This window comes from Artemia sp. Qi Xiang Cuo, chromosome 13, assembly GCF_049724085.1.
Source record: "Artemia sp. Qi Xiang Cuo chromosome 13, ASM4972408v1, whole genome shotgun sequence".
Taxonomy (NCBI): Eukaryota; Metazoa; Arthropoda; class Branchiopoda; order Anostraca; family Artemiidae; genus Artemia; species Artemia sp. Qi Xiang Cuo.
In genome coordinates this window covers 53,632,302-53,704,390 of record NC_142806.1, presented here as the reverse complement: position 1 = coordinate 53,704,390, position 72,089 = coordinate 53,632,302, and the positions used below count along the sequence as shown (strand labels likewise).

The 72,089-nt window shown below is 35.0% G+C and overlaps 1 protein-coding gene across 2 annotated transcripts; it reads left to right on the top strand.

The window, feature by feature from the left end:
- The first annotated feature begins 47,623 nt into the window (after positions 1 to 47,623).
- On the top strand, positions 47,624 to 67,889 carry LOC148945422 (uncharacterized). 2 transcript variants are annotated; one of them, XM_089099618.1, is made up of 2 exons: positions 47,624 to 47,653; positions 59,823 to 67,889. In XM_089099618.1, the coding sequence occupies exons 1-2, from the start codon at positions 47,644 to 47,646 to the stop codon at positions 60,488 to 60,490; spliced, it is 678 nt and encodes a 225-aa protein (XP_088955744.1). In that variant the 5' UTR covers positions 47,624 to 47,643; the 3' UTR covers positions 60,491 to 67,889. The 2 variants fall into 2 exon arrangements, with proteins under 2 accessions (XP_088955744.1, XP_088955745.1); XM_089099619.1 differs by having other exon boundaries at positions 47,641 to 47,691; positions 59,823 to 61,846.
- The last annotated feature ends 4,200 nt before the right edge of the window (positions 67,890 to 72,089 follow it).

Genomic DNA, 72,089 nt, shown 5'->3' with positions numbered 1-72,089 from the left:
AGTCATTCAAAACAACAAAGACAAATACTTGGACTTGCAAACACCAACCCAGACATGCAAACAAATAGAATCAGACACACAAACAGAGAAAGACAGACACTTTATACATTCAAACCAACAAAGACAAATTCTTGGACATGCAAACATCAGCCCGGGCATGCAAACAAATAGAATCAGACACACAAATAGAGAAAGACACACACTTTAAACATTCAAACCAACAATGCCAAATACTTGGACTTGCAAACACCAACCCAGACATTTAAACAAATAGAATCAGACACATAAACAGAGAAAGACAGAAACTTTAGACATTCAAACCTACAAGGACAAATTCTTGGACTTGCAAACACCAACCCAGAAATGCAAACAAATAGAATCAGACACACTAACAGAAAAAGACAGACACTTTAGACATTCAAACCAAGAACGACAAATTCTTGGACTTTCAAACACCAGCACAGACATGCAAACAAATAGAATCAGACAAACTAACAGAGATAGACAGACAATTTAAACACTCAAACCGAAAAAGACAAATACTTGGACTTGCAAACACCAACCCAGACATGCCAACAAATAAAATCAGACACACAAACAGAGAAAGACAGACACTTTAGACATTCAAACCAACAAAGACAAATTCTTGGACTTGCAAACACCAATAAAGACATGCAAACAAATAGAATCAGACACACAAACAGAGAAAGACAGACACTTTAGAAATTCAAACCAATAAAGACAAATATTTGGACTTGCAAACACCAACCAGACACGCAAACAAATAGAATCAGACACACAAACAGAGAAAGACAGGTACTTTAGACATTAAAATCAACAAAGACAAATTCTTGAACTTGCAAACACCAATACAGACATGCAAACAAATAGAATCAGACACACAAACAGAGAAAGACAGACACTTTAGACATCCAAACCAACAAAGACAAATTCTTGGACTTGCAAACACCAACCCAGACGTGCAAACAAATAGAATCAGACACACAAACAGAGAAAGACAGACGCTTTAGACATTCAAACCACCAAGGATAAATTCTTGTACTTGAAAACACCAACCCAGACATGCAAACAAAAAGAATCAGACACATAAACAGAGAAAGACAGACACTTTAGTCATTCAAATCAACAAAGACAAATACTTGGACTTGCAAACACCAACCCAGACATGCAAACAAATAGAATCAGACACACATTTAGAGAAAGACAGACACTTTAGACATTCAAACCAATAAAGACAAATAGTTGGACTTGCAAACACCAACCCAGACATGCAAACAAATAGAATCAGACACACAAACAGAGAAAGACAGGAACTTTAGACATTCAAATCAACAAAGACAAATTCTTGAACTTGCAAACACCAATACAGACATGCAAACAAATAGAATCAGACACACAAACAGAGAAAGACAGACACTTTAGAAATTCAAACCAACAAAGACAAATTATTGGACTTGCAAACACAAACCCAGACATTCAAACAAATAGATTCAGACATACAAAACGAGAAAGACAGGCACTTTAGACATTCAAACCAACAAAGACAAATTCTTGGACTTGCAAACACCAATCAAGACATGTAAACAAATAGAATCAGACACACAAACAGAGAAAGACAGACACTTTAGACATTCAAACCAATAAAGACAAATATTTGGACTTGCAAACACAACACAGACATTCAAACAAATATAATCATACAAACAAACAGAGAAAGACAGTTAATTTAAAAATTCAAATCAACAAATACAAATTATTGAACTTGCAAACACCAATTCAGACATGCAAACAAATAGAATCAGACACAAAAAGAGAGAAAGACAGACACTTTAGACATTCAAACCAACAAAGACAAATTCTTGGACTTGCAAACACCAACCCAGACTTGCAAACGAATAGAATCAGACACACAAACAGAGAAAGATAGGCGCTTTATACATTCAAACCACCAAATATAAATTCTTGTACTTGAAAACACCAACCCAGACATGCAAACAAATAGAATCAGACACATAAACAGACAAAGACAGACACTTTAGTCATTCAAATCAACAAAGACAAATTCTTGGACTTGCAAACACCAACCCAGACTTGCAAACAAATAGAATCAGACACACAAACAGAGAAAGACAGACACTTTATACATTCAAACCAACAAAGACAAATTCTTGGACATGCAAACATCAGCCCGGGCATGCACACAAATAGAATCAGACAAACAAATAGAGAAAGACACACACTTTAAACATTCAAACCAACAATGCCAAATACTTGGACTTGCAAACACCAACCCAGACATGTAAACAAATAGAATCAGCCACATAAACAGAGAAAGACAGAAACTTTAGACATTCAAACCAACAAGGACAAATTCTTGGGCTTGCAAACACCAACCCAGAAATGCAAACAAATAGAATCAGACACACTAACAGAGAAGAGACAGACACTTTAGACATTCAAACCAAGAACGACAAATTCTTGGACTTTCAAACAACAGCACAGACATGCAAACAAATAGAATCATACACACAAACATAGAAAGACAGACACTTTAAACATTCAAACCAAAAAAGACAAATACTTGGACTTGCAAACACCAACCCAGACATGCAAAGAAATAGAATCAGACACATAAACAGAGAAAGACAGACACTTTAGACATTCAAACCAACAAAGACAAATTCTTGGACTTGCAAACACCAATAAAGACATGCAAACAAATAGAATCAGACACACAAACAGAGAAAGACAGACACTTTAGAAATTCAAACCAATAAAGACAAATATTTGGACTTGCAAACACCAACCAGACACGCAAAAAAATAGAATCATACACACAAACAGAGAAAGACATGTACTTTAGACATTCAAATCAACAAAGACAAATTCTTGAACTTGCAAACACCAATTCAGACATGCAAACAAATAGAATCAGACACACAAACAGAGAAAGACAGACACTTTAGACATACAAACCAAAAAAGACAAATTCTTGGACTTGCAAACACCAAACCACACGTGCAAACAAATGGAATCAGACACACAAACAGAGAAAGACAGACATTTTATACATTCAAACCAACAAAGACAAATTCTTGGACTTGCAAACACCAATCCGGACATGAAAACAAATATAATCAGACACATAAACAGACAAAGACAGACACTTTAGTCATTCAAATCAACAAAGACAAATACTTGGACTTGCAAACAGCAACCCAGACATGCAAACAAATAAAATCAGACAAACTAACAGAGAAAGACAGACTCTTTAGACATTCAAACCAACAAAGACAAATTCTTGGACTTGCAAACACCAGCCCGGGAATGCAAACAAATAGAATCAGACACACAAATAGAGAAAGACACACACTTTAAACATTCAAACCAACAATGCCAAATACTTGGACTTGCAAACACCAACCCAGACATGTAAACAAATACAATCAGCCACATAAGCAGAAAAGACAGAAACGTTAGACATTCAAACCTACAAGGACAAATTCTTGGACTTGCATATACCAACCCAGAAATGCAAACAAATAGAATCAGACACACTAACAGAGAAAGACTGACACTTTAGAAATTCAAACCAACAAAGACATATACTTGGACTTTCAAACACCATCCCGGACATGCAAACAAATAGAATCATACACACAAACAGAAACAGACGGACAGTCCATACATTCCAAACAAAAAAGACAAATTCTTGAACTTGCAAACACCAAACCACACATGCATACAAATAGATTCAGAGATACTAACAGAGAAAGACAGGCACTTTAGACATACAAACCAACAATGACAAATTCTTGAACTTGCAAACACCAACCCAGACATGTAAACAAATAGAATCAGCCACATAAACAGAGAAAGACAGAAACTTTAGACATTCAAACCTACAAGGACAAATTCTTGGACTTGCAAACACCAACCGAGAAATGCAAACAAATAGAATCAGACACACAAACAGAGAAAGACAGACACTTTAGACATTCAAACAAACAAAGAAAAATTCTTGGACTTGCAAACATCAACCCAGATACGCAAACAAATAGAATCAGACACACAAACAGAGAAATACAGACACTTTAGACATTCAAACCAATAAAGACAAATTCTTGGACTTGCAAACACCAACCCAGACATGCAAACAAACAAAATCAGATGATGTAAACAGAGAAAGACAGACACTTTAGACATTCAATCCAACAAAGACAAATACTCGGACTTGCAAACACAAATATAATCACCAACCCAGGCATGCAAACAAAAAGAATCAGACACACATACCGAGAAAGACAGACACTTTAGACATTCAAATCAACAAAGACAAATTCTTGAACTTGCAAACACCAATTCAGACATGCAAACAAATAGAAACAGACACACAAACAGAGAAAGACAGACACTTTAGACATTAAACCAACAAAGACAAATTCTTGGACTTGCAAACACCAACTCAGACATGCAAAAAAATAGAATCAGACACACAAACAGAGAATGACAGACACTTTAGGCATTCAAACCAACAAAGACAAATTCTTGGACTTGCAAACACCAACCCAGACATGCTGAAAAATAGAATCAGACACACAAACAGAGAAAGACAGGTACTTTAGACATTCAAATCAACAAAGACAAATTCTTGAACTTGCAAACACCAATTCAGACATGCAAACAAATAGAATCAGACACAAAAACAGATAAAGACAGACAGTTTAGATATTCAAACCAACAAAGACAAATACTTGGACTTGCAAACACCAACCCAGACATGCAAACAATAAGAATCAGAAACACAAATAGAGAAATACAGGCACTTTAGACATTCAAACCAACAAAGACAAATTCTTGGACTTGCAAACACCAATCCAGACATGCAAACAAATAGAATCACACACATAAACAGAGAAAGACAGACACTTTAGTCATTCAAATCAACAAAGACAAATACTTGGACTTGCAAACACCAAACCAGACATGAAAACAAATATAATAAGACACACTAACAAAGAAAGACAGACACTTTAGACATTCAAACCAACAAAGACATATACTTGGACTTTCAAACACCAACCCAGACATGCAAACAAATAAAACAAGACACACAAACAGAGAAAGACAGACACTTTAGACATTCACACCAACAAAGACAAATTCTTGGACTTGCAAACACCAACCCAGACATGCAAACAAATAGAATCAGACACATAAACAGAGAAAGACAGACACTCTAGTCATTCAAATCAACAGAGACAAATACTTGAACTTTCAAACACCACCACAGACATGCACACAAATAAAATAAGACACACAAACAGAGAAAGACAGACACTTTAGACATTCAAACAAACAAAGACAAATTCTTGGACTTGCAAACACAACCCCAGACATGCAAACAATCGAATATGACAAGTAAACAGTGAAAGATAGACACTTTAGACATTCAAACCAACAAAGACAAATACTTGGACTTGCAAACACTAACCCAGACATTCAAACAAATAGAATCAGACACACAAATAGAGAAAGACAGACTCTTTAGACATTCAAAACAAAAAAGAAAAATTCTTGGACTTGCAAACACCAACCCAGACATGCAAACAAATAGAATCAGACACACAAACAGAGAAAGACAGACACTTTAGACATTCAAAACAACAAAGACAAATTCTTGAACTTGCAAACACCAACACAGACATGCAAACAAATAGAATCAGACACACAAAAAGAGAAAGACAGACACTTTAGACATTCAAACCAACAAAGACAAATACTTGGACTTACAAACACCAATCCAGACATGCAAACAAATAGAATCAGACACACAAACAGAGAAAGACAGACACTTTAGACATTCAAACCAACAAAAAACAAATTCTTGGACTTTCAGACACATACCCAGATATGCTAACAAGTTGAATCCTGCGCATAAAACGTGTCATCAAGGCACTATCTATATTCAAACCAACAAAGAATTGTTCTTGGAAATGCCAGCATTAGCCCCACAAGTCAAACAAATAAATTCATACATGAAAAAAATGCACGAAATATGAAATAGAACGTCACTACCAACCAGTGAGAAATTTGGCCTTGCAAAAATCAGTCCGGACATCCAAACACAAAGACTCATAACCTCCGACAGAGATGGACTGAAACTTTAAAAATACAAACCAACAAAGAAAAATAGTTGTACTTGCAAACAACAAACCAGACATGCAAACTAATAGAATCAGACACAAAAACAGAGAAAGACAGACACTTTAGACATTCAAACCAACAAAGACAAATTCTTGGACTTGCAAACACCAACCCAGATCTGCAAACAAATAGAATCAGACACACATTTAGAGAAAGACAGACACTTTAGACATTCAAACCAATAAAGAAAAATATTTGGACTTGCAAACACCAACCCAGAAATGCAAACAAATAGAATCAGACACACAAACAGAGACAGACAGACACTTTAGACATTCAAACCAACAAAGACAAATTCTTGGACTTGCAAACATCAACCCAGATACGCAAACAAATAGAATCAGACACACAAACAGAGAAAGACAGACACTTTAGACATTCAAACCAACAAAGACAAATTCTTGGACTTGCAAACACCAACCCAGACATGCAAACAAACAGGATCAGATGATGTAAACAGAGAAAGACAGACACTTTAGACATTCAATCCAACAAAAACAAATACTCGGACTTGCAAACACAAATATAATCACCAACCCAGACATGCAAACAAAAGGAATCAGATACACATACCGAGAAAGACAGACACTTTAGACATTCAAACCAACAAAGACAAATACTTGGACTTGCAAACACCAGCCCAGAGATGCAAACAAATAGAATCAGGCACACAAACACTAACCCAGACATGCAAACAAATAGAATCAGACACACAAACAGAGAAAGAGAGACTCTTTAGACATTCAAACCAACAAAGACAAATTCTTGTACTTGCAAACACCAAACCAGAAATGCAAACAAATAGAATCAGACACACAAACAGAGAAAGATAGACTCTTTAGACATTCAAACCAACAAAGACAAATTCTTTGACTTGCAAACACCAACTCAGATATGCAAACAAATAGAATCAGACACACAAATGGAGAAAGACAGACGCTTTAGACATTATACCAACAAAGACAAATACTTGGACTTGCAAACACCAACTCAGACATGCAAACAAATAGAATCAGACACACAAACATAGAAAGACAGACACTTTAGACATTCAAACCAACAAAGACAAATTCTTGGATTTGCAAACACCAACCCAGACATGCAGAAAAATAGAATCAGACACACAAACAGAGAAAGACAGATACTTTAGACATTCAAATCAACAAAGACAAATTCTTGAACTTGCAAACACCAATTCAGACATGCAAACAAATAGAATCAGACACACAAACAGAGAAAGACAGACAGTTTAGACATTCAAACCAACAAAGACAAATTCTTGGACTTGCAAACACCAACCCAGACATGCAAACAAATAGAATCAGACACATAAACAGAGAAAGACAGACACTTTAGACATTCAAATCAACAAAGACAAATACTTGGACTTGCAAACACCAACCCAGACATTCAAACAAATAGAATCAGACACACAAAAAGAGAAAGACAGACACTTTAGACATTCAAACCAACAAAGACAGATACTTGGACTTTCAAACACCAACCCAGACATGCAAACAAATAAAACAAGACACACAAACAGAGAAAGACAGACACTTTAGACATTCACACCAACAAAGACAAATTCTTGGACTTGCAAACACCAACCCAGACATGCAAACAAATAGAATCAGACACATAAACAGAGAAAGTCAGACACTTTAGTCATTCAAATCAACAAGGACAAATACTTGAACTTGCAAACACCAACCCATACATGAAAACAAATAAAACCAGACACAAAAATAGAGACAGACAGACTCTGTATACATTAACACCGCCAACTATAAATTATTGTACATGTAATTAAAAACACAGATATTAAAGAAAGTTGAAAAGGACACACAAACTGACAAATAAAGACAATTTAAATATATAAAACAAAAAGAAAGAAATATTGGACTTGCAACGCAAACTCAGACATGCAAACAAAACGAGTCGGACACACAAAAAGAGAAAGGCAGACACTTTAGACATCCAAACCAACAAAAACAAATTCTTGGACTTGCAAACACCAACCCAGAAGTTCAAGCAAATAGAATCAGACACACAAACAGAGAAAGACAGATCCTGTAGACATTCAAACCAAAAAAGATAAATTCTTAAACATGCAAACACCAATTTAGACGTAAAGAAAAATAGAAACTGGCCTACAAACTTATCAGTAGAGACACATTATGCATTCAAACCAACAAAGACAAATACTATTACATGCAAACATCAACCTGAATATGTCAACAAATAGACTCATACACTAACACCTTTAAAGAAAGATATTGAAGACATTCAAACCAACAAACACAAATAAATGGACTTGCAAAAACAAGCTCAGACATGCAAACAAATAGAATCAGACATGTAAACAGAGAAAGACAGCCACTTTAGACATTCAAACCAACAAAGAGAAATTCTTTGACTTGCAAACATCAACCCGGACATGCAAACAAATAGAATCAGACACACAAACAGAGAAAGACAGACGCTTTAGACATTATACCAACAAAGACAAATACTTGGACTTGCAAACACCAACTCAGACATGCAAAAAAATAGAATCAGACACAAAAACAGAGAAAGACAGACACTTTAGACATTCAAACCAACAAAGACAAATTCTTGGATTTGCAAACACCAACCCAGACATGCAGAAAAATAGAATCAGACACACAAACAGAGAAAGACAGACACTTTAGACATTCAAATCAACAAAGACAAATTCTTGAACTTGCAAACACCAATTCAGACATGCAAATAAATAGAATCAGACACACAAACATAGATAGACAGACACTTTAGACATTCAAACCAACAAAGACAAATTCTTGGACTTGCAAACACCAACCCTGACATGCAAACAAATAGAATCAGACACACAAACAGAGAAAGACAGGCACTTTAGACATTCAAACCAACAAAGACAAATTCTTGGACTTGCAAACACCAATCCAGACATGCAAACAAATAGAATCAGACACATAAACAGAGAAAGACAGACACTTTAGTAATTCAAATCAACAAAGACAAATACTTGGACTTGCAAACACCAACCCAGACATTCAAACAAATATAATCAGACACACTAACAGAGAAAGACAGACACTTTAGACATTCAAACCAACAAAGACAGATACTTGAACTTGCAAACACCAACCCAGACATGCAAACAAATAAAACAAGACACACAAACAGAGAAAGACAGACACTTTAGACATTCAAACCAACAAAGACAAATTCTTTGACTTGCAAACAACAACCCAGACATGAAAACAAATAGAATCAGACACACAAACAGAGGAAGACAGACACTTTAGACATTCAAATCAACAAAAACAAATTCTTGAACTTGCAAACACCAACCCAGACATGCATACAAATAAAACAAGACACACAAACAGAGAAGGACAGACACTTTAGACTTTCAAACCAACAAAAGCAAATTCTTGGACTTGCAAACACCAGCCCAGACATGCAAACAAATAGAATAAGAAACACAAACAGAGAAAAATAGGCAGTATAGACATTCAAACCAACAAAGACAAATACTTGGACTTGCAAACACTAACCCAGACATGCAAACAAATAGAATCAGACACACAAATAGAGAAAGACAGACTCTTTAGACATTCAAAACAACAAAGATAAATTCTTGGACTTGCAAACACCAATCCAGACATCCAAACAAATAAAATCGGACAAACAAACAGAGCAGGACAGACTCTTTAGGCATTCAAACCAACAAAGACAAATACATGAACTTGCAAACTCCAACTAAGACATGCAAACAAATAGAATCAGACACACAAACAGAGAAAGACAGACACTTTAGACATTCAATTCAGCAAACACAAATACTTGGACTTACAAACACCAACCCAGATATGCAAACAAATAGAATCAAACAAACAAACAAAGAAAGACAGACACTTTAGAAATTCAAACCAACAAAGACAAATTCTTGGACTTGCAAACACCAACCCAGACATGCAAACAAATAGAATCAGAAACTCAAACAGAGAGAGACAGATACTTTAGACATTCAAACCAACAAAGACGAATACTTGGACTTGCAAACACCAACCCAGACATGCAAACAAAAAGAATCAGAAATGTAAACAGAGAAAAGACAGAAACTTTAGACATTCAAACCAACAAAGAGAAATTCTTTGACTTGCAAACATCACCCCTGACATGCAAACAAATATAATCAGACAAACAAACAGACAAAGACAGACACTTTAGACATTCAAACCAACAAAGACAAATTCTTGTACTTGCAAACACCAACCCAGACATGCAAACAAATAGAATCAGACACACAAACAGAGAAAGACAGACATTGTAGACATTCAAACCAACAAAGACAAATTCTTGGACTTGCAAACACCAACCCAGATCTGCAAACAAATAGAATCAGACACACATTTTGAGAAAAACAGACACTTTAGACATTCAAACCAATAAAGACAAATATTTGGACTTGCAAACACCAACCCAGAAATGCAAACAAATAGAATCAGACACACAAACAGAGAAAGACAGACACTTTAGACATTCAAACAAACAAAGAAAAATTCTTGGACTTGCAAACATCAACCCAGACATGCAAACAAATAGAATCAGACACACAAACAGAGAAAGACAGACACTTTAGACATTCAAACCAACAAAGACAAATTCTTGGACTTGCAAACACCAACCCAGACATGCAAACAAACATAATCAGATGATGTAACCAGAGAAAGACAGACACTTTAGACATTCAATCCAACAAAGACAAATACTCGGACTTGCAATCAAAAATAGAATCACCAACCCAGGCATGCAAACAAAAAGAATCAGACACACATACCGAGAAACACAGACACTTTAGACATTCAAACCAACAAAGACAAATAATTGGACTTGCAAACACCAGCCCAGACATGCAAACAAATAGAATCAGACACACAAACACTAACACAGACATGAAAAAAACTAGAATCAGACACACAAACAGAGAAAGAGAGACTCTTTAGACATTAAAACACCAAAGACAAATTCTTTTACTTGCAAAAACCAAACCAGACATACAAACAAATATAATCAGACACACAAACAGAGAAAGAGAGACTCTTTAGACATTCAAACCAACAAAGACAAATACTTGGACTTGCAAACACCAACTCAGATATGCAAACAAAAAGAATCAGACACACAAAAAGAGAAAGACATACAATTTAGATATTCAAACAAAAAAGACATCGAATCTAAATTAAAAAACCCATCCCAGACATGCAAACAATTAAAATCAGACACACTAACAGAGAGAGACAAACTGTTTAGGCATTCAAACCAACAAAAAAAAATAATTGTACATTCACACACCACACCCGATAAGCATACATATAGAATCAGACGATGTAACCAGAGAAAGACAGACACTTTAGACATTCAATCCAACAAAGACAAATACTCGGACTTGCAAACAAAAATAGAATCACCAACCCAGGCATGCAAACAAAAAGAATCAGACACACATACAGAGAAACACAGACACTTTAGACATTCAAACCAACAAAGACAAATACTTGGACTTGCAAACACCAACCCAGACATGCAAACAAATAGAATCAGACACACAAACGCTAACCCAGACATGCAAACAACTAGAATCAGACACACAAACAGAGAAAGATAGACTCTTTAGACATTCAAACCAACAAAGACAAATTCTTGGAGTTGCAAACACCAACCCAGACATGCAAAAAAATAGAATCAGACACACAAACAGAGAAAGATAGACTCTTTAGACATTCAAACCAACAAAGACAAATTCTTTGACTTGCAAACACCAACTCAGATATGCAAACAAATAGAATCAGACACACAAACAGAGAAAGACAGACACTTTAGACATTAAAACAACAAAGACACATACTTTGACTTGCAAACACCAACTCAGACATGCAAACAAATAAAATCAGACACACAAACAGAGAAAGACAGACACTTTAGACATTCAAACCAACAAAGACAAATTCTTGGATTTGCAAACACCAACCCAGACATGCAGAAAAATAGAATCAGACACACAAACAGAGAAAGACAGATACTTTAGACATTCAAATCAACAAAGACAAATTCTTGAACTTGCAAACACCAATTCAGACATGCAAACAAATAGAATCAGACACACAAACAGAGATAGACAGACATTTTAGACATTCAAACCAACAAAGACAAATTCTTGGACTTGCAAACACAAACCCGGACATGCAAACAAATAGAATCAGACACATAAACAGAGAAAGACAGACACTTTAGTCATTCAAATCAACAAAGACAAATACTTGGACTTGCAAACACCAACCCAGACATGTAAACAAATAGAATCAGACACACAAACAGAGAAAGACAGACACTTTAGACATTCAAAACAACAAAGACAGATACTTGAACTTTCAAACACCAACCCAGACATGCAAACAAATAAAACAAGACACACAAACAGAGAAAGACAGACACTTTAGACATTCACACCAACAAAGACAAATTCTTGGACTTGCAAACACCAACCCAGACATGCGAACAAATAGAATCAGACAAATAAACAGAGAAAGACAGACACTTTAGTCATTCAAATCAACAAAGACAAATACTTGAACTTGCAAACACCAACCCATACATGCAAACAAATAAAAGCAGACACACAAACAGAGAAAGACATAGACTTTAGACATTCAGACCAACAAAGACAAATTCTTTGACTTTCAAACAACAGCCCAGACATGCAATCAAATATAATAAGACACACAAACAGAGAAAGACAGACACTTTAGACATTCAAACCTACAAAGACAAATACTTGTACTTGAAAACACAAACACAGACATGCAAACAAATAAAATCAGACACACAAAGAGAGAAAGACAGACTATTTAGAAATTAAAAACAACAAATATAAATACTTGTACTTGTAAATACCAACACAGACATGCACACAAATAGAAACAGACACACAAACTGAGAAAGACAGACACTATAGATATTCAAACAAACAAGGAAAAATATTAGTACTTGCAAACACCAACACAGACATGCAAACAAATCAAGTCATACACACAAACAGAGAAAGACAGACACTTTAGACATTCAAAAAAACAAAAAAAAATACATGGACTTTCAAACAACAACCCAGATAAGCAAACAAATAGAATCAGACACACAAAGAGATAAAGAAAGACACTTTATACATTAAAACCAAAAAAGACAAATACTTGGACTTGCAAACACCAATCCAGACATGCAAACAAATAGAATCAAACAAAAAGACAGAGAAAGACAGACACTTTAGACATTCAAACCAACAAAAACAAATTCTTGGACTTTCAAACACCAAACCAGACATGCAAACAAATAGAATCAGACACACAAACAGTGAAAGAAAGACACTTAAGACATTCAAACCAACAAACACATATACTTGGACTTGCAAACACCAGCCCAGACATGCAAACAAATATAATCATACAAGAAAACAGAGAAAGACAGCCACTTTAGACATTCAAACCAACAAAGACAAATTCTTGGACTTGCAAACATCAACCCTGACATGCAAACATATAGAATCAGACACACCAACAGAGAAAGACAGACACTTTAGACATTCAAACCAACAAAGAAAAATTTTTGGACTTGCAAACACCAACCCAGACATGCAAAATAATAGAATCATACACACAAACAGAGAAAGACAGACAATTTAGACATTCAAACCAACAAATACAAATTCTTTGACATTCAAACAACAACCCAGACCTGCAAACAAATAGAATCAGACACACATTTAGAGAAAGACAGACACTTTAGACATTCAAACCAATAAAAACAAATATTCGGACTTGCAAACACCAACCCAAACATGCAAACAAATAGAATCAGACAAACAAACAGAGAAAGACAGGTACTTTAGACATTCAAATCAACAAAGACAAATTCTTGGATTTGCAAACACCAGCCCAGACATTCAAACAAATAGATTCAGACATAAAAACCGAGAAAGACAGGCTGTTTAGACATTCAAACCAACAAAGACAAATTCTTGGACTTGCAAACGCCAATCAAGACATGCAAACAAATAGAATCAGACACACAAACCGAGAAAGACAGACACTTTAGACATTCAATCCAATAAATACAAATATTTGGACTTGCAAACACCACTCCGACCTGCAAACAAATAGAATCATACCAACAAACAGAGAAAGACAGGTACTTTAGACATTCAAATCAAAAAAGACGAATTCTTGAACTTGCAAACACCAATTCAGACATGCAAACAAATAGAATCAGACACACACACAGAGAAAGACAGCCACTTTAGACATACAAACCAACAAAGACAAATTCTTGGACTTGCAAACACCAATCCAGACTTGCAAACGAATAGAATCAGACACACAAACAGAGAAAGACAGTAACTTTAGACATTCAAACCAACAAAGACAAATTCTTGTACTTGCAAACACCAATCCACACATTCAAGCAAATAGAATCAGACACACAAAAAGAGAAAGAAAGACTCTTTAGACATTCAAACCAACAAAGACAAATTCTTGGACATGCAAACACCAACCCAGACATGTAAACAAATAGAATCAGACACACAAACTGAGCAAGACAGACACTTTAGACATACAAACCAACAAAGACAAATACTTGAACTTGCAAACACCAACTCAGACATTCAAACAAATAGAATCAGACACACAAACAGAGAAAGACAGACACTTTAGACATTCAAACCAACAAACACAAATTCTTGGACTTGCAAACACCAACCCAGACATGCAAACAAATAGAATCAGACACACTAACAGAGAAAGACGGACACTTTAGACATTCATACCAACGAATACAAATAGTTGGACTTGCAAACACCAATCCAGACATGCAAACAATTGGAATCAGACACAAAAACAGAGACAGAGAGACTCTTTAGGCATTCAAACAAACCAAGACAAATTCTTTGAATTTTAATCACAAACCCAGATATGTAAACAACTAGAATCAGACACACAAACATATACAGAAAGACACTTTATACATACAATCAAACAAACAAATACAAATTCTTGGACTTGCAAACACCAACCCAGACATGCAAACAAATAGAATCAGACATGTAAACAGAGAAAGACAGACACTTTAGACATTCAAACCAACAAAGAGAAATTCTTTGACTTGCAAACATCAACCCGGACATGCAAACAAATAGAATCAGACACACCAACAGAGAAAGACAGACACTTTAGACATTCAAACCAACAAAGACAAATTTTTGGACTTGCAAACACCAACCCAGACATGCAAACAAATAGAATCAGACACACAAACAGAGAAAGACAAACACTTTAGACATTCAAACCAACAAAGACAAATTCTTGGACTTGCAAACACCAACCCAGACATGCAAACAAATAGAATCAGACACACATTTAGAGAAAGACAGACACTTTAGACATTCAAACCAATAAAGACAAATATTCGGACTTGCAAACACCAACCCAGACATGCAAACAAATAGAATCAGACACACAAACAGAGAAAGACAGGTACTTTAGACATTCAAATCAACAAAGACAAATTCTTGAACTTGCAAACACCAATTCAGACATGCAAACAAATAGAATCAGACACACAAACAGAGAAAGACAGACAGTTTAGACATTCAAACCAAAAAAGACAAATTCTTGAACTTGCAAACACCAATCAAGACATGCAAACAAATAGAATCAGACACACAAACAGAGAAAGACAGACACTTTAGACATTCAAACCAATAAACACAAATATTTGGACTTGCAAACACCAACAAGACATGCAAACAAATAGAATCAGACAAACAAACAGAGAAAGACAGGTACTTTATACATTCAAATCAAAAAAGACAAATTCTTGTACTTGCAAACACCAATCCAGACATGAAAACTAATAGAATTAGACACACAAAAAGATAAAAACAGGCACTTTAGACATCCAAACCAACAAAGCCAAAGACTTGGACTTTCAAACACCAACCCAGACGTGCAAACGAATATAATCAGACACACAAACAGAGAAAAACAGGCTCTTTAGACATTCAAACCAACAAAGACAAATTCTTGTACTTGCAAACACCAATCCAGACATGCAAACAAATAGAATCAGACACACAAATAGAGAAAGACAGACTCTTTAGACATTCAAACCAACAAAGACAAATTCTTGAACTTGCAAACACCAACTCAGACATGCAAACAAATAGAATCAGACACACAAACTGAGAAAGACAGACACTTTAGGCATTCAAACCAACAAAGACAAATACTTGAACTTGCAAACACCAACTCAGACATGCAAACATATAGAATCAGACACAAAACCACAGAAAGACAGACAGTTTAGAAATTCAAACCAACAAATAAAAATACTTGTACTTGTAATCACCAACCCAGACAAGTAAGCAACTAGAATCACACACACAAACAGAGAAAGACAGACAATGTATACAATCAAAACAAAAAAGACAAATACATGGACTTGCACACACCAAACCAGACATTCAATCAAATAGAATCAGACACACAAACAGAGAAAGACAGACACTATAGACATTCAAACAAACAAAGACAAATTCTTGGACTTGCAAACACCAACCCAGATATGCGAACAAATAGAATCAGACACACAAACAGAGAAATACAGACACTTTAGACATACATTCAAACCAACAAAGACAAATACTTGGACTTGCAAACACCAACCCAGACATGCAAACAAATAGAATCAGACAAGTAAACAGAGAAAGACAGACACTTTAGACATTCAAACCAACAAAGAGAAATTCTTTGACTTGCAAACATCAACCCGGACATGCAAACATATAGAATCAGACATACAAACAGAGAAAGAGAGAAATTTGATACATTCAAACCACCAAATACAAATACTTGGACTTGCAAACACCAAACTAGTCATGTAAACTAATAGAATCAAACATACAACCAGTGAATGACAAGAATCATGGACATTCAAATCAACAAATACAAATTCTTGGACTTGCAAACACCAACCCAGATCTGCAAACAAATAGAATCAGACACACATTCAGAGAAAGACAGACACTTTAGACATTCAAACCAATAAAGACAAATTGTCGGACTTGCAAACACCAACCCAGACATGCAAACAAATAGAATCAGACACACAAACAGAGAAAGACAGGTACTTTAGACATTCAAATCAACAAAGACAAATTCTTGAACTTGCAAACACCAATTCAGACATGCAAACAAATAGAATCAGACACACAAACAGAGAAAGACAGACACTTTAGACATTCAAACCAAAAAAGACAAATTCTTGGACTTGCAAACACCAACCCAGACATTCAAACAAATAGATTTAGACATACAAACCGAGAAAGACAGCCACTTTAGACATTCAAAACAACAAAGACAAATTCTTGGACTTGCAAACACCAATCAAGACATGCAAACAAATAGAATCAGACACACAAACAGAGAAAGACAGACACTTTAGACATTCAAACCAAGAAAGACAAATATTTGGACTTGCAAACACCACCCAGACATGCAAACAAATAGAATCAGACACACAAACAGAGAAAGACAGTGACTTTAGACATTCAAATCAACAAAGACAAATTCTTGAACTTGCAAACACCAATTCAGACATGCAAACAAATAGAATCAGACACACAAACAGATAAAGACAGACACTTTAGACATCCAAACCAACAAAGACAAATTCTTGGACTTGCAAACACCAACCCAGACGTGCAAACAAATATAATCAGACACACAAAAATAGAAAAACAGGCACTTTAGACATTCAAACCAACAAAGACAAATTCTTGTACTTGCAAACACCAAACCAGACATGCAAACAAATAGAATTAGACACACAAATAGAGAAAGACAGACTCTTTAGACATTCAAACCAACAAAGACAAATTCTTGGACTTGCAAACACCAACCCAGACATGTAAACAAATAGAATTAGACCCACAAATAGAGAAAGACAGTCTCTTTGGACATACAAACCAACAATGACAAATTTTTGAACTTCGAAACTCCAACCCAGACATGCAAACAAATCGAATCAGACACGCAAACAGAGAAAGATAGACACTTTAGACATTAAAACCAACAAAGAAAAATTCTTGGACTTTCAAACACCAACACATATATGCATACAAATAGAATAAGACACACAAACAGAGAAAGACAGACACTTTATACATTCAAACCAACAAAGACAAATACTTGGACTTGCAAACACCAACCCAGACATGCAAAAAAATAGAATCAGACACACAAACATAGACATACAGACACTTTATACATACATTCAAACCAACAAAGACAAATTCTTGGACTTGCAAACACCAACCCAGACATTCAAACAAATAGAATCAGACATGTAAACAGAGAAAGACAGACACTTTAGACATTCAAACCAACAAAGAGAAATTCTTTGACTTGCAAACATCAACCCTGACATGCAAACAAATAAAATCAGACACACCAACAGAGAAAGACAGACACTTTAGACATTCAAACCAACAAAGACAAATCTTTGGACTTGCAAACACCAACCCAGACATGCAAACAAATAGAATCAGACACACAAACAGAGAAAGACACACACTTTAGACATTCAAACCAACAAAGACAAATTCTTGGACTTGCAAACACCAACCCAAACATGCAAACAAATAGAATCAGACACACATTTAGAGAAAGACAGACACTTTAGACATTCAAACCAATAAAGACAAATATTTGGACTTGCAAACACCAACCCAGACATGCAAAGAAATAGAATCAGACACACAAACAGAGAAAGACAGGTACTTTAAACATTCAAATCAACAAAGACAAATTCTTGAACTTGCAAACACCAATTCAGACATGCAAACAAATAGAATCAGACGCACAAACAGAGAAAGACAGACACTTTAGAAATTCAAACCAACAAAAACAAATTATTGGACTTGCAAACACCAACCCAGACATTCAAACAAAAAGATTCAGACATACAAACAGAGAAAGACAGGCACTTTAGACATTCAAACCAACAAAGACAAATTCTTGGATTTGCAAACATCAACCAAGACATGCAAACAAATAGAATCAGACAAACAAACAGAGAAAGACAGGTACTTTAGACATTCAAATCAACAAAGACAAATTCTTGAACTTGCAAACACCAAATCAGACATGCAAACAAATAGAATCAGACACACAAACCGAGAAAGACAGACACTTTAGACATCCAAACCAACAAAGACAAATTCTTGGACTTGCAAACACCAATCAAGACATGCAAACAAATAGAATCAGACACACAAACAGAGAAAGACAGACACTTTATACATACAAACCAACAAAGACAAATATTTGGACTTGCAAACACCAACAAGACATGCAAACAAATAGAATCAGACACACAAACAGAGAAAGACAGGTACTTTAGACATTCAAATCAACAAAGACAAATTCTTGAACTTGCAAACACCAATTCAGACATGCAAACAAATAGAATCAGACACAAAAACAGAGAAAGACAGACACTTTAGACATCCAAACCAACAAAGACAAATTCTTGGACTTGCAAACACCAACCCAGACGTGCAAACAAATAGAATCAGACACACAAACAGAGAAAGACAGGCACTTTAGACATTCAAACCAACAAAGACAAATTCTTGGACTTGCGAACACCAATCCAGACATGCAAACAAATAGAATCAGACACATAAACAGAGAAAGACAGACACTTTAGTCATTCAAATCAACAAAGACAAATACTTGGACTTGCAAACACCAACCCAGACATGCAAACAAATAGAATCAGACACACAAACAGAGAAAGACAGACACTTTATACATTCAAACCAACAAAGACAAATTCTTGGACATGCAGACATCAGCCCGGGAATGCAAACAAATAGAATCAGACACACAAATAGAGAAAGACACACACTTTAAACATTCAAACCAACAATGCCAAATACTTGGACTTGCAAACACCAACCCAGACATGTGAACAATTAGAATCAGCCACATAAACAGAAAAAGACAGAAACTTTAGACATTCAAACCAACAAAGACAGATACTTGGACATGCAAACACCAACCCAGACATGCAAACAAATAGAATCAGACATACAAACAGAGAAAGACAGACACTTTAGACATTCAAACCAACAATGACAAATACTTGGACTTGCAAATACAAACTCAGACATGCAAGTAAAGCGATTCAAACACAAACAGAGAAAGACAGATCCTTTATACATTCAAACCAACAAAGACAAATTCTTGGAATTGCAAACAACAACCCAGACATGAAAACAAATAGAATCAGACACATAAACAGAGAAAGACAGACACTTTAGACAGTCAAACCACCAAGGACAAATTCTTGGACTTGCAAACACCAACCGAGAAATGCATACAAATAGAATCATACACACAAACAGAGAAAGACAGACACTTTAGACATTCAAACCAACAAAGACAAATTCTTGGACTTGCAAACATAAACCCAGATATGAAAACAAATAGAATCAGACACACAAACAGAGAAAGACAGACACTTTAGACATTCAAACCAACAAAGACAAATTCTTGGACTTGCAAACATCAACCCAGATACGCAAACAAATAGAATCAGACACACAAACAGAGAAAGACAGACACTTTAAACATTCAAACCAACAAAGACAAATTCTTGGACTTGCAAACACCAACCCAGACATGCAAACAAACAGGATCAGATGATGTAACCAGAGAAAGACAGACACTTTAGACATTCAATCCAACAAAGACAAATACTCGGACTTGCAAACACAAATAAAATCACCAACCCAGGCATGCAAACAAAAAGAATCAGATACACATACCGAGAAAGACAGACACTTTAGACATTCAAACCAACAAAGACAAATACTTGGACTTGCAAACACCAGCCCAGACATGCAAACAAATAGAATCAGACACACAAACACTAACCCAGACATGCAAACAAATAGAATCAGACACACAAACAGAGAAAGATAGACTCTTTAGACATTCAAACCAACAAAGACAAATTCTTGGACTTGCAAACACCAACCCAGAAATGCAAACAAATAGAATCAGACACACAAACAGAGAAAGAGAGACTCTTTAGACATTCAAACCAACAAAGACAAATTCTTTGACTTGCAAACACCAACTCAGACATGCAAACATATAGAATCAGACACACAAAAAGAGAAATACAGACAGTTTATACATTAAACCAACAAAGACAAATACTTGGACTTGCAAACACCAACTCAGACATGCAAACAAATAGAATCAGACACACAAACAGAGAAAGACAGACACTTTAGACATTAAACTAACAAAGACAAATTCTTGGATTTGCAAACACCAACCCAGACATGCAGAAAAATAGAATCAGACGCACAAACAGAGAAAGACAGGTACTTTAGACATTCAAATCAACAAAGACAAATTCTTGAACTTGCAAACACCAATTCAGACATGCAAACAAATAGAATCAGACACACAAACAGAGAAAGACAGACAGTTTAGACATTCAAACCAACAAAGACAAATTCTTGGACTTGCAAACACCAACCCAGACGTGCAAACAAAAAGATTCAGACACACAAACAGAGAAAGAGAGGCACTTTAGACATTCAAACCAACAAAGACAAATTCTTGGACTTGCAAACACCAATCCAGACATGCAAACAAATAGAATCAGACACATAAACAGAGAAAGACAGACACTTTAGTCATTCAAATCAACAAAGACAAATACTTGGACTTGCAAACACCAACCCAGACATGCAAACAAATAGAATCAGACAAACTAACAAAGAAAGACAGACACTTTAGACATTCAAACCAAAAAAGACAGATTCTTGGACTTTCAAACACCAACGGAGAAATTAAAAAAAATAGAATAATACACACAAACATAGAAATATAGACACTTTAGAATTTCAAACGACCAAACACATATACTTTGACTTGCCAACATCAACCCCCACACGCCAACAAATAGAATCAGACACACAAACAGAGAAAGACAGACACTTTAGACATTCAAGCCAACAAAGACAAATACTCAGACATGCAAACACCAACCCAGACATGCATTCAAATAGAATCAGACACACAAACAGAGAAAGACAGACGCTTTAGACATTCAAACAAACAAAGACACATTCTTGGACTTGCAAACATCAACCCAGACATGAAAACAAATAGAATCAGACACACAAACAGAGAAAGACAGACAATTTAGGCATTCAAAGAAACAAAAAAATATTCTTTGACTTGCAAATATCAACTAAGACATGCAAACAAATAGAATCAGACACACAAACAGAGAAAGACAGACACTTTAGACATTCAAGCCAACAAAGACAAATACTCAGACATGCAAACACCAACCCAGACATGCATTCAAATAGAATCAGACACACAAACAGAGAAAGACAGACACTTTAGACATTCAAACCAACAAAGACAAATTCTTGGACTTGCAAACACCAACCCAGACATGCAAACAAACAGAATCAGATGATGTAAACAGAGAAAGACAGACACTTTAGACATTCAATCAAACAAAGACAAATACTTGGACTTGCAAACACAAATAGAATCACAAACCCAGTCAGGAAAACAAAAAGAATCAGACACAAATACCAAGCAAGAAAGACACTTTAGACAGTCAAACCAACAAACACAAACTCTTTGACTTTCAAACACCAACACGGAGATGCAAACAAATAAAATCAGGAACACAAACACACACACAGACATGCACTCAAAAATAAACAGAGAAAAAAAATGATGAAGAAAGACACTATAGAAATTCAAACAAACAAAGACAAAATTATTTGAATTGCAAACAGCAACTCAGACATGCAAACAAAAAGAAAAAGACACACAAAAAGAGAAAGACAGACACTATAGACATTAAACCAAAAAAGACAAATACTTGGACTTGCAAACACCAACCCAGACATGCAAACAAATAGAATCAGACACACAAACAGAGAAAGACAGACACTTTTGACATTCAAACCAACAGAGACAAATTCTTGGATTTGCAAACACCAACCCAGACATGCAAACATATAGAATCAGACACACAAACAGAGAAAGACAGACACTTTTGACATTCAAACCAACAACGACAAATTCTTGGACTTGCAAACACCAACCCAGACATGCAGAAAAATAGAATCAGACACACAAACAGAGAAAGACAAATACTTTAGACATTCAAACCAACAAAAACAAATTCTTGGACTTGCAAACACCAACCAAGACATGCAGACAAATAGAATCAGACACACAAACCGATAAAGACAGACACTTTAGACATTCAAATCAACAAAGACAAATACTTGAACTTGCAAACACCAACCCAGACATGCAAACAAATAAAAAAAGACACACAAACAGAGAAAGACAGCCACTTTAGGCATTCAAACCAACAAAGACAAATTCTTGGACTTGCAAACACCAACCCAGACATGCAAACAAATAAAATCAGACACACAAACAGAGAAAGACAGACACTTTAGATATTCAAACGAACAAATACAAATACTTGGACTTCCAAACACTAACCCAGACATGCAAACAAATATAATCAGACACATAAACAGAGAAAGACAGACACTTTAGTCATTCAAATCAAGAAAGACAAATACTTGAACTTGCAAACACCAACCCAGACATGCAAACAAATAAAATCAGACACACAAACAGAGAAAGACAGACAATTTAGACATTCAAACCAACAAAGACAAATTCTTGAACTTTCAAACACCAACCCAGACATTCAAATAAATAGAATCAGACACAAAAACAGAGAAAGACAGAAACTTTAGACATTCAAACCAACACAGACAAATTCTTGGACTTGCAAACACCAACCCAGACATGCAAACAAATAGAATCAGACACACTAACAGAGAAAGCCAGACACTTTAGACATTCAAACCAACAAAGACAGATACTTGGACTTTCAAATACCAACCCAGACAAGCAAACAAATAGAATCATACACACAAACAGAGAAAGACATACTCTTTAGACATTCAAACCAACAGAGACAAATTTTTGGACTTGTAAACACCAACCCAGACATGCACACAAATAGAATCAAACAAACAAACAGAGAACCACAGACACTTTAGACATTCAAACCAACAAAGACATATACGTAGACATGCAAACACCAACCCAGACATGCATAAAAATAGAATCAAACACACAAACAGAGAAAGACAGACACTTTAGACATTCAAACAAACAAAGACAAATTCTTGGACTTGCAAACATCAACCTACATATGCAAACAAATAGAATCAGACACATAAACAGAGAAAGACAGACACTTTAGACATTCAAACCAACAAAGACAAATTATTGGACTTGCAAACACCAACCCAGACATGCAAACAAACAGAATCAGATGATGTAAACAGAGAAAGACAGACACTTTAGACATTCAATCCAACAAAAACATATACTCGGACTTGCAAACACAAATAGAATCACCAACCCAGGCATGCAAACAAAAAGAATCAGACACAAATACCGAGAAAGACAGACACTTTAGACATTCAAACCAACAAAGACAAATACTTGGACTTGCAAACAAATAGAATCAGACACACAAACACTAACCCAGACATGCAAACAAATAGAATCAGACACACAAACAGAGAAAGACAGAGTCTATAGACATTCAAACCAACAAAGACAAATTCTTTGACTTGCAAACACCAACTCAGACATGCAAACAAATAGAATCAGACACACAAACAGAGAAAGACAGACACTTTAGACATTCAAACCAACAAAGACAAATTCTTGGTCTTGCAAACACCAACTCAGACATGCAAACAAATAAAATCAGACACACAAACACTAACACAGACATGCAAACAAATAGAATCAGACAAACAAACTGAGGAAGACAGACTCTTTAGACTTTCAAACCAACAAAGACAAATTCTTTGACTTGCAAACACCAACTCAGACATGCAAACAAATAGAATCAGACACACAGACAGAGAAAGACAGACACTTTAGACTTTCAAACCAACAAAAACAAATTCTTGGATTTGCAAACACCAACCCAGACATGCATAAAAATAGAATCAGACACACAAACAGAGAAAGACAGGTACTTTAGACATTCAAATCAACAAAGACAAATTCTTGGACTTGCAAACACCAACCCAGACGTGCAAACAAATAGAATCAGACACACAAACAGAGAAAGACAGACACTTTAGACATTCAAACCAACAAAGACAAATTCTTGGATTTGCATACACCAACCCAGACACGCATAAAAATAGAATCAGACACACAAACAGAGAAAGACAGTCACTTTAGAAATTCAAACCACCAAAAAAAAATTCTTGGACTTGCAAACACCAACCGAGATATGCAAATAAACAGAATCAGACACAAAAACAGAGAAATACAGACATTTTAGACATTCAAATCAACAAAGACAAATACTTGGACTTGCAAACATCAACCCAGACATGCAAACAAATAAAATCAAACAAACAAACAGAGAAAGACAGACACTTTGGACATTCAAACCAACAAAGACATATACTTGGACTTTCAAACACCAACCCAGACATGCAAACAAATAGAATCATACACACAAACAGAGAAAGACAGACACTTTAGACATTCAAACCAACAAAGACAAATTCTTGGACTTGCAAACACCAACCCAGACATGAAAACAAACAGAATCAGACACACAAACAGAGAATCACAGACACTTTAGACATTCAAACCAACAAAGACAAATACTCAGACATGCAAACACCAACCCAGACATGCATACAAATAGAATCAGACACACAAACAGAGAAAGACAGACACTTTAGACATTCAAACAAGCAAAGACAAATTCTTGGACTTAGAAACATCAACCCAGACATGAATACAAATAGAATCAGGCACATAACCATAGAAGGACAGACAATTTAGACATTCAAACAAACAAAGAAATATTATTTGACTTGCAAACACAAACCCAGACATTCAAACAAACATAATCATATGATGTAAACAGAGAAAGACAGAAACTTTAGACATTCAATCCAACAAAGACAAATACTTGGACTTGAAAACACAAATAGACTCACACACACAGTCAGGAAAACAAATAGAATAAGACAAACATTCCGAGAAAGACAGACACTTTAGACATTCAAACCAACAAAGACAAATTCTTGGAATTGTAAACACCAACCCAGACATGCAAACAAATAGAATCAGACACACAAACCCTAGCCCAGACATGCAAACAAATAGAATCAGACACACTAACAGAGGAAGACAGACTCTTTAGACATTCAAACCAACAAAGACAAATTCTTTGACTTAAAAACATCAACTCAGGCATTCAAACAAATAGAATCAGACACACAAACAGAGAAAGACAGACACTTTAGACATTCAAACCAACAAAGACAAATTCTTGGCTTTGCAAACACCAACCCAGACATGCAAACAAATAGAATCAGACACACAAACAGAGAAATACAGACACTTTAGATATTCAAACCAACAAACACAAATTCTTTGACTTGTATACACAAATCCAGAAATGCAAAATATTATAATCAAAAAAACATACCGAGAAAGACAGACAATTTTGACATTCAAACAAACTAATACATATTGTTGTAAATGCAAACATTAACTCAGAAACTCAAACAAATATAATCAGACACACACACATAAGAAGTCAGAGGCTCAAGACATTCAAATAAACAAGGACAAATACTTGAACTTGCAAACTCCAAATCAGAAATAAAAACAAATATAACAATACACACAAACAGAGAAACACAGAAACTTTAGACATTCAAACCACCAAAGATTAGACACCACACTTTAGACTTGCAAACACCAACCCAGACATGCAAACAAATAGAATCAGACACATAAACAGAGAAAGACAGACACTTTAGTCATTCAAATCAACAAAGACAAAAACTTGGACTTGTAAACGCCAACCCAGATATGCAAACAAATAGAATCAGACACAAAAACAGAGAAAGACAGACACTTTAGACATTCAAGCCAACAAATAAAAATACATGGACTTGCAAGCACCAACCCAGACATGCAAACAAATAGAATCAAACATACAAATAGAGAAAGACAGTCACATTAGACATTCCAACCATCAAAGGCAAATACTTGAACTTGCAAACGCCAACTCAGACATGCAAACAAATAGAATCAGACACACAAACAGAGAAAGACAGACACTTTCGACATTCAAACCAATAAAGACTAATACTTGGACTTGCAAACACCAACCCAGACATTCAAACAAATAGAATCAGACACACAAACAGAGAAAGACAGGCAATTTAGACATTCAAGCCAACAAAGACAAATTCTTGGGCTTGCAAACACCAACCCAGACATGCAAACAAATAGAATCAGACACACAAACAGAGGAAGACAGACACTGTAGTCATTCAAATCAACAAAGACAAATACTTGGACTTGCAAACACCAACCCAGACATGAAAACAAATAGAGTCAGCCACATAAACTGAGAAAGACAGACACTTGAGACATTCAAACCAACAAAGACAAATTCTTGGACTTGCAAACACCAACCCAGACATGCAAACAAATAGAATCAGACACATAAACAGAGATAGACAGACACTTTAGACCTTCAAACCAACAAAGACAGATACTTGGACTGGCAAACACCAACCAAGACATGCAAACAAATAGAATCAGACACACAAATAGAGAAAGACAGGTACTTTAGACATTCAAACTAACAAAGACAAATTCTTGGACATGCAAACATCAACCCAGACATGCAAACAAACAGAATCAGACACACAAACAGAGAAAGACAGACACTTTAGACATACAAACCAACAAAGACAAATACTCAGACATGCAAACACCAACCCAGACATGCATACAAATAGAGTCAGACACACAAACAGAGAAAGACAGACACTTTAGACAATCAAACAATCAAAGACAAATACTTTGACTTGCAAACATCAACCAAGACATGTAAACAAATAAATACCTACACTCACAGAGACAAAGATCGACAATTTAGACATTCAAACCACGAATGACAAATTCTTGGACTTACAAACCCTAACACAGACATGCAAACAAATAGAATCAGATGATGTAAACAGAGAAAGACAGACACTTTAGACATTCAATCAAACAAAGACAAATACTTGGACTTGCAAACACAAATAGAATCACCAACCCAGGCAGGCAAACAAAAAGAATCAGACAAACATACCGAGAAAGACAGACACTTTAGACATTCAAACCAACAAAGACAAATACTTGGACTTGCAAACAACAACCCAGACATGCAAACAAATAGAATCAGACACACAAACACTAGCCCAGACATGCAAACAAATAGAATCAGACATACTGACAGAGGAAGACAGACTCTTTAGACATTCAAACCAACAAAGACAAATTCTTTGACTTAAAAACACCAACTCAGGCATGCAAACAAATAGAATCAGACACACAAACAGAGAAAGACAGACACTTTAGACATTCAAACCAACAAAGACAAATTCTTGGCTTTGCAAACACCAACCCAGACATGCAAACAAATAGAATCAGACACACAAACAGAGAAATACAGACACTTTAGATTTTCAAACCAACAAAAACAAATTCTTGGACTTGCAAACACCAACCCAGACATTAAAACAAATATAATCAGACACACAAACCGATAAAGACAGACACTTTAGACATTCAAACCAACAAAGACAAATACTTGGACTTGCAAACACCAACCCAGACATGCAAACAAATAGAATTAGACAAATAAACAGAGAAAGACAGACACTTTAGTCATTCAAATCAACAAAGACAAATACTTGAACTTGCAAACACCAACCCAGACATGCAAACAAATAAAACAAGACACACAAACAGAGAAAGACAGACACTTTAGACATTCAAACCACCAAAGATAAATTCTTGGACTTGTAAACGCCAACCCAGATATGCAAACAAATAAAATCAGGCACACAAACAGAGAAAGACAGACACTTTAGTCATTCAAATCAACAAAGACAAAAACTTGGACTTGTAAACACCAACCCAGATATGCAAACAAATAAAATCAGGCACACAAACAGAGAAAGACAGACACTTTAGACATTCAAACCAACAAAGACAAATTCTTGGACTTGCAAACACCAACCCAGACATGCAAACAAATAGAATCAGACACACAATCAGAGAAAGACAGACACTTTAGACAATCAAACCAACAATGTCAAATACTTGGACTTGCAAACACCAACTCAGACATGCAAACAAATAGAATCAGACACACAAACAGAGAAAGATAGACACTTTAGGCATTCAAATCAACAAAGACAAATTCTTGGACTTACGAACACCAACTCACATATGTAATCAAACAGAATCAGACAAACAAACAGAGAAAGACAGACACTTTGGACATTCAAACCAACAAACACAAATTCTTGGTCTTGCAAACAGCAACCCAGACATGCAAACAAATAGAATCAGACACACAAACAGAGAAAGACAGACACTGTAGTCATTCAAATCAACAAAGACAAATACTTGGACTTGCAAACACCAACCCAGACATGAAAACAAATAGAGTCAGCCACATAAACTGAGAAAGACAGACACTTGAGACATTCAAACCAACAAAGACAAATTCTTGGACTTGCAAACACCAACCCAGACATGCAAACAAATAGAATCAGACACATAAACAGAGATAGACAGACACTTTAGACCTTCAAACCAACAAAGACAGATACTTGGACTTGCAAACACCAACCAAGACATGCAAACAAATAGAATCAGACACACAAATAGAGAAAGACAGGTACTTTAGACATTCAAATAAACAAAGACAAATTCTTGGACTTGCAAACACCAACCCAGACATGAAAACAAATAGAATCAGAAACAGAAACATAGAAAGACATTCACTTTTGACATTAAATTCAACAAATAAAATTACTTGGATTTGCAAACACCAACACAGACATTCACAAAAATAGAATCAGCCACAAAAACAGTGAAACACAGACACTTTAGACATTCAAACCAACAGGAAAATTCTTGGATTTGCAAACACCAACCCACACATGCACACATATATAATCAGACACACAAACAGAGAAAGACAGACACTTTGGACATTCAAATCAATAAACACAAATTCTTGGACTTGCAAACACCAACCAAGACATGCAAACAAATAGAATCAGACACACAAACAGAGAAAGATAGGTGATTTAGACATTTAAATAAACAAAGACAAATTCTTGGACTTGCAAACACCAACCCAGACATGCAAACAAATAGAATCAGACACATAAACAGAGAAAGACAGACACTTTAGTCATTCAAATCAACAAAGACAAATACTTGGACTTGCAAACACTAACCCAGACATGCAAACAAATAGAATCAGACACACAAACAGAGAAAGACAGACACTTTAGACATTCAAACCAACAAAGAAAAATTCTTGGACTTGCAAACACCAACCCAGACATGCAAACAAATAAAATCAGACACCCAAATAGAGAAAGACAGGCACTTTAGACATTCAAACCAACAAAGACAAATTCTTGGACATGTAAAAACTAACCCAGACATGCAAACAAATAGAATCAGACACACAATCAGAGAAACACAGGCAATTTATACATTGAAACCAACAATGACAAATTCATGGACATGCAAACACCAACCCAGACATGCAAACAAATAGAATCAGACATAAAAACAGAGAAAGACAGAAATTCGAACCAACAATGACAAATTCTTGGACCTGCAAACACCAACTCAGACATGAAAACAAATAGAATCAGACACACAAACAGAGAAAGACAGACACTTTGGACATTCAAACCAATAAACACAAATTCTTGGACTTGCAAACACCAACCCAGACATGCAAACAAATAGAATCAGACACACAAACAGAGAAAGACAGGAACTTTAGACATTCAAATAAACAAAGACAAATTCTTGGACTTGCAAACACCAACCCAGACCTGCAAACAAATAGAATCAGACACACAAACAGAGAAAGACAGACACTTTGGACATTCAAACCAAGCAACACAAATTCTTGGACTTGCAAACACCAACCCAGACATGCAAACAAATAGAATCAGACACACAAACAGAGAAAGACAGGTACTTTAGACATTCAAATAAACAAAGACAAATTCTTGGACTTGCAAACACCAACCCAGACATGCAAACAAATAGAATCAGACACATAAACTGAGAAAGACAGACACTATAGTCATTCAAATCAAGAAAGACAAATACTTGGACTTGCAAAAACCAACCCAGACATGCAAAAAAATAAAATCAGACACACAAACAGAGAAAGACCGACACTTTAGACCTTCAAACCAACAAGAACAAATTCTTGGACTTGCAAAAACCAACCCAGAACTGTAAACAAATGGAGTCAGACACACAAACAGAGAAACACAGACACTTTATACATTCAAACCAACAAAGACAAATACTTGGACTTGCAAACACCAACCAAGACATGCAAACAAATATAATCAGTCACTCAAACAGAGAAAGACAGACACTTTAGACATTCAAACCAACAAATACAAATACTTGGACTTGCATACACCAACACAGACATGCAAACAAATAGAATCAGACACTCACCCATATAAAACAGAAACTTTTGACATTCAAACCAACAATGACAAATTCTTGGACTTGCATACACCAACACAGACATGAAAAATAAGAGAATCAGACACATAAATAGAGAAAGAGAGAAACTTTAGTCATTCAAATCAACAAAGACAAATACTTGGACTTGCAAAAACCAACCCGGACATACCAATAAATAGAATCAGACACACAAACAGAGAAAGACCAACACTTTAGACATTCAAACCAACAATGACAAATACTTGGGCTTGCAAACACCAACCCAGACATGCAAGCAAATAGAATCAGACACAAAAACAGAGAAAGACAGACTCTTTAGACACTCATATCAAAAAAGACAAATTCATGGACTCGTAAACACCAACCCAGACATGCAAACAAATAAAATCAGACACACAAACAGAGAAAGACAGACACTTTAGACATTCAAACCAACAAAGACAAATACTCGGACATGAAAACACCAACCCAGACATGCATACAAATAGAATCAGACTCAAAAACAGAGAAAGACAGACACTTAAGACATTCAAACCAACAAAGAAAAATTCTTGGACTTGCAAACGCCACCCCTGACATGCAAACAAATATATTCAACCATACAAACATAGAAAGACGGACACTTTAGACATACAAACCAACAAAGACAAATTCTTGGACTTGCAAACACCAACCCAGACATGCAAACAAATAGAATCAGACACACAAACAGAGAAAGACAGAATTTGGGGGCCAGGGGGCCCTTTTTGGGCTCGGGGGGGGGGGGGGGGGGCCTGAGAGCCCTTTGGGGGCCCGGGGGATAGGGCCCTTTGGGGCTGGGGTAGGGGACATCACAACACTGTTCAAATGGAACTGGTGTATTATAACGACCACAGAGTTTCACCCCAAATCATCTTCTAAAATGTCTCAAACTGTTTCGCTCAAATAATCTTCTAAAATCTCTCAAATGGTTTCACCCAAATAATCCCCTAAAAGTAATTTCTGCGTGTTCCTTTTGTTTTGGCGTCCCTGCGCTGTCACATTTGAAATTCCTATGAAACCCTTTCCCGCGTTAATCTCTTCATCTCTAAGATGTTCCTAGCTACACTATTTATGTTTCGGTAGAATATCAATTTATCACTCTGACCTAAAGATCGGAGAAGTCATATTTAAAAATAGAATATTAATTTATCTCTGTCACGTAAGATCAGAGAAGCCATATTTAAAAATATAATTTCTATCTCTTTAGAGTCATGTGTAATTCCTAGGAAACAAGTGATGTCATTTCTAATTTCCCTTTCGTAGATCAATAATTCTCCTCGATTATGCAAATCAATTTCTCAGAAATTCTGTCCCCTTCTTTTATGTAATCAATTTCTCGGAAATCCTCTCCCCTTCATTTATGTAAATCAAGTTCTCGGAAATCCACTTCCCCCTCTTGTCCTAGATCAATGCATCTCTCCCCCATTAATGTGCATGTGCAAACTTCGTCCCGGAGACAATACACTTGGAAACAACAAATCAATTGACCTTGAAAGAGGTGTCATTGACCCGTTAGAATTAATGAACCATGAAAATACATCAAAGTGAGAAAAATCCTGTTTTTTATTCTCAGTGACAAAAACCAAAAAAACCTGCATAAATTATGTTCGTACGGGAGTCATTATGCCCTTCCTACTCATATAAGACATGATATTGTAAGTAAAGAGCGAGACGGCTCAGTAGTAACCAAAACTCTAAAAAAAGAAATTTTGATAGAAATATATATATATAGCAAAAAATCCACTCATTACGCTGATTTCAAATATATAAGATTCATTAAGCTTAGTGTAACCTATATAAATCTACGAGCCTGAGAAAATTTGCCTGATTGCTGAAAAGGTGAGAAGGAAAACACCTCCTAAAAGTCAAAGAATCCTTATAGGAAATTACATTAAGGATCAACCGTTAATAGAAGTTTTGTTTAGACTTTAAATTGACAAATGTGCAAAATTGCCCGCGGTATGAATTGAACCTGCGACCTTCAAAGTAAAATTCCAACTCACTATCCACTGCGCAACGCAGGCTTTAAACAACCAAACAGTAAAAAACAGGCTTTAAACAGTAAAGAATTTGCGCTGCACCCATGGGCGCCCATATGGGGGGGCAGAGGGGGGGGCTCTGGCCCCCCCTGGCTGAATGATGCTGCATTATTTTTATGTTTTGTTCTGATATTTCTATTATATAGCATTAAAAGTAGCAATTAGACGAAACTTGCCCCCCCCTGGAATTCAGCTTATGGGCGCCCATGGCTGCACCGGTAGCTAGCAACCTAGTAAGAGACGATCACGTCCAACATTAAGAAATATGATAACCCATAGCTCCTAAACATATAGTCAGATCAAAAGAAGAACTGCTCTATTAGAACCACCTTGTCCGAAACCCCTAGATAGAAAAATTACCGTCCCTTGGCTTGAACAAAAAGGGAATCAATTGGCTTGAAAATCAAGAAAAGTGCCTGAAACCATGATATTCTGCATATACGGTGTCTTTTTTTCTTTCTTTCTTTTTTCTTTCCTCAGATAGCAGGGCACTGGAACATCTTAGAGAACTGTTATTTAGCTCACTTTAAAGGAAATTAGTGTGGTTGAAATTTTTTCTTCGGATTACTTCCATCAGCATCCCACAGTCTATTCCAGTTGGTATCGGAACAACATCCAAGGAGCACGAGATCTGCCTCTAACCTTTTGATGAGATGAACACCTACATTACGGTCGGATTTCGCCCCAGATGTTGCGTGCGCGAATGTGTGGAACGTACTTCCACAAGAGCTGAGATGTAGGAGCTCCCTTGGGTCTTTAAAAATAATTGGAAAAACTATCTTATTGGATTTCAAAAAATAGAGTTAACTAATAATTGAGATTTTTTGTTTTAAAAGTCATTATTATTATATTGGTCTGTTTTTGTTTTTTATTTATTTATTATTATTTTGTAAGGTTAAGGTAGCTGTGCTTTCGGGAAGGAAAGGGGGAATTTCTTAGACAATGATTTGTATGAATGAGGGATGTGGTTGTGTTAAAGAGTAAACGAGAGTCGTAAAGCGTGATTAACAGGAATTTTTTTTTTTTAAGGACTCAACGTACGTTTTTTCATAGAGATGTTTATTTATGTTTATTGATTTCTACTTGTTTTAATAAAACCCAATTGAATTGAAAAAAAAACACTTTTTAATTATAATGAATTTTCTTACAAAAAACTACATTTTTCTAAAGCACTGTAGTGAAGTTTATTTATATGCTTGATTAATGATGACGTCATAATTGTAGGTTGTTTTATAGCTAGTAACTTAGTACGATACGATCAAGTCCCGTGGTAAAAGATAAAATAGCCCGTAACTCCAAAATCATCAAATCCAAAAAAGTGCACTATTAGAACCGCATTGTTGAATACACCTATGTAGGAAAATTACTGTCCCTTGGCTTGAATAACAAGAAAAATTCCTTGGCTTAAAAGACAAGAAAAGTGGCTGTAACCACGATATTTTGCATCAACGGCTTTTTTTTGCTTTTTTTTTTCTCTCTGTGGCTAGCAACCTAGTAAAAGATGATCACGTCGAGCATTAAGAAATATAATAACTCATAGGTCCTAAAAATATAGTCAGATCAAAAAAAAGAAGTGCACTATTAGAACCACCTTGTCCGAAACCCCTATGTGGAAAACTTACTGTTACTTGGCTTAGTTTTACATGACTTTTTTATTTCCTTTTTTCTTTATCTTCGGTGCTGGGGATAGTTTGACAGAAGTCTTTGCAGGAATATTTGCTTAATCTTTTTGTTTCTTTTTTCAGGCTGAAAACCACCTTCGTTTTGATTTCTCGCATATTTTTAATTTTACGTTGTTTTTTTATTCTTTGTTTTCTTACGAGTGCCAAGAAAGATTAAAGAGAGTCGAATCCACTTTACACTATTGGCTATACGTTTTTAATCATTTCAATTTTTTTTATTACTTCGAAAATAAGAGGCTATAAAAGTCTTTAAAAAAGGAGCAATCAGTTTTATAACAAGAATTCCAATTCCCAACCATATAGTTTTCTTTATTGTACCAGATATTTCGATATTTGTGTACCATATATTTGTAAGCTTGTAGATATTTGTGTACCATATATTTGTAAGCTTGAGACCATAAGCCTCTTTTTGGTTTCCAAAACTATTTTTTTTTGTGCTGCCTATGGCTAATGCTTCCTCCTTATTGGCTTCTGAGTTTTCATCATGATTAATTTGGGCAACATCTTTAATTTCTTGTGGTATTTTATTAGTTACCGTTGTTTTCTTCTGTAGAGAGGATTTAATTTCATGCAAATATTTATCTTCTGACTTGCTCTGTAGGCTGGAACTCCTATTTTCTGATAGTAGTAAGTGAGAGTTCAGAATCTTTTCGAGTAGGTTTTCTATTTCCTGTCCTCTGCTTGTTTGCTCAGATGCCGCTTTGCGCATCTGCTTTGCTCTTTGTCTCTTCTACTCCATTTTGAAAACTGTGTTCACTCATTCTGTCTGGTTTTGTTTCATCAGTCAGCTCTTCAAACACAAACCTTGTCTTAATTTCTTCCCACTTTGGATCGTGTTTATCTGTGTTATTAAATTTGAAGTAAGTGTCTGTCTCTTCTACACTCCTGAGGAAATTATCTATCCCTTTTCGCAGATTGTCTTTTATTTTCTTATGATAGCTTTCCAAAAGTTTGGAATGCTTACAGATTTCTTTCTTATGTTTACGTTTCTCCCACTTTGAACTAGAACTCTTTTTAAGCTGCTTTGTGTTATCATACTTGACTTCTGTCAGTCCCACCTCCTTCAAATATTTCAAAACTCGCAAAAAACCTTCATCTACTTCACTACAGTTGGCACAGATTTTAGAAAAATTCTTCAGGCTTTTAATATTTGTAACGGCTCTCAAGTCACGCATTAGATTAGCGGCATTGCAAGTCTTTGAGGATTTTGGTGAATGATTTTTAGTTTCAGCACGTACATAGTAAAATGAGCCTAAAATGAGTACCACAAAAACACAACATGGTTTTAAAATCATTTTCTAGAGTAATTGATTATATGGAAAAATGAACTTCTCAGATTAAGAATTGGATATTCCATCTAGGGGGGTTAAGATAACATAGAAAAATAGAACAAAATTCAATAAATTTAATTTATATGCTTTTACAAAAAAATTTGCACTTTGAGTTTTAATAGTTCTCCAAATATTTTTACTGTTTGAGTTTTTGTGATAAAGCTAAAAACAAGAATTTAATGTCTAACCTCAAATGCAATGATTAAAATGACACATATTATCTATAGAGTATTTTCTAAATCTAATATTTTGTCCTAGACTAATAACAATGATGGTAATATACAATTCAAAGCTCTAAGCCCCACTTACTTGTAGTTTCCTTAAAATTGACATCAGTAACAGCAATCCACTAAAATCGACAGAAAGGGTGGTCGTACGAACCTCGGAGGGGGCTCATTGGATTGGTAATCAGAAGTTCAAGCGCCCTTTTTAAGATTCAAAGCAATTGAAGGGTGGATACCCCCTCCCACACCTCGCATTTTCCCAAAATACATCTGACAGAAATTTTGAGACGGCTATTTTTTGTTGTATAAACTTCGAAAGGGATCATTTGATTTGATATTGAAAGGGCTAGTGTCCTTTTTAAGAGTAAAAAGTGATTGGGGGAACTAGCCCCTCCCAAGCCCATCAATTCCCAAAACATATCCGATCAAAATTCTGAGATAGCCATTTTGTTCAGCGTAGTTGAAAGGTCTGGAAATTATGTCTTTGAGGATGACAACCCCTCCCCCCCCCCACAGCCCTCAGCACAAGGGTTGTAAGTTATGCCCAAAGGGCATCTAAGATTTTGATGAAAAGGGTGGTAGTATAAACTCAGGAATGGGCTCGTTGGATTGGAAATCAGATGTTCTAGTGCCCTTTTTAGGAGTCAAAGTGATCGGGGGCAGCCACCCTCACGTCATATTTTCCACACATACATCCGGTAGAAATTTTAGATAGCTATTTGTTCGAAAATAGTCCAAAGTTAATGTAACAAGGCTTTTGTGGTTGAAGAATCCCCCAGAGCCTGGGGGTAAGGGTTGTAAGTTATACCCCATGGGTATATCAGGTTTTTATGGAAGGGGTGGTCGTGGAACTTTAGAAGAGGCGCAATTGATTGGAAAACTATAGCTCTAGTTCCTTTTTAAGAGTCAAACATGATGGAGAGCAACATCCGATCAAAATTTTAAGAGAGCTATTTTGCTCAGCATTATTAAAAGGTCTAGTAATTATGTCTTTGGGGTTGTCAACCTCTCCAAAGCCTTCAGGACAAGGGCTGTAAGTTAGGCAGTTCGTTCATTCTTTACGCATAGTACATGTTATTGAGAAAAATATGCATGTTTGAACTTTACTTTTCAAAAAGACGAAAGGCATTCGGGTGAGCCTTTCAGGGAATGTTGAGAGGAGTGTTGAACGAAATCAAAATATGTCATGTGTATACGGATCGTCAAAAGGATGTAACACAGTAATATAACTGAGTATATTAATTTGGAAAGTTCAGGAAATGATCATGGAAATGATCAAAAAAGCAATATTTGCATGCTACTACAACTATCACCACTACTACTACAACACTACTCCATTTACAGTACTGAGGGGAAACAAAATCAAAACATTTGTCTCCTAAAGACATTCAAAGAACCATGAACAGTAAAAATGAAACATGATTCTTTTTGTGGAAATTTACACAACCATATACGTCTTAAAAAAAAAAATTTAGAAAAACACGAGAAACTCAATGTAAAAGACCTCCATATGTTGTCATGCAGTTTTAGAACTTAGGAAGCGCCAAGTCTGAAAATAAAGCGCTTTCTGGATCGGTAACGGAATCAAGCTTACCTGTGTCCCAAATTTAACTATTATAATCCTTATATATGTCTGATTTTTACGTGATATTGAGGGGAAACATTTCCAAAGAATAAACCAGACACTGAATTAAGGAAAGAAGGAAACATCTTTCAGGATTCCAACATTTGACAGGAATGGAAGGCTACATTACCAATATTGTCATTTTCCTTGAAAGTTGTCATAAACAGGTTTTCAGAGTATTCCATGTATTACAAATTACAAAAAAAAATTATTGTTATTACCATTCAACAAATATTGGAGAAAAATTTTACTAAAACCAATTGATTATTACAAAAAAAAAAAAAATGAATTACTACCAAAGAAACATGTAAAGATCCTATATTATCGCATCAACCAACCAAGATTGTTATTACTGAGTAAGTTCAATTTTAATCTTCGATCCGGGAGGAGCCTTATGGCTCCTGTACTGTGACTACAGTACAGAACAGCGGTGTATTGTCAAGTTTGACTGTATTATATATCGGGACAAGACTCAATTAGTAGTGGCGTTAATGGAGGGGGGGACATCAAATAGTTCATGGTAACGAACTGTAATAAAAGATTCACGGTAATGGATAATGCTTTTTATCGCTAATATCGCTTCTTACTCGTTTTTTCACATTTGCCCCCCAGAATTCCCCAGTATTATTTGAAAAATGTCAGTTCTTAGTATTTTCATTGAATCAGGAAAAAAACACACAAAAAAGTATACACAAATAAATTGCTCACTTAGATTCTGAAGAACACAATTTCACCCCCCCCCCCTCCCATTTTAGTGAATTGTAACCACTGTCTTATGGTCCCTGTGGAAAGTGTCGTAAATTATAGAAATTACTCATTCTAGTCAAATAAGTTTTATTGCAGATATTATTAGAAAGAGATAATACGTATATGTATATCTCTATAAGTATACCCCTTCCCCCAAGAAAAGGGATTTTAAATTGATTTTACGTGAAAAGGATACTAGATGTGGTGATATCTTTCAAATGAGCCTTCTACCATTACCATTCCAGAATCAGCGTCAAATGGCAATCTTATCGAGAGACTTTTTTTTTCCAAAACACGTTTTCAGACGTTTGATTGGGATAGGCCGTTTTGCTCTTTACTAGGTTGCAGCTTCTGCTGCAATCATGATGCAGCAAATTGAGCTCGAAGTATGCGGGGTGAAATTTTTCTGTGATATATTTATAAAATTAGATATATCTATAGAAATTAATTAATAGATTATTATAAGATATATTTATAAAAATTAGATGAAATAACAACTAATTCTTGATATTTTCTAGTGCGTATTTTTTGAACAGTAAGGGTTAAGCACGGATGTACAATTGAAGGAGGCGCTATAAAACTCTGAAGCCTCTTCAAAACAATGATAAAAACTTCACTATCTAGGTGCGTTACTTAACTTTGCCCCCTGAGGGACACTTAATTATACGGCCACGTGATATATGAACCACGTGATATAACGTATTTTCTGTAACATTGTACAATAAAACATAATACTATGAATCTTGATCTGTGTGCTGCGAAGGCATTTTCAAGATAGGGGGTGGAAGTGGACTAAGAACCTCCTATCTAAATATAAAATCTTAAAACTTAACAAATTGACTGTCTATATTAGACTCTCCTCTGTTTTCTGTGATATTGACCCTTGTCGTGTCGATGTCACAGAAAATACCCCTTTGCTACGCCCAGTCTCTTTTTGTCATTAGACTATATAAATTGTATGAAAAATAAATCTTATTCTATATATACCACACAGCGGAAAAGCCTTTGACTTTTCAAACAGTTCGTGGTAACAAACTGTATAGTTAGAGCGACTCGTCTCAATAGTAACTGAAACTCTAAAAAACCTAATTTTAATATCAATAGATACATCAAAAGAATCGGATTTTTATGCTGATTTTAAATATATAAGTTTCATATATTTATGAAATATATATATGAAACTCGATTTCAATCGTTTTGCTGTGGATGCTAATGGGCATGGTTTCCCTCTTGCTGCTGTTAAAAAATTGTCTTTGTAAGAATATTGATTAACAAAATTATAATAATTTAAATCTAAGAGTTAAACAATATATGAAACTTATATATGAAACAAAATCTAAGTTTACTCATATCCAACAGTTACGAGCCTGAGAAAATTCGCCTTATTTTCAAAAAAAGGGAAAAACACCCCCTAAAAGTCATACAATCTTAATGAAAACCACACCATTAGATTCAGCGTATCAGAGAACTGTACTGCAGAGGTTTCAAGCTCCTATCTGCAAAAATGTGGAATTTTGTATTTGTTGCCAGAGAAAGATCACGAATGCGTGTTTATTTGGCTTTTTTTTCTTCTTTTCCCCAGGGGTGATCGTATCGACCCAGAGGTCCTAGAATTTCACGAGAGGGATTATTTGAACAAAAATTAAAAGTTCTAGTGCGTTTTTTATTCAAAAAACAAAAAAAAAATTAAAAATAGAATCACTTTTTACAAAAAACTGCATTTTAGACGTCTTTTCATATTTTCAAATTTTAAGCAATCATAACCATATATGACGTATTACAGTAAAGAACAAACTTCCAGTCTATAGTAACTAAAATAAGATTATAATTTCATGTTAAAGATTGATCAATGATGTCATAATCGTAGGTTGTAGCCAGGTCGTCTCTTACTTTTCCAATTAAGAAAAAGCCATAGAGGAATTGAGCATGATTATGATTTATCGAATATAATGGATTGTGATGGAGTCGCTGATGCCACTAGAATTAATAATTCTAAGACGGTTAAGCTCGCATTTCGGGACAATTCTGCACTTAAATATGCGCTTAGATTTGGTTTAAAAATTGATTATGAATTTCTAGGTGTTGTTTAGTTCAAAGCTATTCCTCGCTGCTGCCACAAGGGCCGGTCTCCTGACCACCTTTTAGCTACATGCAAGAGCCCTTTTCTAAAATATGCGAGATGTTTGGGTCCTCATGAGTCAACCCAAGACTCGTCTTGCAACCTGCCCCCAAATGTGCGAATTGTGCTGGCGATCATGTATCTTATAGCCTTAAATGTCCTAAGCTTCGTGAAATTGTTCCAAAATCTGATCAGAAATGAGTTTAAAATATACTAGTATATGCTCTTTTAATATTAATTGAACCAAGGACAAAGATATTTGCACTGACAGTTTGTTGAGCACTTTTGATATAGTGTTACTTCAAGAACACTTATTGACCGGTGCCAGCGTCAATTTTTTGCGTAGAAGTCCTGATCATATTTACCACAAATGCACGGCGTACATGTGGTCGACCCTCAGGAGGTCTGGCGTGTATCATCAAGCGTCAACTCTGCAATTTCCCCCTAAGTGTTATGGTTCTGATAATCATTATCTTGCGATCAGATTTGGCAATACTGTTGTAATTAACGTTTACCTGCCGCATAATCAGAACAATATGCTTTCTTTTACTGCATTTACTAAGACCTGTGTCAAGTTTAAGAATTTAATCGATAGGATCTGTGCGAATGGGTATGATTTGTTATTAATCGGTGATTTGAATTGTGATATAAATTTGACGTCTCCCCGATCTGAAACCCTCTTAAATAGCCTTCCCCCGGCTTTCGGATTATAAATAAAGATTTGCCCTATACATATATTAATAATACTGGTTCTCGCTCTAACCTTGACCATTGTGTCTGCTCAGCCGATCTACCGACATCTACCGTTCACTTTGACGAAGAAGAGAGGGACTATGACCACCTACCCTTATCGTTACAAGTTTCTATTTCTGCTAATTTGGTGATTAACTCTCTTCGTGTAAATAATTCCAAGTGGTTTGAAAATCGTAATTGGAATTGTACAAATTGGCCTGTATATCTGGCTACTCTAGCCTCCCGGTTGCACAGTATTAAAGTACCATATAACCTGTTATGTTGCAGTGTTTTTTTATCAAATGCTCGAGCCCAATTAAAAATGTATTATTATGGCATTGTAGACTGCATGAAGAAGGCTGAAGAAGTCGCAGTTCCTAGTGAAATGGTTCGTTGCCGTACTCGTATAACCCTGAGTTGAAGAAAATTAAAAATCAAGCAAAATTGTGGCTCCGAATTTGGATTGCTTGCGGGCGTCCGTCTAGTGGTAATGTTTTTAACATTAAACGGAAAACTAAAATTGCTTTTAAGCGTTGATTACGATCTGTTCGGGAATCTGGTGCCGAATTTCCGAAAAGTTCCAATGAATGGAAGCGTGTTGTTAATTCTTTGAGACTTGATGGTTCATATGTTGACAACATACCGCAACGACCCTGGATTCAGCATTATTCAGGTTTATTTTCTGTAGTAAATTATACTGTTCACGCTCGGTTTTCGATTCTTTTGTCTCGTTGTTTACCCCCTAAAGTGTCATAACAAAATGTCATTCCCGATTCTGATGACGCCATTATGGCGTCGATTAAGTGACTGAAATCTCAGTCCTCTGATATAGATGGTATTTGCGCTTTTCATTTGAATCCGCATTCAAAAGAGTTGCTATCTCATTTACAGCTTTTATTTCAAATGTGTGTTTGTAATTCCGTTGTTCCTGATAGTTTCCTTGGTGGCACGGTTACCTCGATTTTGAAGCAAGGTAAAGATCCTAATAAGTGTGATTCGTATAGGCCTATAACTGTCGCATGTAATTTTAGTAAGTTATTTGACCATATTTTATTACCTCGTGTTATTGACCTAGTTAACTATGATGCAAATCAGTTTGGGTTTAAAAAACGAATTGGTTGCCAGCATGCGCATAGAGCCATTTCAGTTCTTTTAAGAGATAATAGCGTTAAGGGACAAGCTCTGCATATATGTGCCCTTGATGTGTCCTAAGCATTCGACAGTGTTGTTCATTCACAGGCCCTTTACTCTTTATATGAGCTAGGGACAAACGCCTTTATTCTTTTGGTTTTAAAATTTTGGTATCTTAATTCTTTTGTAAGATTGAAATCAAATGGTGAGATTTTTGGGAATATACCTGTTCGCTGTGGTGTTAGACAGGGACGGGTGCTTTCTCCATATATTTTCAGTGCTTGTTTATCAAGTGTTCTTTCGAAGATACCCTCTACCTGTTTTACCGGATTTTCGGATGTGTCTTACCTTGGATACTCCAAAGATCTGCTGCTTATTAGTCGATCGAAAGTTGGGTTAGCAAAGAGTGTTAATAAAGTCCTTTCTTCTCTTGCTAAAATTGGTTTATCCCTAAATATTGCCAAATGTGAATATTTGTCGTTTAATGATAAGTTTAGTACGGGTGGTTTAAATTGCCGTCTTTTTATTATTCCCCGTGTTTCTAGTCTCAGGTGGCTTGGGATCTCGATTTGCGATTCAGTTTCAGCTCTCCGGCGAAAAACTGTATCTGATACTAAAGATAAATTAAAAATTGGTTATGCCAAGATTGTTGCTAATCGCGGTCGTTATAATAGGCATGGTCTCGCGAAATTTTACTCGACTTTTTGTGATCATGCTATACTTTTTGTGTCTGGACTTTACCCTCTGCTTCGAGAAAGCGATCTGAATCTAACCCACATTTATTATTTCTGGTACTGCAAGTTTCTTCTTTATTTGCCACGTTCCTACCGTAATAGAAAAATAATTTCTCGGTTTGGTGCTACTGATATTATGCGTATTCTGCACCATCATCAACATGTAATTACCCCTGAAGCGTGTTTAAGGCTGTGTCCTCATCATCGCCTCATCCGGTTGTTTAGTGCTGTTTGATATATTTGGTTAATTATTTATTTGTCATTTTTTTGTAGTGAATTTTTTCTTTCTTTCTTTTCTTTTTTACTCCACTGTTTTTGCTCATGTATGTGGGTTATAAATAAAATGAATAAATAAATAAATAATTAGAACTTGCTACCAATCCAATGTACCTCCTCCGAAGTTTCTACGACCACCCTTTCTATAGAAACCATATATGCCCCCAGAAATTAAAATTTAGTTCAACTACATTGAACTAAATTACCATCTCAAAAGTTTCGATTGGATGTCTTTGGGGAAACAGTAGCGTGGGAGGGTGGTTAGCTGCCCTCCAATCACTTTCGACAATTAAAAAGGGCACTAGCCCTTACAATTTCCAATCGAATGAGTCCTTTTCGAAGTTCCTACAACAACTTCTTTGATACGAAATGCCCTGGTTTAAAACAAACAAACAAACCAAAAAAAAAAGAATAAATAATATATTGCGCACACATCGCTCTTTACTTAGGTAGCGCTATTGCGCTGCATAAGATTTAAGGACGAAATGCTTCATTTTGCGGCATAATTATATCTTCAGAACATAGGAGGTTTTAAATAGCGGTTTCAGAATATTTTAGATTGGTTGACTGTCACAAAATTTCCACTAAATAAAAACTTAGCCTTGTTAAGGCTAACATTTGGTTTTCGAGGTCTATTTAGCTACAATTAGCACTTCGCTCTGGTATGATCTTTAGCCACGTGATAAGGGCACTACAAATAAAGATTTTCGTTCGAATAAGCCCTCCTCAAAAACTCCATGGTCACTTGTATGATATAGTCATATCTAGGAGAGGTGCGGAGAAGATGATTCTATGGTCAGCCCAATAATACCGACTCACAAACATTTGGGTTGGGTAGGGATTTTTTTTTTCAAATAAAGATAAAGAAAGCTATTTTTTACAATCTAGGGGGACATTTTGTTTTTATAGGCATTTTTATAAAAATACAAAAAGAGTTTCAAAGTCTAGCGGGTCAACCGTCCTCCTGCCCATGGAATTAACCCCTATGGATTGACCTTGGGTAGCAGAACAATAAAATAAGATAAAAAGCTGCTCCAACAGATTTAATTGTATAGGAAGTGACTTTCAATTTAATTAGTTCATTTTTTAATGATTTTAAAGAACACTTGCAATTATAATGAATTACTTTTTTATTATACTCGTAGAGTTAATGTTTTCATCGCAATATTTAAGCAGTTTCTCAAGGTCTATTTTGAAAATAAAGCAATGATTTTTGGTCATATTTTAAGTCGTATTTTCTATTGACATTTACGGAAAAGATCGTAAAAGGTCGTATTTTCTATTGGCATTTACGGAAAAGACACTAATGAATCAGCCAATCAGAAAACAATGTTTTTGTGTGCTATGTTAAAAATAAAAAAATGCTTTCCTCTTTCAATTTCTGGTTAAGTTTCAGTTTTATATGTACTATTGTAGTTATAAATGCTAGTACTACTGCTACCGCTAACAACTTACTACAGTGCCAAGCTGCCTGAGGCTAACATAGCTGCACATGCTCCCCTCCTTCCCAATATATTCAAAGCCTCCTTCTTTTAACGCCTCCCAAGAAGTTTTCTTTTCCCTTAAATATTTTCTTATTACATCCTTCGACCTAATTTTTCGCTTGGCCGCAGATGGTGGGCCGACAAGGACAATCTTTTGCAATCTGTCATCCTACATTCACAGAACGTCTCGTAGCCATCTTTACCTTTGTTCATTATAGTCCTAAAAAGTAGGATTAAGCCCCATTTTCGACGCAGCCTACTGTTTGAGATACGGCCAGTCAGTCAAGTATTCAAACAATCTGTTGGAAATTTCTCTGGAAAATGTCTAGCAAATCTTCCTCCGTCTTTCAGAGTTCCCACACTTCAGAACCATACTTGACCACCGTTATCACTGTAGCTTCTAAGATTCTAATCTTGGTTTGCAGACTTATCTTCCAATTCTTCCAAAATTTTTCAACTATGAAAAATACCCCAGGCCTTGGCTAGTCTACTTTTTTCATCTTCACTCAACCTACCATTATTACTAATAATACTATCTAAGAAATTGAACCTGTCCACTTGATTGATATCCTTGCTACCCAACATCAACTCTTTATTTTCACTTATCCCTAGTCTTAGTGACTTAGTCTTCTTAATTTTACTTTTTATACCTATTGGACGTTTCTTACATCCTGAACTCCCTAGACACTCAAAACTAATTGATATCGTATTACTAACATTTTCATCTAAATTACCTAAATCTTCAGCATAATCTAAGTATAGGAGGTTTTTGCTTCTCCAATTGATTTTGTGTTCACCCATTATCTTTCCTGTGCTCCTTAAGACAAAGTCCACTGAAAAAATCCATATAAACGGAAATACAACACAGCCCTGTTATCTCCTGGTTCAACACTAAACCAGCAACTAGCCTCACTTCCTATCTTAATCGCAGTAATAATATTCTCGTATAACCATTTTAATGTATTTATCCAATATACCATTCAAGTATAAGACCTTTGCTAAAGCTGTTCTATCAGATGAATCCAACACTTACTCATAATATATAAGACTGAGGACTAAATGGGTTTGATGACTCAGGTGCTTCTCAATTTTAATATAAGAGTAGAAATTTGGTCAAAGCATCTTCTCCCCTACCTAAAGCCATACTGCTCTTCTCGAAAAACTTTATCTACAGCATCTCTACAAAACTTTATCTAGAGCATCTATTGTAGTATCTCTTCTTATACTGTCTCCTTCAGAAGAGCCCAAAGAAAATCATAAACCCAGTAGCAATACTGGTGAATAAAAGTCGTTTGAAATACACAAAATTGTTTCGGAAAACATAGAATTGCGAGGCTGTGTTTTAAATTTTTCACATTAGTACTTTTTTAGAAGAAACAGAATAAATATACTGAAGCAAAAGATTTTCAAAATCAAATCAAATGAAGAAATGTATGCCTAACTCTTATTGAATGTGCTTATTTTTTTTAGTGGGTATTAAGATTTCTAAAACCTGCCCTTCCTTATTTAAAAGAATGGCTAGGCCTAGGTCCTAGCCTGTTTTCAGCTGAACAGGGGAGTAATTATATAGTGATTGGCTAATCCAGTGAATCTTTTGCAAATCATATTATTGACTTATGAATAAAGTGAATATACCACTTATGTGTCTTATAAAAGTGAAACCTTGCAAAATAGATCTTCTGCTTAAATAAAGTACACCCAAAATTGTTTTGAGCTTCACAACTTTGCTCAATCCAAATTTGTAAGGTTTTAAAGATATTTAAATACATTTCCTAAATTTTGAAAAAAAAAAATTGATATGGCTTAAAATTCTACTCAAAACAGGAATTGTATTTTCAGAACTAAAGCCAGAGAAAAAGAAACTAAAAATTAAGGTAAAATGTTCTTTTGTCAAAATTTCACCAGGTAATAGACCCATCATATAGGTAAATTTCAGGACCTGGTAAAGATTTACCAGATCATATTATTGAGTTACAACTAAAGTGAATATACCATTTGATGCCCTTTTTTTATGCTGATTACAAATATAACAATCATTTCTATCAGAAATGAATTTTAGCCCCCCCCTATATATGTCAATTCAGGATATATATTTGCACATATGGGGGTGGGGGTTAGGTTAGGGTTAGGGGGGGGGGGCTAAAATTCATTTCCAATAGAAACGATTATTATATTTGTAATCAGCATAAAAAACAGGGGTAAAGTTCTACCAAATCATATTATTCATGTACGAATAAAGTGAATAAACCATTTTATGCCTTTTTTTTATGCTTATATCTTATATAGTAATCATTTATATTATAAATTGATTTAAGCCCCCCCCCCTTATATATACCTAACCAAACCCTGAATTGCCATATTTAGGGGGCAGGGCTGAAATTAATTTCCGATAGAAATGATTATTATATTTGTAATCAGCATAAAAAAAGGCATTGAATGGTGTATTCACTTTAGTCCTAACTCAATAATATGATTTGGTAAATATTTACCCAGGACCTTCTAGAGGAAGAAAGAGTAGAGTTGGTTACTTCAAAATACCTTCCCAGGACATACTTTGGTAAAATTTTACCAAATCATATTACTGACTTACGAATAAAGTGAATATACCACTTGATGCCTTTTTTATGCTCTTTCCAAATATAATAATCATTTTTGTTGAAAATGAATTTTAACCCCACCCCTATATACCAATTTCGGGTGTATTTTTTCAAATTAGGGGGGTGGTGGTAAATTTTAAACTTACCTCCCATTTACATCAGAAATAGGATTTACCCCCCCCCCCTAATGTGCAAATATATAGCCTAAATTGGTATATATATGGGTGGGTAAATATTTACCAAATCATATTATTGAGTTACAACTAAAGTGAATATACCACTTGATGCTTTTTTTTATGCTCTTTATGCATATAATAATCATTTTTGTTGGAAATGAATTTTAGCCCCCACCCCTATATATGTCAATTCAGTGTATTTATTTGCCCATTAGGGGGGTGGGGGTAATTTTGTTGCGGCTATACCTAAGAGTGTCCGTTTGAACTTTCCCCACACCCATCGAAGGGGAAAAAATATACCCTGTAGAACTGACTGACAAAGATACTAGTGACTCAGATGAATTTTACTTACAGGTACAGGAACAAATAGACAGGGTATCAGGTAGAAACACAGTATTTTCATTAGAGGATTTCAATGTCAAGGTTAGTAGAAATAGGGATAGATAGTATCCTAGCCCTGGTAAATTTGGCTTAAAATTTGGCCTGTAGGTATTATGCTTGAGATTTTCTTTGCAACATCTTTACCTTTGTTGATAGAAGAGCATCATCAATTATGGAAAACCAAGGTGAACCCAGATTTACACAAAGCCTCCTCTATTCAACTGGAAGCCCCAAAAAACTTCTTGCTGTTGGGTTCTAAGCCAGCTTAAGTGCTTTGTGTAGACTTGAAAAAATGTGTGTTAGTCCATGTCCTTCACTGGTTTGGGGACAATTGCTTTCCTTGAGGCCAATATAATTTCAATGATTTAAAGAATATAGGGTAAAAGGCACTGATGATTTGACAGTGTAATTTTGGAACCACTGTTGAAATTTTCCTTCAAAACATGATAACTCTGCTTAGTTGTGACTTGGAACACCATCTCTTGAAGCCACTGTTATATTTTGATATTTCAAAACATGGACACTATATCAGATACACTTAGATAAGAAAAGAATATTCAATTCAATCAGTTTCCTGTTTTCAACACAAAATGAGATCCTGACAATTTTTTATTATGTTATGTTCAAACTGTCATTACTTGGTTATTTTTTTGCAAAAAAAGTTGGGATCAGTACCAATGCATCTAGATACATCTGATCTCCTCTAAACTGTAGCTACATTGGTTTTTTCTTGATAAAATTAAATTAAAATGGCAGCTAATATTATATTGACAAAACTGTGTTCCAAGTGTCAAAATTCTTGTGTGATGTAATGGTATACCAGGCCAACTAAAAATGTTCCTTCAGCCAAATTCAAACATAGATAGTGCCTTCTATTATAAGATTCATTTCTTCTGAGAATATCTAGTAGTAACTTTGTCAAAATTTTCAATAGGTCCTGTTGAAATATAGATGACTTTCAAAACTTCACTGAACATGTAAAACAGATGAAAAACAATTGGTGTCAAAATTCAAGGGTTCTCTGATGAAAACAGTTGTTGAATTTACAGGTACTTTCTCAACAATAAGATATTTTGATGATTATTAGTTCTAATAATGTTTCACATGAAAAAAAAACATAAAAAAGATTTTTATTAAATCGTAGTTTTACTGATTTGATGCTAGATGTTTCCATCATCTGAGGCACTGCTGCTTGGCCTCATACCATGTTCATTTATTTAAGCATCTGACTTGGTTGATCACAACATCCTAATTCATTTACTGCTGAATAACTTTGAAGTAGACCCTCTCTTAGTAAATTTTGTATATGGTTTCTTTCAAATAGATCCCAAGTTGTAAAATACAAAAAAATTCTCTCTGATCCCCTCCCTATTTGGTGTAGAATTCCTTAAAGAGCCTTGTAAGGACCACTCTTGTATCTAGTATTGATTAATGGAATTGGTAAGAGATTCCCTCAAAAGACCCTATCCCACCCAAAATGCTAGTGAAACATGTTAAACTACTTTGTGTCACAAATTTCTAGTAATCTTAAGTAGAACATGCATATTTTAAGGACTCTGGACTTTCCAGACAAAGGTTATTCAAAACTAAAATTTTAAAAGTGAATTAAGATGATAGATTCACCTTGAAATGGCAAAGTGTTGACAACATTTTCACTGTGATGAACAAAAAACTCTTTGCTGGACCATTAACGCTGAGAGGAACTGGGCCATTCCAAATAGAATTTGAAGGTATTGTTTTTGTTGCATATATGCAAAATGTGAAAAAAAAAGAAAAAAGGCATGTTACCTAGGTCACGCAATTACACTCCATATGATTGTCCAATTCTGTTCCTATACCTGAGACAAATTTTTTTCATTTTTTTGTTTCCATTCTCTGAATAGTGTTTTGTGTATTTACACATTAATCAGAGTTAAAGAGAAATAAAGTAAAAAGAATAGGCATATCAAATGCACACGGATCCACCACAAGCATTACCCAAGGATTTTGACATGTGTCAATTTGGGTTCCAACTAATGTTGAAAACAGGTAATTTTTGTTCTGTCAAATTTGTAGTTCAATTTCAGAAAATCAGAGTTTTGTTTCCTTTTCTGATAAAACTTCAAATTTCTAATCAAACAGTAAGATTCTAGGTGTTTTTCCTACATACTGAAACCCTTTTCAAACCAAAAGTCTTCAAGTTAGGCCTTTCAGAGTAGAAAAAGTGTTGTTTTTTTTTTTTTTTTACAAAAACTGTTGAATCATTGGTGCCTTTACCCTATAAATTCCAACTTGAAATGATACAATATTAGAAAATAACTATCATATCAAAAGTTTGATTGAAGAATTCAGATGCTTCCAACTGGAGCTATCAGGAGTTCCGGAAACTTAAATCCCAAGGGTAGGAAACATGAAATTAGGTGATATAGAATTTATTTACTTAGGCAGGAAGGACAGGGTACATAGACAGGGAGTAGGGCTCATGATGAATAAGGAAGCTGCAAAATCTTGTTTAGGTTGGGAAGGTATTAATAATAAATGGCTAGTTGCTCATTTTATCACCAAAAAGTGCAGGGTATTAGTCACAGTAGTATATGCTCCTGTAGAATTGACTAACTGCAATAGTAGCAACTCAGATGTGTTTTACTTACAATTACACAAACCAATAGAAAGGGTCCTAGGTAGAAATATAGTGTTTTTATCACAAGATTTCAACATTTAGGTTGGTAGAAATAGGGATTAATGGTATCTTAGCATAGGTAAATTTAGTGTAGGAAAAGAAAACAATAACAGTTATAGATTGCTGTAATTTTGTAGGTATAAAAATCTAGGTATAACCAATACAGTGTATGGTCATAAAATGGTCCATAAGTTAACATGGTATTCAAATGATGGTAAGAGAGTGAACCTTATTTATTATTTTATCAAACAGTTCGTGGTAACGAACTGTATATAAGGAGCGACCCGGCTCAATGGTAACCAAAACTCTAAAAAACGGGTTTTTGATACCAACAGATACATCAAAAGAATCAGATTTCAATGCTGAATTCAAATATATAACGTTCATCAAGTTTAGTGCTACCCATCAAAAGTTACGCGCCTGAGACAATTTGGCTGATTTTCAAAAAAAGGGGGAAAGACCCCTAAAAGTTATGGAACCTTAATGAAAATCACACCATCATATTCAGAGTATCAGAGAACCCTACTGTAGAGGTTTCAAACTCCTATCTACAAAAATGTGGAATTTTACATTTTTTGCCAGAAGAAAGATCACGGATGCGTGTTTATTTGTTTGTTCGTTTGTCTGTTTTTTTCTTCCCCAGGGGTGATCGTATCGACCCAGTGGTCCTAGAATATCGTAGGAGGGCTCATTCGAACGGAAATTAAAAGTTCTAGTGTCCTTTTTAAGTGACCAAAAAAAATGGAGGGCAACTAGGCCCCCTCCCACGCTTATTTTTTTCCCAAAGTCACCCGATCAAAATTTTGAGATAGCCGTTTTGTTCAGCATGGTCGAAAATATGATAATTATGTCTTTTAGGATGACTTAATCCCCCGAAGTTCCCAGAGGGAGGGCTAAAAGTTATGAACTTTACCTAATGTTAACATATAGTATTGGTTATTGGGAAGTATACAGAAGTTTTCAGGTGGTTTTTTTTGTGGTAGTGGGAGGGACGGGTGGGTCGGTGGTTATGTTGGAGGATCTGTTCATGAAGGAAGGTTTCATGGGGGAAGGGAAATTGCCATGAAGGGGGCGCCGGACTTGCCAGTATTATTTATTGGCTATTGGGAAGTATACAACCATTTTCAGGAAGGATTTTTTCTGGAGGGGGGGCTAGAGGAGGGGGTTACTCTGGAGAATATTTCCGTGGAGGATGTTTCTTTGGGGTAAGGGACATTTCTATGAAGGGGGCGCCGGATTTCCAAGCATTATTTAAGAAACGATCAGAAATTAAATAAAAAACAAGTTTTTTCAACTGAAATGTAAGAAGGAATATTAGAACTTAAAACGAACAGAAATTATAACGTATGTGAGGGGGATTCTCCCCCAAGTCAGTACCTCGCTCTTTACGCTACAGTTTTTTTTAGTGCTTTCAAAAGAGCTATCTATTCTAATTAAACGGCCTTTGTGATTCAGGGGTTTGTGTATCAAATTTTTTTTTAACTTTTAACGTAAAGAGCGTGGTATTGACTAAGGGGAGAACCCCTTCATATAAGTAATAACATATACGTAATAAAAAAAAAAATAAAAAAACAAGCGATACGGCTCAATAGTAATCGAAACTTTTAAAAACGAAATTTTGATGTCAATAAATGTATCAAAAGAATGTGTTTATAATGCTGATCCTAAATATATAAATTTTATTAAGTTTAGTATTACTCATCAAAGGCTACGAGCCTGAGAAAATTTACTCGATTTTTTAAAGAGGGGGAAACATCCCCTACAAGTGAAAGAATTTTAATGAAAATCACACCGTCAGATTCAGCGTATCAGAAAACCCTATTACATAGGTTTCAAGCTCATATCTGCAAAAATCTGCAACTTTGTATTTTTTGCCAGAAGAAAAATATACGAATATAGAAGTTAGTTACGTAAGTTAATTTGTAAAGACATCCATTTAGCAAAAGGAAAGTAAAATTTTTATACAAATAAAAGCTGCATTAACTAAAAAACGATCAGAAATTAAATAGAAAAAACAAGTTTTTTAAACTGAAAGTAAGGAGCGACATTAAAACTTAAAACGAACAGAAATTATTCCGTATATGAAAGGGCTGTCCCTCCTCAACGCCTCGCTCTTTACGCTAAAGTTTGACTCTGTCCCACAATTTTATTTTTTTAAATAATAAAAAGCTTTAGCGTAAAGAACGAGGCGTTGAGGAGGGGACAGCCCCTTTCATATACGGAATAATTTCTGTTCGTTTTAAGTTTTAATGTCGCTCCTTACTTTCAGTTAAAAAAGCCTGTTTTTTCTATTTAATTGTAAACCAAAGACTGGCAGGATCAATACAAAATACTAAGGTATATAGGAGTGCTGTTATTGATGATAAAAATAGAAATCATCATCTAGTAGTGTCTAGGGCTAATTTAAAGCTGAAATTTAGGAAGGGTAACTACATTCCAGGAAGTTCTGACATTGGTAGACTCCAAGATAAGAATTTCGAGAAAACTTTTGAGGAACAGCTGAGTATTAAACTGGAGAGTTCAAAATTTGACAATATATAGGCTAATGCAGCTAGGAACATTAGTGACTTCAATTCACTTTACAAGCACTTCAATTTACTGTACCCCCTCTCCCAATGTACAAACATATAGCCTGAATTATATATTTCCCATGCATTTTCTGTTTCTTGGTTTTGTGAACATTGATTCAATTTATATGTATTAAGTTGAAATAAAAAAGTGATGTATGGCAAAATATTTAGGAAATATATAATTTGAGCTATATATTTGCACATTATGAGGGGAAGGGGCTAAAATTAAAGGGAAATGAAGTATTTTTAGGAATGATATAAGTAAGTATTTTGGGATTTTTAAAGTTGTTTTCAGAACTTTATATTGTTTCCTTCTCTGCACACTGATACCCTTTTCTGAAGGAAACACACTACAGAATTAGAGAATAGCACCAAATGATTTCAAATGTTATGTTTTTCAGTGGTGAAAATTCAGAAAAATCCTGGGGGGGGGGCAAATTCTATGTCTCAATTAGTCAGCAAAAAGTAGCACAAATTGGCAAAAGTGCTAGAAAGGGACAGTCAAGCCAAATTTAGCTGTGGGCAACTTATACTTTATGAATAATTAGTTAGTGACAAATTCAAATACATAAACACATTAAGTATAAAAAAGAGCATAAATTTAAAGTTATTCAGTTGACTATGAAGTACATAATTCTGATTTAAAAGTTTGAAAAATGTCATGATTCTCATTCATCCAATTTTTTTCACTCTTGCACCAACAGCAGTTTAAACATAAAAAATGAAGAGGTATCTGCTTATGTCAACTAAAGGTCTTGACTTTTCTATTTGGATAGAATTCTGTTTGCACAAGCATATTGTTGTTTCAACCATCTTAAACCACTGGTTTTAAGATTAAAGCTCTAAAAAATGCTCTTCAACTGCCTGAAACAGAGAATAAATGCTTGAAAGTACCTGGACTATGCTTGCTTGAATACAATATCTGTCAAACTAAAGGTGTGGCTCATTATTTCAAGAATAAGCAAGAACTAGACATCAATTGCTGCCTGCAGCTCAAAAGCTTCAGAGCATGCGCCCCCCCCCCCAAAAAAAAAATGCCTCTGTATTGTTTTATAAGGTTTCAAAAGGATTTTTCAAAGAATTTACAATTTATATATGGATGTGAAGCAATAAGTAGAATTGAGAAGATCTATAAAAAAAAATTTTTTTTGGTATTTCTGTATTAATGTCATTGTAGCTACAGGTTTGGCAGCTTTTAAGTGCTGCTAATCTAAACTTAAATTGTTTGTAGCAAATCATAAAATAGGATGCTTCATTTAAAATCAAAAGAAATTATTCAAAAACAAAATAGTTAATTTGATTTGGGTAGAAAATAGGCTGATATACTGTTTATATCAGCCTATTTTACTACACACTAGTTAGTGTGAAGTTAACATAGGCTTAGGCAATGAATTTATATTAGGCGAAACGTCAATGGCAAAAGTAGACTATATAGGCTATATCACTTGACCCAGCTTCTAGTGTGAATAAATTATTCACCAACTTTGCCTTTTTAGCTGGTTGTCCAGGTTTAAAATATTGATTATCTTTCTTTGACTCATTGCAAAATACTGAAAAAATAAATTCATTCATTGCAAACTTTACAGACTTGATCACTAAGGCTCCAGGATTTGTGTCATCTGAATTTAATGTAGAGTTTATATAAAGCTTAGTATTGGATAAAATTTGTATCTTTGATGGAATAAAGGATGAGTTTGTTTTGTTTTAGTTTGACATCTACTCAACATTTCCTGAAAGGCATTTTTATTAAAAATGATTTATGCTTAAAGGAGGCAAATGAAAGACTAGGTGACACCATTAAATCTTGCTTGTTACCTTGCTTTTTCACATGAGTAATAAAACCTGATTTCTAACAATTTGGGAACTTACCAATAGAGGTAATTTCCTTAAAGAGAAAGGGAAAAGGTTTGGAAAGATTATTGGCAAAGTCTTTAATTATTTATTTCATAATGTCTAATGGGAAAATGCTCCCCTCTTTTAAATGTGTAGAGAGGGAAAAGGGATCCTCTTCTGCTACTACTAGTACAAAGACTAAGGGCATTAAGGTGAAAATTTCAGGGAGAGTGGAGAAGATGTCAAACTAAAACAAAACAAACTATTGGTATGCAGGTTTTTCAAATGACATATCTGCAATATCTCAGTAACAGCTTAGGGTATTAAATTGAATCTTTCAGGGGATGTTGAATCTAACCAAAAGATGTTATATGTATGACACTATGACTATTACTACTATTGATGCTAAGGGTGTTAGGGTTAAACTTTGAGGGAATGATTAGTGGGATGTTGAACTAAATAAAAGCAAAACTATGTGCATGCATGTTGTCAAAAGGGCATATTCCCAGTATCTCAGGAACAGTTCAGAGTATTAAGTTGGAATTTTCAAGACATGTTGAAAGAGGTGTTGAACTAGCAAACAGACACTATGTTAATCCTATTACGGCTACTCCAACTGCTACTATTGCTACTAGTACTAATATAAATAAGGGTATTAAGGTGCAACTTTCAGGGAATGGTAATGGCAGTCTTGAACTAAACCAAAAATGTATGTGGGTAGCAATTACTCCTTTTGACAACCTGCATTAGGTTGTCAAAGGGGGTATCAGTAATATCTCAAGACTGACTTGGAGTATTAAGTTGAAACTTACAGGGTATGTTGAGAAGGATGTTGAACTAAACCCAAACACACTATATACACATGGGTTGTCAAAAGAATGTGTCAGCAACATCCCAGCCACTTCTCAGTTGTTGTTGTTGTTGATAGGAATTTTAGACACCTTAGTTGTGTCATACTCTCACTTAAGACTTTCTCTCTTTAAATTTCCTTCTGTTTTATCCTATTTCCAAGTTTCATAGTGATGTTTTGACATATAGCAGCTAAATGGCTTTTTAGCTATCCATTTGATCCTGAATACAAAACAGGTCTTCTGAGTGGGATGGAAAGAAGTCATCAGAAAGGGTTTAAAGAAATTCGTAACATCTTTTATTTGCATCTTGTGATGATGTGATGTTTTTTTTTTTTTTTTTTTTTTTTTTTTTTTTTTTTTTTTTTTTTTTTTTTTTTTTTGAAGGACTGAAACATTAAAGTAATTTTGAAAATATTTTTCTCCTTTCACCCTTAAGACTCCTTTTTCTTCCACTATGTTTGGCAAACTCGTAGCTACAGGTAGGCACACTCGCCCACACGCTTTGACCCCCCGCCCCCAAAAAAAAAAATTGTTTAGCTTACAAAAATGTAAAACAGCTATGTTGGCTTCAAGCAGTTGGGTTTTGTGATGAGTTGTTAGTAGCAGCATAACCAGGATAAAATAATAAACAAATACAGCACAAAATTAAAGAATTTGTGAAGCCAATAACAACATCATTGTCAATAATAATATCATAAAAAAATTATTGAGACAAGACTCATAAACCTTATCCAGTCAATGAGAACAAAAGATGTATTGAAAGGTAACCTGACCTTAGAAATAAGGATTTAACTTAGGCCCATTCTAAAATGGACTGAAGAATAATCTTTCTGCTCAAGCACATAAGTAAACATCCAAAAACTCTTCTTTTTTTTACCATTGGCTAGTTGTATTAGAAGAAATATTGTAAGATTCTCCACTCTTACAAAATACAGTAGTTCTGAAACACGCCGCTGGCTTGCTAGTTTTTTTTTACCATTAGAACAAAGACATTACATATAATCTTCTATTTACAGGCTAGAATATCTCAACTCCTGCTGTAAATACAGACTATGGTGTTTTAATGTTTCAAGGACTGAAACATTAAAGTAATTTTGAAAACACTTTTCTGCTTTTCACCTTTAAGACTCCTTTTTCTTCCACTATGTTTGGCAAACTTGTAGCTACACGTAGGCACACTCGCCCACATGCTTTGATCCCCCCCCCCAAAAAAAAAATCGTTTAACTCACAAAAATGTAACACAGCTATGTTGGCTTCAAGCAGTTGGATTTTGTGATGAGTCGTTAGTAGCAGCATAACCAGGATGAAATAATAAACAAATACAGCACAAAATTACAGAATCTGTGAAGCCAATAACAACATTATTGTCAATGATAATATCACAAAAATTATTGAGACAAGACTCACAAACCCTATCCAGTCAATGAGAACAAAAGATGTATTGAAAGGTAACCAGACCTTAGAAATAAGGATTTTGCTTAGGCCCATTCTAAAATAGACTGAAAAATAATCTTTCTGCTGAAGCACATAAGTAAACATCCAAAAACTCTTCTTTTTTTACCATTGGCTAGTTGTATTAGAATAAATATTGGCAATTAATTAGTAAACAATTTTTTTTTGTTTTTTTTTTTTGGGGGGGGGGGGTACTTGAAATCCATTGTTTTTTAACCCTGGAAAATTAGGGGAAATCTTTTGTAAGTATTGCCCATTGTTCTTTGCCTAGTTTTGGCAGAAATTTTAACACAGTTTACTTTTAGCTGATGGCCAAAAGGATTGTGTAAAGGCTAAGACCATGGCTACATTTGAGGTAACCCTAAGAGATTTCAAAAACTACTTTAAACAGTCATAAATACTTACCTCATTCCTAAAGGTCCATTGCTTCATTTTGCCTTCTCCCTGATGGATCAAAAATGCACTCCCACTATATTTTATAGTTACAAACAGAGAATGCTAACATTTTACAACAGATGACACTGTTGAGAAATAAGCACTGCTGTAAAATTTAATGAGAATTTGCAAAGTGGGCTGAATATTTTTGTCCATGAGGGGGGAACCAGTAAAGTTAATCAATGTATGTTTATGAATTATATAAGCATTTAGTGTTTGTTGATGTTCTTTTTTGTTTTTCTTCTTTTATTATTGTGTTTTTACTCCACTTGTACTACTTGTTCTCTTAGTAGTTGTGGGTAATAAATAATTGAATTGAAAGTTTAAAGTAGCACTCTAAAATTTTCAGGTTTTCTTTCAATTTAGCCCCTGCCTTAATCTTTACCAGATTATTCCTGGGGGAACCTAACACTAAAAATGTAGAGGTTTTTGGGGTATTTTTTTTTATTATTATTTCATGTTTTAATAACTCATCCTGACTGCATGTATGACCACTTTAAGGTATGGCTGGTATACAGAACGGGGGAGAGAAGAGGTTACTCTATAGAGAACTCATTAATACTCTCTTCTTCTCCAAAAAGAACTGATTTATGTGTACATATACCCATTGCTCATAACATTTCTAATGTGCCTTTTTTGTTTTAGATTTGCTCCTTTTGTTAGTGCTTGGATTAGCACTGACATGCCATGGATATCCTAAAGGGCCCAAAGGGGGCTCTAGATCTTTGTCTAGACGAAGTAGGATGTCTGGATATTATCAACCTCTTGCTGCAGATAAACCTCGTGCTCAACCATTCAAGCAGCCTTCATATATTGGAGCCTTTGGCATACTTGCAATCATACTTGGAATAATGTTTTTGCTTGTCTTGATGTACTATGCTTTGAAATTCTATTGTGATAGAAAATGGGACGAAAAACCCGAAGAGAATATGAATAATTATGCCCATATGAGTGACACATTGCCCCTTGGTGATTATAAAAAGACTAAGGGGAAAGATAGCATAATTGAAAACAAAGAACCTGCAACTGAGCACAAAATACGCTATGGATTCAATGTGGCCCTTTTAGGTAATGGCCCAACCTCTCACAAAGATTATCTAATTAATTCTAACTATAAAAATGTGGATATGAATGTTGATCAACCTGATCATCATTCAGCACATTCTCTGAATGAGACAGATGAGAGTAATATTTCCCCAACACCTTCAACTGATCAAAAAGAAGTGGAAGAAGATACTGTTCTAGAGACTAGAATATCTCAAACTGAACTATCTGTTCCTTTAAGAAAAGATGAAATAGAGACCACCATTTAATGATGAAAGATGTCAAATTTTTGCTGTACCGTTTCAGTTATTTACATCAGTTCTTCAACGTTTATTCTTTTTGAATCAATTGGGAACGTTGTTTGTATCAAAGGTTATATTTAATGTCGCTCTGTGGTACTTTTAAATATGGCACAAAATCTTAGAGACTATTCAGTCAGTTCTGACTATAACATACTGAAATGAATGTTGATCAATCAGATCATCATTCAGTGCATTCTAGGAGTGAGAAAGGTTAGAGTCATGTATCTGGAAAAAACATTTGGAAGAAGGTCCCATTTTGGAGCCAAGAGTCTAGTAAATTGAATTATCTGTTCTTTTAAGAAAGTAGGAAATAGAGGCCAACATATTATGTAAACTGAGCAAATTTGGCATATTTTTACGGTACCATTTCAATTATTGCAACAGTCAACTAAATTTGTGCTTTTGAGCCTCTTATGAATGTTGTTTATACCAAACGTCATATTTAATTTGGCAATGTGGTACAGATAATGGCAAAAATTCCGCAAAATTATTTGGTCAATTCCAACTATAAAACACTGATGTAAATTTTGATCAAGTGGATCATTGTTCAGTGCATTCTGTGAATAAAAAAGATGAGAATAATGTATCCTTTTCATCAACTGCTTCAGATTTTTACTATACTTACAACAATGTCAATTGATGTTTTTTTTTATTTTCCTTTTAGCCATTGTGTTTGCTGCTTAAATGAAAGATTATGTGTAATAAGATGATAAGGAGAATTAAGATTGAAAAAAGTAACAAAACTATCTAGTATAGTATTAAATTGACATCATAACAGGAATCAGGTAAATACCAGTGTTTTGTTTAAAGTTTAACTAATTTTATTTTGTCCTATTTCAATCAAAAATAACCTTTTGCCAATCATTGTGTAGAAATTTTGTAATTCAAACATGTTTTTGGAGTCTTTACCGTCTCCAGAAACTACAGCACAAGTTTAAGCTTAGTCAACAACAGAAAAAGGACATTGATGGATTAAATTTAGTGTTTAGTTTATAAAATCTGTTTTTAGACTTATTCTGAAAATCAGGCAGTGGTCAATTTTAACATTTCTCATAAGAAGTCCGTTATAATTAGCAAAATGTATTGATCGGACCAAAGAATATAAGTAACTGATAAAAGTGGAAACCAACACTAGTCTTGACAGAAAAATATCAGCGCCATCTAGTATTTGATGTTTCTTGGCATTTTCTTTGAGTAATCACAGTGCCAAAGTAGTTTAACAAATTGTAACAGGCAAGGCCGTACCCAGGATGTTTTTTCGGAGGGGGTTTTACTAATTTTTTTTTTTTTTGGGGGGGGGGGGTTACACAAAAAAACGCATACAAAATTTGTATATGTCCATTTTGTTATGTTTTACAAGTCAGACAGACATTTCGGAGGGGGGGGTGTTCAACCCCCCCCTGGATATGACCTAGGTAACAGGTAAAATTACTCTAATGTTTATTCTCTGATGAAAGTATGTGAGAAAAAAATAACAATTAAGAAGTTTAGGAAAATGCCAAGAAATGCTAACTGGCACTATTGATTTTGTTTGTCAACATTAGAGCTAGTCTCCACTCTTACAAAATGCAGTAGTTCTGAAACACGCCGCTGGCTTGCTACTTTTTTTTACCATTAGAACAAAGACATTACATATAATCTTCTATTTACAGGCTAGAATATCTCAACTCTTGCTGTAAATACAGGCTATGGTGTTTAAAGCTCTTGGATTTGTACTATGCATTTTTTTTATACTTTATGATGTCTTGTTTTAACTACTCCTTATTTTAATTGGGTATTTATCCTTTAAGAGGCTTATAACTTTGCAGACCTAACTCCCTACAAGGTCTGCATAGCACCCTTCACTCGAAAATTTTTGTGGAGTAGGCCTATATTTAATATACGCATATTCAGCATGTTTGAGCTAGCGTATTTCTCTAAGCATCAGTCGTCACCACTCAAGAGCTTTATCATCCAATAAAGTTTGGAACAAGTGTATTTGTCCTCTCATTGTATATCTGCAAGGGCAAAAAAATATTGTATTTTGTGAAACTGATATTTTAATTATGCTAGATACTAACAGGACCAGGAAGAATGCTGTTAATGTTGTCGAAGCTTTTTGAAACTTCTATTGTGATGAACTTTTATTGGCTCTTTTTATACATATATGTTAGTCTGCATATTGTATCTGTCTGTGTATTGTATTCTATTTGTGAAGACCAAGTTGAGATTATTGTCTTATCATTTTTATTATATTATGATGGCTTGAAATAGACGTACGTAGTTCAAGCCGGGGGGGGGGGGGGATGGTAGAGAGGAGCTGTCATTTCCTTTGATGGAATATATTTTGACCCAAATATTTGGTGCTAATGATTTTGTCAAGGCATTGTTTGTGCATGTTTGTAATCAGGAAGACGGAGTGCCACTCTTCTGGCATTCTAGAGAGGTTTCCTGATTTTTTGTTCGGGTTGGGGGGGGGGTAGAACTTCTTCTAGGAAGTGTAAGAGTGTCTAAATAATTTATCTTATCCCCCTCCCCCAAAGGTTTAGATTAATTTTATCCGGAATTTTTCTTGTCTCCTTCCCCAGGCTCCTGCCCCCCCCCCTCCCTTGTGTCTCTTAATGAATGGCCATAAGACTAATCTCGGGGGAACCGTGCTCTCATTTCATTTTCCACCGAATCTCCTGAGTAAGAAGACATTGCACTACATGAAATTGTTCTAGCTGACTGTGGAGTTGGAAGTGTAATAATAGTGAACGAAATTGCATGATTAGCGATATCTGAATGAACCATTAATGGTTTCGATTTACTTTCAAGAGTGCTTTGAGTGTACTCAGCTAAGGGTTATTTTTAATATTTCTTCACTTCTAGTATTTATTGTTATTTTGCTAAAACTTCGATGCAAATCACTGAATTGTGCTACCAGCTTGTATTGTGCTATTTTAGCACAGCTGAAATAGCTTTTTGCTATTTAATAGCACAGAATTGTGCTATTTTATAATTTAGAATACCTCTTATAAGTGCCTTTGACTGTATTATAATGGCTTGTTTTTTTAAGTCTTTTTTATAAATGAAATGGAAAATTTTAGGTATATAAAGAATGGGTAATTTTTGCTTTAATGGGCTTATAAGTTTTACCCATTATTTACATGTGGATGCATTTTATTTATTTTATTCAATACAGGAGAAAGCCATAGGCTTGTCGCAATGATTTTATTTTAAATGGGATCGTAGTGTTGTCTAAAAAATTGTAAATCCTTTTCTACTTTTAATATAGGTTAGGTGTATTAAAATCAATTGTTCTTATGCATCTGATTTACAAATGGATAAGAAAAAGGAGTTTTTTTTGTAAACAAGTACAGGCGCCTCTCTAGTTTCAAACAATTCTATATTCGAACGCTTTTCTGAAACAAATTATGTTTGAAAGTTGAGGGCAGGGTATAATATGTTCAGACTTCATTTACTTTTCAAAATTAAGCTTGGAAAAGGATTTGATACCTTAAAAATTATTTTAAAGGATTAGTTACCATTGAAAACTTGAGAATTTATAGTTTGAGTGTGAAATTTGATTAAAAGAAAGGTCTTCAATCAAATTGGGTAGCACCACAGGGAATTCCCAAAGCTGCAAAATTGGTCAGGTGACATTTCCGTGGGTTGATTTTTGGTGCTTTCTACCGGGTATGCCTGAAAATTCTCAGGGACTGTCCTTTCCTTAACTTCAAAAAGAAAATTCAGTTTTGTTTAATAGGAAACAAAATCATATTCTCTAATGATATAAGTTTCATCAAAATTGAATATCTCTTTCTCCGGCGCATAAGGAGAAAAGCTGTTCTCCTTTTCTAAAATTTCTAAGCTTTTTCTAATATTTCTAGGAAAGTAGTGGTTGGCTTTCAGTTTTCTGTCGTTTATTCGAATCTCTTATATAAGCTCTTCAAGTCATGACGAGACTGTCCAATCAATTCTAAATATTTAGGCACACAAACTAAAAACATTTATAACTGACGAGATAGAGCGATTCTTCAAGGTATCGAATCCCCCCAATCCGCTGAGATAGGCTTCCATTCTTTGGCTTAAAAACGGATGTCCGGGCCACAATGTAGTCAGAATGGTGATAAAATCATAATTACTCACGTCTACGACACCGACGTTGTGTGCCATTCCTTGGGTTTTTTTTTAGTTAAAGATTGTTCAACTAGCAAGCATTGGCTTAAAAACGGATGTCCGGGCCAAAATGTAGTCAGTATGGTGATAAAATCAGAATTACTCACGTCTACGACACCGACGTCGTGTGCCATTCCTTGGGGTTTTTTTCGGGTTGCAGCGGTAGCTAGCAACCTAGTAAGAGACGATCACGTTCAACGTTAAGAAATATAAAAAACCATAACTCCTAAAAAAGAGTTAGTTAAAGATTGTTCAACTAGCAAGCATAAAGTTACGATTGACAAATACAGAGTCAATATTCAAGGCACAATATTTTTAAGCTAGAAAAGATGGAAGTTTAGTATAACAATCTTGTAGGAAACTGGGAAGATATGCAAAGACATATCATTAATAGTGGACAATAAGGAATAAATTAGCGTTCGTATAAGCTTTTCAAACCAACTTCTTGCCATTTTTATTTTCTGCTTCTGAAATAAAATTGGGGTTTTAAGATAAAAAAATATTCATTCATAGATTTTTGCTTTTTATCGACAGGTGTGAATATGTTATTTCTCGCGCTCTAACCGTCAAACAGTATCTGATATGTATGTAAACAGCCAATGCCATTTAAATAGAGTCCTTGTGTCGTTAGTTATTTGGTTTGGAAAGGGGGTCAGTGGCGTAAGTAAATAAGCTCAGCCAGAGTAGACCCATCTCTAAATGGATATCTGGGGAAGGTGAACAGGAAGACTGTACGAAAGCACAGGGTTACTGGCCCCCCCCCCCTTGCTCTTCCTGGCTGAAGGGCCATGAAAGGAAGATCAGCACCCTATAAGGACTAAAGTCCAATACCGTATTCTTTACCTTTAATACCGTTCATTAAAACTCAAATAAAAATATTAGTCGTATTTATTTTGTTGATTTACTCTTGTTTTTCAGTGTATTTAACTTTGGGCGGAAGCTAAAAGAAAATGCCTGCTTTCTGAGAAGTTTCTGATTGGACCTAAAAAAAAAATAAAAAACTTTGCCTTTAACTGCAACCTAAATTTTGATAAGATATAAGTCTATTTAGCAGTTTTGTTTTTTTTTTGTTTTTTTTTTATTATCTTCTGCTGGGGTAGAGCTGCACTGTCAATGCTACTAGTAATTTTAATTCCCGTGAAGCCGATGAATGTTCGGATATCATTATAATTCATTGAACAGAATCAAACTTATGAAGAAATTATCTTTTTTAAAAAGCAGCAAAAAAATGAAAATATTTGAGCTATACGAGTGAGTTAGATGTCAAATTTTTACTTGTTTTGTGAACATCATAAGAATTTTTCTTTAAAAAAATACTTAGTACTATTTTTCACTCCTGAAAAATTCTTCCCCTCATCCCCCCCTCCTATTTTACAGAGAGATCTCTACTGCATAATTTCGTTGTTTTGTTTTGTTTGTATTTTCTTTCTAATTACGTTGCATTTCCAATATTTACCTTGTATTTTGTTATAAACATCGTAAATTGTTTGCGTTGTTGATTTTTGCATTTTTCTTTCTTGTTTTTTTTTTGTGGTTATTAATTCTTGTTTTTTTGTAACCATGTGTCTCGTTTTTTTGTGCAAAAATTGCGAAAGATAAGTTTTATTCATCAAGTATAAAGCTGAAGTTGGACAATAGATCTTGGCTTTTCCAAATGAATCTGTTGCTGGTCCATGTGTAATTTGAACCTTTAGTGCACTTATTAAATCATGATTGTTTTATAGTGCGAGCCAGTAAGGTCCGAAGCTGAAAAGAGCAAATTTTTAGGCCAAATTTCACAGATTTTTTTTTGTGAATTTAGGTCTCTTTTCCAACATATTGTGCAACCTTCTGCTTTCTTTTTGAGAGGGGGGATTTCGTCTTCAAAATTGATCATGGATTCGAGTATGAGCAGCTATGCGTTACCCATCGGTTAAAACATCCTGTTTTGGACACTAGATATCAAGTTTTTACTTCCAAAATGGGTCATATTTTTTTTTTGGGTGGGGGTCTTACTTCTAAGTTATTTCTTAAGGGATTCCCCTTTCTTACCTTGTGCAGGTAAGGATGTATGAACTAAAGAACAATACTCGTTTTTTCATTCCATATGGGTGGCTGTGACCATTGGGGGGACAGAGGGGAGCTCTAATCCCCCCCCCCCCCTTGCTGAATGATGATGCCTTATATTTTATATTTTGTTTTGAGATTTCTATGATACAACATTGGAAGTGCTGATTAGATCAGGTTAGCCCCCCCCCCTAAAATTCAGCTTAGGGGCACCCATGGCTGTGATTGATTCGCCTCATTTTATTGAGTTAACTGATGGGACTAACTGCACCTGATGCGGAACTTGTAGTATACGCCTGCTTAGGGATGACATTTTACTATGCCTGTCCTCTTATTCTTTGTGGTAGCTTTATTATTTGTACTTTTAACAGTAAAGTTGCCTGCGTTTCGGAGTGGCGGGATTATATATCTGATAAATTGGTCTCTTAACGCGGGAGTTTGTCGGTGACAATTTTCGGACTTATTCTGTGATGTAACTTTCGGGCCAATTTCTAATTTGATTCGTGCTTTTTTAGAATAACCAAAAGTAGTCTAGGGCATATAGGGAGATTGAACTAAGCTACTTATGATAGTCGTGCTATTTTAAGTAAGGGGGTTGTTGGCAAGGCAGAGTCTAATTTTTTGCTCGGGGCAGGAGGGCTCAGAAAAATTTATGAAACGCATTAAATCTGTTTATATGCTTTTTTGTCACTCTTTACGAGTCGGACAAAAATTTCGGAGAAAAGGGGGTCAAACCTGATAACCCCCTCAACCTGGAATATGTCCTTAGTTTTGGGTCATCCTCACATTTACCCCCGTCGTTGCCAGTCCAAAAACTTATGATAGCTACACTAGTAAGATATGACGTTGTTCTGACACCTATAACGCCAGGGGAAAAAGTAGCTCCTTGGATAAATAACTCGTGTACGCTAAAACGCAGTTTACCTTATAACTCATGTTGGCCATATATTTTAAAGGCTTGTGCTCCTTGATTTAATCTTTTCTTTTTATTTTTTGAGTGATTTCGGTTCTGTTGGATTTTAACGGTAATTTGTGCCTTTTTTAGGCACTATGTAGTTGTTTTCTATTTTGCTTCGTCTCTTAGTCTGTTAAGCTTTTTCCAATGAAATACGATTAGTAAAAATAATTTATATACATTTTGTATGTTATTAGTTTAAACCAATAAAAAATTTAGATTTTCTTTCAATTTTGCTTAGGGTGAATTTTTTAGTCTTGTTATTATTTTTATCTTTGGTTGATGCATTTTTAAGAAGAGGTAATCCTAAGTCTGTGTTTGAAATCTCTTAAGAGGAGTCGCATCTGTTTTGCATGGAAAATCGAATGTCACCAGGACTTACAGAACCCCGCCAAGTAATTGTTGGGACCATGAATCACAGGTGCCCTCTTAAGGGCAACGTGATAAAGAACCCTAGTTCATAGTAACTGAAAATTCCAAAACATGTTTTGAAAAAAAACTGTTCAGTAGGAAAAAGTCCCATTTGAAGCTGATTTGAGAATGGTAACTATTATTTCGATTAATCTTTGGTAAAAGTATATTGCAAAACAAATTTATGAAAACTTCGAAAGGAAGCCCGAAACCCCGTAAAGATGGTGTCAGCCTGAAATGAAAGCCACAGCATTTTAATCTCCGTAGTCAAAAATCTTATACAGTACAATTACTGTCACCTGTCATGAGCAACAAGGAAAATCACTTTCAAATGGGAAGGAGGAATGTGTCTCCTTTTTTATTCTCCTGGTTTGGTTTCCTTTAGTCGTGGCAAGTGGACGCTGAAACCCCTGCTAGATCCAGGGGGTACCGGACCCCCCAAAATTTTTTCTGGCGTCCTCTCCCTGTTTTTTTTATAGATTTGTCAATTACTGGCACCTTTATCACATTGCCCCCCTCCCCTTCCAAGATTTTGTTCATTGGCGCCCTTGTCACATTGGGCCTCCCCCAAGATTTTACTCTAGATTTGCCTCTGGCTAAAACATTATATAGATATATTTAAGAGCTCATTTGAATTGCAATATCTAGTGCTTTTCGTAAGCATTAAAAACATAATGTAAAATCAAATAAAATTTTTGACAAAAACTGCATCTGTACATACAAAATGATGTAACACGTATCTTTTGACAAGATAATATAACACAGGTAAAATGGCTTCTCTGGATTATGAAGTCGTATTTAAGTGACTCTGCTGCCTGATTCCCTCAGCTCAGTTGCGAGACAAGTCACGTTTTATTGATCAATGCTAGTTGATATGATGTGGTGTACTCAGAAATGACACCACGTTGCAGTTCACATATTATTTAAAATGACGTTGTTAGTAAAGTTGTACTGTTGGTGGCCATTTTAATTGTAGCAATTTTGCTGTAAAATACCATTCAGTATTAATAACTGTCATTGTTGGGATAGCTGTTAAAAATGACGTTCTTGATAGAATTTTCAGAAGGTGTTCTTTTATCCTCATTTTTTTTTTTTTTTTTTTTTTTTTTTTTTTTTTGTAAAATGTAGTAGTTGGTATAAGACCTCGTAAAGAGCTGTTAGAGATTAAAATATCCTCATTCCCATGGACGTGTGTTGTGGAACTACACCCCTAGATAATTCATAGCCCCTCTTAGACAAATCGTGAAAGGCGACTGTAACGCTAAGCTTTGACAGATTCTATGCCTTGCCATAGCTAGCTGATTTCCCTTCTTTGCCTTTGCTCTAGGAAAAATCCTTAGTTGGGCTATTGATCCTGCTCAAAATCAATGGACGTGTCTGGCATTTTCCAAATTTTTATTAGGGAGCAAAAATAATGTTCAAAAAACATTTCACTGAAATAAGTATTTTTATAAGATGAAATATGTTGTTGTTTTTTAACATATTGCGTACCTGAATAGTGCGACTTTATATTTGCATCTTCTAGGTAAACGCATTTTATGAAGCAAATGGTCTAGTTAATAAAGGGTAACTAGAGGATCGAGAAGACTGCCCATTTTGGGATTTCCCACCAGTGGTTTTAGAAATAGCTATATGTATAAGTAGGACGAATGGGAAGATATTGCAGTGGATTAACGACGCTTCTTGACTACTTATGCCCTTGCGTCGGCCCTGCAGTGCGTTGCGTATGCCAGGGTCTACGAGGTTCGGTCTCTGGGTCCAGAAATACCAAGCTGAGGTAATGTGAAGATTATATATAGATGTCTTGATAGTTTCATCTGGATGATTTTTCATAAATCAGAAACTGTTAGATGGCGTTGGAATATATTTTTGGGTCTTTATTCTTCGGCAATAAAAATAGACATGTTTCAAAAAATATAGAGGCCTCAGATACAAAATATAAGATATTGCTAAGATAATGTTTTACCTTGTTTCTCTTACTTAAACTAATGATTTATGCAAAAAAACATGGGTACTTCTGCATTATACCCACTTTATATCTCAAACTCAAGACGCGTAGAAGAAACCCGTTTTTACGGGATGATTCAACACACTGCTGTAGATGTATAGCGTGGTTTTAATTGCGTATACGATATTTAAAGTGTTGTTTTTTTTTGGGGGGGGGGCGGTACCTCGGTTAGGTTACGTATTTAACATATGCTAAGCTTTGCCGCCCCCCCCCCCTAATGTGCAAATATATAGCCCAAATTTATTTATAAACTATTATATAGTCATCCTATTTTATTTCATTAGCATTAACCAAACTAGCACTATATAAAAGAGTGTGTATAACGCAGAAGTACCAAAACATGTAATCTACCTTTTAAATCTTTACTATTGTTAATATTATTTTTTAAGGAAACTTTATTTGTTATTTTTCTCCGAAATTGAACATTTTCTTTTTAAAATTTATTCCGTCTCAAAAATCTAATTTTAAACACACCATTTTAATATCTAAGCGAAGCATAAGCTAGTCCGAAAACAGAACTTTGGAATAATAAGATAAAGCGAAGTTTCTGAAAGTGATAACTTGACAGTTCAAAAATCCAAACGCTAGTTTCCGAGCATTCTATTGCCACTTAAGGCTACCCGTGACTAAGCAGTGCGAGTCAAATCAAGTTCAAATTTCTCCAAATCCTCTGTAGTTCCAGAACAAGGGATTTCGCTAAAGTTAGTATGACTGTCACATTTAAATTTTGAAAATAACGTGATACAGCATTTCGAAAAAATCAGTTGCAGAAATTCAAAAGGCGTTATCTATATTTTTTTTTGGGGGGGGGGGGCATATTTACAGCTCACCTCTCTAACTAAGCAGCTTCTCTTGACCAAATCTGATATCTCCTGCCTTATTTAGCTCTCAGGACGCATAGAAACTGCTTTTTCCAAAAGATGTTACATTCTCTTTTCAAACTCACAGAAAACAGTTATGAATTTTTTGCCTTGTGTTGGATGCCTGAAAGACCTTCATTTTTTTACACAACTTGTTCAAAATAGTCTACAGATACCTGAAATTTTTTTCTTATTTTTGCACTCCTACAAAATGTACGTTGGGCAGCAGGTAACACATAACGCCATTTGAATTACTGCGGCCCAAGTATATTTAAAATACTCTTTATCTAGTGAAGAAACTTTGGGCTTAAATTAGTTTAAATTAGATCTAAGTCAGGAAGAACTAATTAGATTTAAACTATAAATCAGTTTAACTATACTAAACTATAAATAACTATAATGTATAACTATAAATTAGATTATACTAAACTGATTAAAATAGTTTAAAGTGATGAAGCTCAGTTTCGATATGAACCAAGTACATTTAACTAAAACAATACTGAAGTCTATAATATGATAAATTTTGAGTTAAAAGCAAGTGTATACTATTTTTGCGTAACTATTTGTCGTAACTTTATTTGCACTATTTCGTAACTAAAGCTTTTCACAATACACAAACTTAATTAAATAGTATTTATAATTACAGCCAATAATTCAGATCTGAAATATACTTATTTTGCCATATGTCTGCTCTTATCAAGAGGCGTTCACTGGAATTCTTCCAATAGGGGTGATCATGGTACTTCGGCCTTTAAAATATTAATATTTTATTTATTTTTATTTTAAGCATAATAAAAATTTCTATATCCATTCAATTTAGTTTTTTTTTTTTAATTTAGGTATTTTTTTAATCTTCATCTAACACATTTTACAGAAGAAGAAATCTGTGTTTGAAATTCATTAAAAGGAGTCTCAGCTGTTTTGTTTGGAAAAATGAAGGTTGTCAGCACTTGTAGAACCCTGTTCAGCAATTAACGGGGTTATGGGTAAAAAAAAAATCCATTGCGAGATAAGTTAGGTTTTATTTTTCATTGCTTAATATGATACGATGTGGTGTATTCAGAAAAGCGGTTTACCTCCCTTACATTTTGGAAATTACTGCAAAACTGAAAACAAAGTATATAAAAGATAATTTAACTGCTATTT